The sequence below is a fragment of the Oncorhynchus nerka genome, linkage group LG13, assembly GCF_034236695.1.
Source record: "Oncorhynchus nerka isolate Pitt River linkage group LG13, Oner_Uvic_2.0, whole genome shotgun sequence".
Taxonomy (NCBI): domain Eukaryota; kingdom Metazoa; phylum Chordata; class Actinopteri; order Salmoniformes; family Salmonidae; genus Oncorhynchus; species Oncorhynchus nerka.
In genome coordinates, this window is record NC_088408.1 from 75226190 (window position 1) to 75297650 (window position 71461).

General features: G+C 44.5%; 3 protein-coding genes and 1 pseudogene across 5 annotated transcripts in view; 3 read left to right on the plus strand and 1 right to left on the minus strand.

Annotated features, from left to right (window-relative positions):
• LOC135574803 (protein clueless-like) overlaps positions 1-4671 on the plus strand; it is a 12484-nt pseudogene extending 7813 nt beyond the window's left edge.
• Positions 4672-14205: 9534 nt separating this feature from the next.
• LOC115140147 (THO complex subunit 5 homolog) lies at positions 14206-44755 on the plus strand. 3 transcript variants are annotated; one of them, XM_065026699.1, is made up of 20 exons: positions 14206-14323; positions 21854-22009; positions 22108-22251; positions 28036-28149; positions 28286-28383; positions 28523-28669; positions 28763-28877; positions 28952-29084; positions 29216-29293; positions 29449-29495; positions 32584-32683; positions 35576-35684; positions 35771-35872; positions 35995-36091; positions 36198-36309; positions 36942-37045; positions 37271-37358; positions 37495-37610; positions 37750-37940; positions 43696-44755. In XM_065026699.1, exons 2-20 carry the CDS (start codon positions 21884-21886, stop codon positions 43757-43759), a joined length of 2085 nt encoding a protein of 694 aa, XP_064882771.1. In that variant the 5' UTR covers positions 14206-14323; positions 21854-21883; the 3' UTR covers positions 43760-44755. The 3 variants fall into 3 exon arrangements, with proteins under 3 accessions (XP_064882771.1, XP_029534159.1, XP_064882772.1); XM_029678299.2 differs by having other exon boundaries at positions 21854-21976; XM_065026700.1 differs by lacking the exon at positions 14206-14323 and adding an exon at positions 14924-15316.
• Positions 44756-48173: 3418 nt separating this feature from the next.
• LOC115140148 (neurofilament heavy polypeptide-like) lies at positions 48174-52764 on the minus strand. Its single transcript, XM_029678300.2, has 4 exons — positions 51948-52764; positions 50038-50237; positions 49831-49955; positions 48174-49638 (listed from the first exon to the last, which is right to left on the minus strand). Exons 1-4 carry the CDS (start codon positions 52732-52734, stop codon positions 48237-48239), a joined length of 2514 nt encoding a protein of 837 aa, XP_029534160.1. The 5' UTR covers positions 52735-52764; the 3' UTR covers positions 48174-48236.
• Positions 52765-62304: 9540 nt separating this feature from the next.
• The window catches only part of LOC115140149 (transitional endoplasmic reticulum ATPase), an 11860-nt gene continuing 2703 nt past the window's right edge, over positions 62305-71461 (plus strand). Inside the window, exons 1-12 of the mRNA XM_029678301.2 lie at positions 62305-62465; positions 63768-63879; positions 64083-64255; positions 64360-64502; positions 65974-66104; positions 66352-66483; positions 66661-66763; positions 66883-67016; positions 67257-67392; positions 67495-67607; positions 69512-69676; positions 71403-71461. The exon at positions 71403-71461 is cut by the window's right edge and continues 64 nt beyond it. Coding sequence (XP_029534161.1) covers positions 62449-62465; positions 63768-63879; positions 64083-64255; positions 64360-64502; positions 65974-66104; positions 66352-66483; positions 66661-66763; positions 66883-67016; positions 67257-67392; positions 67495-67607; positions 69512-69676; positions 71403-71461 — 1418 coding nt within the window. The 5' untranslated portion in view covers positions 62305-62448. The remainder of the gene's footprint in view (positions 62466-63767; positions 63880-64082; positions 64256-64359; positions 64503-65973; positions 66105-66351; positions 66484-66660; positions 66764-66882; positions 67017-67256; positions 67393-67494; positions 67608-69511; positions 69677-71402) is intronic.

The window sequence follows — 71461 nt, forward strand, 5'->3', positions numbered from 1 at the left end:
ACTCTGGAGCACAGGTCTTTGTCACACACATGTAACAGTATAACTTTAGACCGTCCCCTCGCCCATACCCGGGCGCGAACCAGGGACCCTCTGCACACATCAACAACAGTCACCCACGAAGCATCGTTACCCATCGCTCCACAAAAGCCGTGGCCCTTGCAGAGCAAGGGGAACTACTACTTCAAGGTCTCAGAGCAAGTGACGTCACCGATTGAAACGCTATTTAGCTCGCACCACCGCTAACTAAGCTAGCCGTTTCACATCCGTTACACACACACGGAAAAAACGACTGACTGTCTGACCGATTTGATGTTTGTGATGTGAAGGCTCCAGACTGGAACGAGGAGCTGCAGGCAGCCAGAGATCTGCCTCAGGGGGGTATGGAGGAGAGACTACAGAGCGATAGGGCTCTTCTACAGGTACACACTTCACACGCACTTTAGGAAGTATTCACAGCTGAAAAGCTGTTATTGTTCCTCTCAAAAAATGTATGTTTTCCTTATATCCAATTGTTGTAGTAGCTACTATTTTGTCTCATCGCTACAACTCCGGTACGGGCTCAGAGAGATGAAGGTTGAAAGTCATGTGTCCTCCGATACACAACCCAACCAAGCCGCACTGCTTCCAACCCGGAAGCCAGCTGCACCAATGCGCCAGAGGAAACACCGTGCACCTGGCCACCTTGGCTAGCGCACACTGCGCCCAGCCCGCCACAGGAGTCACTGGTGCACGATGAGACAAGGACACCCCTACCGACCAAGCCCTTAAATTTTTATTGTATATATATATAGAGAGAGATGTTTTTTATATATATATTTGTAATAATGAGATTTACAACAATACTGAATGAACACTTTTTTTAACCTAATATAATACATATATAAATACAATTAATTTAGTCTCAAATAAATAATGAAACATGCTCAATTTGGTATAAATAATGCAAAAACAGTGTTGGAGAAGAAAGTAAAAGTGCAATATATGCCATGTAAAAAAGCTAACGTTTAAGATCCTTGCTTTGCTCAGAACATGAGAACATATGAAAGCTGGTGGTTCAATATTCACAGTTCTTCAATATTCCCAGTAAAGAAATATTAGGTTGCAGTTATTATAGGAATTATGACGAGTCAACCATTTCTCTCTATACCATTTGTATTTCATATACTTTTGAATATTGGATGTTCTAATAGGCACTTTAGTATTGCCAGCCTAATCTCAGGAGTTGATAGGCTTGAAGTTATAAACAACGCTGTGATAAAGCATTGTTAAGAGCTGCTGGCAAATGCAGTAAAGTTTGAATGAATGCTTACGAGCCTGCTGCTGCCTACCACCGCTCAGTCAGACTGATCTATCAAATCATAGACTTAATTTTAATATAATTATCACAGAATTATCATTGGTCATTAATATGGTCAAATCCGAAAACTATCATTTTGAAAAAACAGAACGTTTATTCTTTCAGTGAAATACGGAACCGTTCCGGGTGGCAACCCAAAGTCTAAATATTGCTGTTACATTGCACAACCTTCAATGTTATGCCATAATTATGTACATTTCTGGCAAATTAGTTTGCAGCGTGCCAGGCAGCCCAAACTGTTGCATATACCCTGATTCTGCTTGCAATGAACACAAGAGAAGTGACACAATTTCCCTAGTTATGTCACACCCTGACCATAGTTTGCTTTGTATGTTTCTATGTTTTGGTTGGTCAGGGTGTGATCTGAGTGGGCATTCTATGTTGGATGTCTTGTTTGTCTATTTCTATGTCTGGCCTGATATGGTTCTCAATCAGAGGCAGGTGTTAGTCATTGTCTCTGATTGGGAACCATATTTAGGTAGCCTGGGTTTCACTGTGTGTTTGTGGGTGATTGTTCCTGTCTCTGTGTTTTGCACCAGATAGGACTGGTTTAGGTTTTCACACGTTTGTTGTTTTGTTAGTTTATTCGTGTACAGTTTCTTTATTAAAGTACAATGAATAACAACCACGCTGCATTTTGGTCCGCCTCTACTTCACCTAAAGAAAACCGTTACAAGTTAATATTGCCTGCTAACATTAATTTCTTAACCAAATATCTAGGTTAAAAAAAATAGACTTCTGTGTATTGATTTAAGAAAGGCAAAAGATGTTTATGGTTAGGTACATTCGTGCAACGATTGTGCTTTTTTCACAAATGCGCCTTGTTAAATCATCACCCATTTGGCAAAGTAGGCTGTGATTCGATGATAAATTAACAGGCACAGCATTGATTATATGCAACGCAGGACAAACTAGTTAACTACACATAGTTGACGATATTACTAAGTTAACTAGTGATTATGTAAAGATAGTTTTTTTATAAGATAAATGTAATTCTAGCTAGCAAATTACCTTGCTGCACTAGCTTAACAGGTGGTCAGCCTGCCACGCAGTTTCCTCATGTAATGTAATCGGTCATAATCGGTGTCCAAAAATACCGATTACCAATTTGTTATGAAAACTTGAAATCGGCCCTAATTAATTGGCCATGCCGATTTAATCGGTCAACCTCTGGTACACACACCCACACACCTCCAATTATGGCCTCAAGTTTAAGGCGTAGGCTTGTAGGGCTTTGTAACTATTATCCTGTGCCTCTCTACCCCCACCCAGAACTACCAGGCCCGCAGTGTCCAGCTCAAGCCTGTGGTCATCAGTGAGAGGGTCCTGGGCTTTGACCACCCCAACAATACGTAAGTACCTCATTGTCATCCACTACTCACCACCACCCACAAGTTGGAGGAAATCAAAACACCAATAAATAAGTTAGCCTTTGTTTACCTTATTTATTTGTAATCTGAGTAATCCCTAGCTAAGTGAATGAGGTGTGTGTCCTGTAGGCTCTGTTGGCAGTGTATGTGTTTGCTGGAGGAGAGTCTACTCTAGCTCAGAGGTGTCTGTTCAGAGCACGTCTCCTGACGCTCACAGTTCATGGAGAAGATCACCCCTACACTGCTACACTAGATGTAAGTCTAATCCTGTAAGGCTATACCTACCCACTCCCAACTCCAAGACCTCTACTGCTTGAGGGGATTAACTCTCTCACACACACACACACACACAGAGAGCTGTCTAGGTTTGGTTTTGCCAAATGAACAGGCAGGGCAGTTCCTACAGAGCGCGCTCAAAATCAATACTTCCTTCTTTGGCCCCACCGATGTGCATACCGCTTTCAGGTATCTATCATTCAAATCATTCTCACAATTTACCTATCAACCAACTAACTATTCAATCACTTCGCCTCCCCTTTCTTCAGTCAGCATCTGTTGGCCCAATGGATGTGCGGAGTGGGAGACCATCATTCTGCCATGAACCATGAAATAGAGGCTCTGTCTGCTTTCACCAGCCTGGTCAGTACCTATCACACTATCTGTTTGTGTGTGACCCTGTTGTTTCTCTCAGTATGGTGAGGACCACCCCCAGAGACGAATTTCTGCACTCCATTACCCAGCAGGCAGTGCATGTGGAGCGCTCTATAAGGAAAGGCGGGGACCCGCTCACAGCTGAGGTAATAACAGACTATTCTCTTTTTGTGTATTAAATAAGGTCTGGAAGAGGTGACCATTAAGACCTCTTCTGTCTGTCTCCTCTTTCCACAGGGTCAGTCTCTTTCTCCCTCAGCTGAGACCACTCTGGAGCAGCTGGCCCTGGTCACAGGCATTAGGACACCAAGCCACAGGTAACACAGAAGAGAAGCACCACACCCCTACCATCCCACCGTGTGTGTGCCCACGTGTATTAGTAGACATGAATCTAAACATGGGCTCGTTCTGGTCTCTTAGTGACAGGCTCCTGGATTTCAAACAGAAGCTGATGGAACAGAGAGATGCAGTTAACACCAAACCAGACAACACACGCACAGAAACAGTGAACGAAGAAGAAGCAGAGGGGACATCTAAAGGAGAGGAGGCTGTGGCAGTCCAGGAGATCACCAGCGAGGTGCTCTCAGTAGAGGCAGGTCACAATGAGAACCCAGCCAACAGACAGTGGACTGCCATCAACTGGAGCCCGTTGAGGAGAACGTAGAGGTGGGCTCAGTAGTAGAGTGGAGCTTTTGGATAATCCAGTGAGGGAGATGAAGACCGAGCTGCCCCAGAGGCTGAGCAGCACACAGGGGACAGAGGATGGAGAAGAATTGATGGTTACTGAGGAAACTGAGCCAGTATAGAGGAGAGTCTGACACAAAATGGAGGTTTGGAATCTGACGGAAACAAATCAGACAGTGAGATGGAGATAGTCAATGATAAGCCAGGGTCAGATGTGAACAGATCACCAGTGATGACCAATCAGAACAACAAGAGGGCGTCATGAACGGGAATGCCTCTATCCATCGACCAAGCAAAACTAACCCTGACCACAACAGAGGGTGAGATGCTAGCTAACAGAACATCTGTCACAGGGATGATTTTTTTTTTTTTTTTAAGGGATTAACTGAACAAATAACCAAAGAGAAGCCATAGGACAGACAAGGCAGTGGCATATTAAAGGGGCTGTTGATTCAGCTGGATCAGAATCCTGAGAGCAGATGGCTGTGGAGGATGAAAGGGGAAAACGAGGAGAAAGAATATAGAAGTGTGTCGTTCTCTTTTATCTGGGTTGTTTACTGATATTGGGAGAGAACTTATTTGGTCTTTATCACCAACGTTTTGGCATCACTGTCCCATCAGGGTTTATGAAACATGTAACTTCATTGACTCTTAAATAAACCATTTAAAAAAAAATCTTACTGCTGTTATCTGATTTAGTCACAGATGGCATATAATTGAATGAATTCATACAACTGAATAAAAACATGAGCTGGCGCACACCAAGAAAAATTATTTTATGTGGAGGTGCTGACTAATGGCAAATAAACTATAAAAAGAGTCTCCATAAACTCCCAGTAATTTATATATGGAGTGTGCGACTCTATTTTTATAGTTTATAATTCTTACAACTGAACCAAAATATGAATTTAAAAAATGTACATTTCATACTTACAATGCATTCAGAAAGTATAGACCCCTTTACCTTTTCCACTTTTTATTACGTTACAGCCTTATTCTCAAATGGATTTTTTTTTTTAAATCACATCAATCCACACACAATACCCCATAATGACAAAGCAAAACAATTGTTTTTTAAATGTTTGCAAAATCACACTTACATAAGTATTCAGACCCTTTACTTCATACTTTGTTGAAGCAGTGATTTACAGCCTCAAGTCTTCTTGGGTATTCAAGTATTTTGCTCCATTCATCTTTCCCTCGATCCTGACTAGTCTCCCAGGCCCTGCCCCTGAAAAACATCCCCACAACATGATGCTGCCACCATGCTTCACCATAGGGATGGTGCCTGGTTTCCTCCAGACGTGACACTTGGCATTCAGGCCAGGTCACCCCCCTGACCAAGGCCCTTCTCTCCCGATTGCTTAGTTTGGCCGGCCGGCCAGCTCTAGGAAGAGTCTTGGTGGTTCCAAACTTCTTTCATTTAAGAATGATGGAGGCTGTGTTCTTGGTGATCTTCAATGCTGCAGACATTTCTTGGTACACTTCCCCAGATCTGTGCCTCGACACAATCCTGTCTTGGACCTCTACGGACAATTCCTTTGACCTCATTAATTGGTTTTTGCACTGTCAACTGTGGGACCTTTATATAGACAGGTGTGTGCTTCTCCAAATCATGTAAAATCAATTGAATTTACCAAAGGGGGACTCCAAGTTGTAGAAACATCTCAAGGTTGATCAAGGGAAACTGGAAGCAAAGTAACAATGTGGAAAAGGGAAGAGGTCTGAATACTTTCCAAATGGTGTGTGTATATGTATGTATGTATGTGTGTGTATATATATATTATTCCACAGATGAATAAATACAAGTTATACAGCACTTACACACAGCAGCCTGAGAGTCTATAGAAATCCAACTTAGCGAACAGGATGTCCAGTATCCCACAATCCTATTTTAGTGGACTGGAAACCATAGACTACTTCATCATTGTCTCTCCATCGTCCACTCTAATAATTCCTTCATCCTCCACCCCTCCCTCTCAGCACTGTGGTTCCCTCTGTATGATCGGGGCAGTGTTGATAATGGGGTTCTGGCACCTCAGCCAAGGTTGATTGTGGGAGTTTTTTTAGGCTGCTGGGATTGAAAGCGATGTGGCAGTGTAATTGAAGACGTCTGGCTGGGCATGGGAATTGCCACTCCTTATATATATGTATACACACACAGCCTGACTGAGGGAGGTTAAGGGTCAAACACCTCCAGAGACAGTGGATCATATGAATCTCACTTGATTTCTACTGTGTATCTTGAGTTCTCTATGAAACATCCTGAAGGAAAAGGCAATTGTTTAAAGGCAAGGTTTCACATGTGCGTGTGCACACACACACAGACCTGTCCTGTATACCAGCTGTTTCCTGTCATAGTCAGTAAAGGCAGTGTTTCTCTACTCTGGTTTTTACACATCAGGCTGTTTTACAGAACCTTCCCCCAATGCATCAGGTAGAAAAGAGTTGGCCTCGACACAGCTCACTTCCCCTCCAGATTACATCCCACATATGAATACAACAGTACTTCATTAGTCCATCTGCAGAGACCCACATTGTCTTCTGTATTACTTCCCCACACACAACAAACCTACCTCATTTTCAGTCAGCACAGTGAAGTCAAGCTGTCTCAGTACCGCCAACTCCCCTTAGGAGAACAAAGGGTCGTACACACTGCACAGCTCCATTGAGATCTAGACAGGAATACAGTTTACATGACATACAGTATAGTATGGAACAGTGTCATTGCACATCACACTGCTCCATGGGGATCTAGAGTGGGCCAGGATAAACTGTGAAGCTGTGTCTTTTGAGAGAGAGCGTGTGTGCCTGTAGTGATTCCAACAGCAGTAAAAGCATGACAAGCTGGTAATGAGCTGTTACACAGGAAAAGGAGGCTAGATCATAATACACAGACTCTGGCGGGCCGTTGGGGCTTCAAGGGGCCAGTTCCCCTCCCTCAGGCCCTGGGTCACAGCCTGCTGCTGGATCCGCTCCAGCCTCTGGGGAGTCTGTCTTTACCACAGAAAGGAACTCTTATCATAGTGTTTACACTTATCTAATCCTTTCAGCTATATGAGTAGAGGCTGAAAGTAAGGGGACTGGGCGAAGGGACTGGACGGGGCACAACATAATTCATTAGAGTTCTTCAACTGACCTCTACACTCCAACCAGAAGTCTGCACAACTCAGTCCAGCCCTACAGGGGGAGAAAGAGGGACGTGAGCAACGGTTTATCATTTTGTGTCAACTGCCTTGACTAGATAGGCCTACTGTCCAACTTGTACACTACATTATAACAGGGAATGACATGCTAGGCTAAGGGAACAGTCAGGATAGTCAAATCAAATCAAATTTATTTATATAGCCCTTCGTACATCAGCTGATATCTCAAAGTGCTGTACAGAAACCCAGCCTAAAACCCCAAACAGCAAACAATGCAGGTGTAAAAGCACGGTGGCTAGGAAAAACTCTCTAGAAAGGCCAAAACCTAGGAAGAAACCTAGAGAGGAACCAGGCTATGTGGGGTGGCCAGTCCTCTTCTGGCTGTGCAGGGTAGAGATCATAACAGAACATGGCCAAGATGTTCAAATGTTCATAAATGACCAGCATGGTCGAATAATAATAAGGCAGAACAGTTGAAACTGGAGCAGCAGCACAGTCAGGTGGACTGGGGACAGCAAGGAGTCATCGTGTCAGGTAGTCCTGGGGCACGGTCCTAGGGCTCAGGTCCTCCGAGAGAGAGAAAGAAAGAGAGAATTAGAGAGAGCATATGTGGGGTGGCCAGTCCTCTTCTGGCTGTGCCGGGTGGAGATTATAACAGAACATGGCCAAGATGTTCAAATGTTCATAAATGACCAGCATGGTCGAATAATAGTAAGGCAGAACAGTTGAAACTGGAGCAGCAGCATGGCGAGGTGGACTGGGGACAGCAAGGAGTCATCATGTCAGGTAGTCCTGGGACATGGTCCTAGGGCTCAGGTCAGTTGAAACTGGAGCAGCAGCATGGCCAGGTGGACTGGGGACAGCAAGGAGTCATCATGTCAGGTAGTCCTGGGGCATGGTCCTAGGGCTCAGGTCCTCCGAGAGAGAGAAAGAAAGAGAGAAGGAGAGAATTAGAGAACGCACACTTAGATTCACACAGGACACCGAATAGGACAGGAGAAGTACTCCAGATATAACAAACTGACCCTAGCCCCCCGACACATAAACTACTGCAGCATGAATACTGGAGGCTGAGACAGGAGGGGTCAGGAGACACTGTGGCCCCATCCGAGGACACCCCCGGACAGGGCCAAACAGGAAGGAGTCCTGGGTTTTAATAGTGTTCTTCTTACATTGTTGTTTGGTCCTATCCGTGTTGGTGGCACCTTTTATTTTATTAAATACATCAAACAGATGGTTTCCAGGTGTTTGATGCCATTCCATTTGCTCCGTTCCAGCCATTTTATGAGCCGTCCTCCCCTCAGCAGCCTCCACTGGTGTCGGCATGTCCCGGTATCTGCCGGGCCGTGTGAGGCTTCCCTCAGTGGGGTGCTCCCTTACGTCGCTGGACCACTTGTTACCTATGTTTCACATCCATAGCCGCGAGAAGTAGGGGTGTTGCAGCACCCCCTGAAGAATCAGAATTAAAATATATATCAAATGTAATCACAAAAGTAGTGCACTGGGCCTTTACTAGTATTAGTAGACCAATATAGACGTCTGTAGCCTGGGCAAAAAGCTATGAACAAAGACAAAAAACATCCACATCAAATGTAATATTTTTCTTGATCAAACAACATGTGCAGTGTTAATTTACCATCCTTACAAACCACTTAATGTAAATGTACATTACTGTGGTGTACATAGGCTGGTCATCTAGGTTTGTACCTGTAGACTTCCTATCACCATGTAGAAAAACAATGTACAATACAGTAATTGAGTACACTGAGACATCAAGTGGTTTGTGATGTGATGATGTGGCTCAGTTGGTAGAGCATGGCGCTTGCAATGCCAGGGTTGTGGGTTCAGATTCCATGGGGGATCAGTATGAAAATCTAGGCACTCACTACTGTAAGTTGCTTTGGATATTAGTGTCTACTTGAATGGAAAAGGAATGAATAGATTGTTTCAGTTTTCACATAGAAATAAGTTACATTTGTAAAGTTTTTCAAGAAACTGGAAAACATATAAAGCAAGTATTTCTATATTCCACAAGTATTATCAGATTAACTGTTTGGTGCAGATATTTATCAGGCTCAATTAGAAAATGCTGGTAAACACTCATACATTTAGTTACATTTTTTCACAAAAGTAGTGCACTGGGCATTTACCAGTCCTATATTAGCCGACTGATATAGAAGTCTTCAGAGCTGGAAAAAGAAATCGCAGCACCCCTACCATTAACTACTTCCGGTGGATATGTCCACATCTGGACCAATTCATTTAGGTAGCTAACGTTATCTATCTATCTAGCTACATACAATATAGATAGATTAGACACATTAGTGAATGATACCGATACTCTCACGTATGATCGAATGGGTCTATGTTTTTATTTTTAAGGCATAAAACAAAATGCTATTTCCATGTATAGCAGCACATGGGGGAACTGTTTTGAAAGTGGTGAAAGCGTAGCATCTTTTGCTTCCGGCCAAAATACCAGCAACAGTGTGTGAAAACGTTGTGAAGACTTACAGAAAACATTTGACCTCTGTCATTGCCAACAAAAAGTATATAACAAAGTATTGAGAAACTTTTGTTATAGACCAAATACTTATTTTCCACCATAATTTGCAAATAAATTCATTAAAAATCCTACAATGTGATTTTCTGGATTTTTTTTCTCATTTTGTCTGTCATAGTTGAAGTGTACCTATGATGAAAATTACAGGCCTCTCATCTTTTTAAGTGGGAGAACTTGCACAATTGGTGGCTGACTAAATACTTTTTTGCCCCACTGTACATTATCACACACACCCACATTAAAATGCAAGTGCACTGGTTTTGACCAGCTCTGGTCATAAGTAGTGCACTATATAAAGTGAAAAGGAAGCAGACAGATATTACTTAGTAGAACAGTAGTTCCATACTTCATGCTCTGCCTCCCCTCTTATAGCTCTGTGTCTGGGGGAGCTGTTAATAAATCCACACCAGCAGCAGATGAAGAAATTCAATTGGATGTTAGACTGGGAGGGCATGCTGTCTCCCTCAAGCCTCGTATCACTGCTGGACAAACACTACTTCCCCAAGTGGCTACAGTATGTACAATACAGGTCAAAAGTTTTAGAACACCTACTCATTCAAGGGTTTTTCTTTATTTTTTACTATTTTCTACATTGTAGAATAATAGTGAAGACATCAAAACTATGAAATAACACATATGGAATCATGTAGTAACCAAAAAAGTGTTAAACAAATCAAAATATATTTCAAATAGCCACCTTTTGCTTTGACAGCTTTGCACACTTTTGGAATTCTCTCAACCAGCTTCATGAGGTAGTCACCTGGAATGCATTTCAATTAACAGGTGTGCCTTCATTTGTGGAATTTCTTTCCTTCTTGATGCATTTGAGCCATTCAGTTGTGTTGTGATAAGATGGGGGGAGTATACAGAAGAGAGTCCTATTTGGTAAAAGACCAAGTCCATATTATGGCAATAACAGCTCAAATAAGCAAAGAGAAATGACAGTCCATCATTACTTTAAGACAATATGGAACATTTTAAGAACTTTGAAAGTTTCTTCAAGTGCAGTCGCAAAAACCATCAAGTGCTATGATGAACTGACTGTCATGAGGACCACCACAGGAAAGGAAGACCCAGATTTACCTCTGCTGCAGAGAATAAGTTCATTAGAGTTACCAACCTCAGAAATTGCCGCCCAAATAAATGCTTCAGAGTTTCAAGTAAAAGACACATCAACTGTTCAGAGGAGACAGTGTGAATCAGGCCTTCATGGTCGAATTGCTGCAAAGAAACTACTCAAGGACACCAATAAAAAGAGACTTGCTTTGACCAAGAAACACGAGCAATGGACATTAAACCAGTGTAAATGTGTTCTTTGGTCTGGAGTGAGATGCGGTGTGGGTGAACGGATGATCTCTGAATGTGTATTTCCCACCGTAAAGCATGGAGAAGGTGGGGGTGCTTTGATGGTGACACTGTGATTTATTTGGAATTCAAGGCAGACTTAACCAGCATGGCTACCACATCATTCTGCAGTGATACGCCATCCCATCTGGTTTGGGCTTAGTGGGACTTTCATTTGTTTTTCAACAGGACAATGACCCACCTCCAGGCTGTGTAAGGGCAATTTACCAAGAAGCAGAGTGATGGAGTGCTGCATCAAATGACCTGGCCTCCACAATCACCCAACCTCAACCAAATTGAGATGCTTTGGGATGAGTCTGACCGCAGAGTGAAGGAAAAGCAGCCAACAAGTGCTCAGCATATGTGGTAACTCCTTCAAGACTGTTTGAAAAGCATTACAGGTGAAGCTGGTTGAGAGAATGCCAAGAGTGTGCAAAGCTGTCATCAAGGAAAAGGGTGGCTATTTGAAGAATATCAAATATAAAATGTTGATTTGTTTAACACTGTTTTGGTTACATGATTCCATATGTGTTATTTCATAGTATTTTACAATGTAGAAAATAGTACAAATAAAGCAAACACTTTAATGAGTAGGTCTTTTAAAACTTTTGACCAGTAGTGTATGTGTGTGAGAAAGCACATTGACTTAGTCATTTATGATTACCGTTGCTGTTGCTTAGACCTAAAATAGTAGGGTAATTGCAGATAACTGTTTTTTGTAGGTGCTGTGTTCGTGGCTCAGTAACAGTCCTACCTATGAGGAGATTACTAGGTGGTACCTGGGCTGGAAGTCCATGTTCAGTGATGCTGTTCTGGCTCATCCACTCAAAGGACAAGTTTGTTCAACCAATGAATGAATTAAATTAATTGATAAAGCCCTTCTTACATCAGCTGATGTCACAAAGTGCTGTACAGAAACCCAGCCTAAAACAGCAAGCAATACAGGTGTAGAAGCACAGTGGCTAGGAAACACACCCTAGAAAGGCCAGAGCCTAGGAAGAAACCTAGAGAGGAACCAGGCTATGAGGGGTGGCCAGTCCTCTTCTGGCTGTGCTGGGTGGAGATTATAACAGAACATGGCCAAGATGTTCAAATATTCATAGATGACCAGCAGGGTCAAATAATAATAATCACAGTGGTTGTCGAGGGTGCAACAGGTCAGCACCTCAGGAGTAAATGTCAGTTGACTTTTCATAGCCGCCGATCATACAGAGTATCTCTACCTCTCCTGCTGTCTCTAGAGAGTTGAAAACAGCAGGTCTGGGACAGGTAGCATGTCCGGTGAACAGGTCAGGGTTCTATGGCCGCAGGCAGAACAGTTGAAACTGGAGCATCAGCACGGCCAGGTGGACTGGGGGCAGCAAGGAGTCATCAGGCCAGGTAGTCCTGAGGCATGGTCCTAAGGCTCAGGTCCTCCAAGAGGGAAAAAAAGAGAATTAGAGAGAGCATACTTAAATTCACACAGGACACCGGATAAGACAGGAGAAATACTCCAGATATAACAGACTGACCCTAGCCCCCCGACACAAACTACTGCAGCATAAATACTGGAGGCTGGAGGGGTCAGGAGACACTGTGGCCCCGTCCGACGATACCCCCGGAAAGGGTCAAACAGGCAGGATATAACCCCACCCACTTTGCCAAAGCACAGCCCCCACACCACGAGAGGGATATCTTCAACCACCAACTTACCATCCTGAGACAATGAAGCTCTGGACATCATGAACCGCACTCTCTCCTCTAGCCTAGGTTAGTATTACAAACACACACACACGCAGCACCAGACAACATGAACTGAGAACTGACCTTTGTATAGGTTAATATTTGGTATTTATTAGGATCCCCATTAGCTGCTGCAAAAGCATCTACTACTCTTCCTGGGGGTCTACAGTATGATACTCACCCTTCTCATTCTCCTTCTGTAGGTGGGGGGGTACATGCAGCCCGGTACCTGTGAGAACATAGCGTATCTCACACACACAGAGCATCGTAAGGACTTCCAGTACGAGGCTTTGCAAGAGCGTTGGGGATGCTGCGAGCGTGGCACAGTGTGGCATCGGTGCCAGCCTGTCCACCAACAACCTTATCCAGACCAAGGCTGAGGAGAACAACATTGTCTTCATGCCGCTGGTTGCCAAACAGCTGTACACCTTCGGACACATCATCATCTACATCGGGAGAGAAGACCTGGGACCCTACGTCCCTACAGAGTCTCATCGATATGGCCAAGTGATGGAGGGTGCCATTGGGGAGGAGAGGTCACTGGAATATGTCATTGGGAACCATGAATAAATTATTTTTGGACTTTCTATTTTAGACTCCTTTTTTAAATTGTAGACTCACCGCTGCAAGCCAAGAGTGGGAGTTTAAATAGTTAACTGATAATTCCAGATAAGCATTTTTGCTGACTGAAACCCTTGTGTATACCTACCACTGTGGTGCAAATTCTATTTTTTACTAAACAACATGTAAAGTGTTTGTCCCGTATTTGTCCCATGTTTCATGAGCTGAAATAAAATGTCTGAAATTTTCCATATGCACAAAAAGCTTATTTCGTGAAAAGCTTACATCCCTGTTAGTCAGCATTTCTAATTTTACAAGATAATCCATCCACCTGACAGGTGCGGTGGCCTCACAACTGCAGACCAAGTGTAACCACGCCAGCCCAGGACCTCCACGTCTGGCTTCTTCAATTGCAGGATCTGAGACCCAACAGCTGATGAAACTGAGTATTTATGTCTGTAATAAAGCCATTTTGTGGGTAAAAACTCATTCTGATTGGCTGGGCCTGGCTCCCCAGTGAGTGGGCCCATGCCCTCCCAGGCCCACCCATGGCTGTGCCCCTGTCCAGTCATGTGAAACCATAGATTAGGGCCAAATGAGTTCATTTCAATTGACTGATTTCCGTCTATGAACTGTAACTCAGTAAAATCGTTGAAATTGCATTTATATTTTTGTTCAGTATAGACGAGAACCTACCGAGACAGTCGAGATACTGTACTCTCTGAGGTTCGGCCTCCAGTACCCTAAGAAGCGGTATGCATCTCTCCTCGCTAAACTACCTGCTGTTGTCGCCACCAACGAAGAAGGTCGTTACCCATAGTGCTTTGCTTTGGAACTGGAAACAAAGTGTCTTTAGAACAACTTGTGCACGAGATTTATGGTTAAATGAATTCTGATTTAGTTTTTCGTATTTTATTTCGTTTTGGTGAGTATGTGTGTTGCCTGTAATATTTGTTATTGCTACTTTGATAGCTACCTAGTTTGTGCATTTGCTAACTTTAGCTGGCTCGCTTGACACAAAGCTCCAACCTGGCTTGCCTAATACATCTGACTTTTATACCAATACTTAATATACAGTCAAACATAGCATTGCAAAATCGTCGAAGTGTTCCTTAAAAGCAAGAATGTAGAATAAAATTACATTTGAACTCAATTGTGCGGTAGCCCAACCGGCCGCAAGATGGAGCTATTATGTATTTTATTCTACGTCGTTTGTCAATGTGCTCAGCCAGCAATACACTGGTGTCCCCCATCGACCGGCTCGTACATAAAACATCCTCCATTTAGGCTGGAAATGCGTCGTTTTTCTCCTTAACTTGATTGAATGACTTCTCGTTGGAAAAAAGGGAAATATGCGTACTTCCTTATAAAACACATTTTCACAATTGTCAGATATTCTTGATGTTGCACACCGCGTGAGGCTGTTTACTGCTGGCTAAATTCACACCGCAACATCAGGAAGTAAGTTTTTCAGCACGACAACGTCAATGCTGGACTTTAACTAGGCAAGTCAGTAAGGAAAACATATTCTTATTTACAATGACGACGGCCTACCAAAAGGCCTCCTGTGGGAGCTGGGATTAAAAATATAGGACAAAACAAGAGAGATCTAAGACAACATAGCATGGCAGCAACACCACATAACAACATACAAACGTTATTTGGCACGGACAACAGCAGCACAAAGGCAGGAAGGTAGAGCCAACACATCACACGAAGCAGCCACAACTGTCAGTGTCCATGATTGAGTCATTGAATGAAGAGATGGAGATTAAACTGTCCAGTTGGAGTGTTTTTTGCAGCTCGTTCCAGTCGTTAGCAGGAGCGAACTGAAAAGAGGAGTGACCCATGGATGCGTGTGCTTTGGGGACCTTTAACAGAATCTGACTGGTGTTGTATATGGAGGATGAGGGCTGCAGTAGGTATCTCAGATGGGGGGGGTTATTAATAAGCATCAGCCAGTGGGTCTTTCGACAGGTATACAGAGATGACCAGTTTACAGAGGAGTATAGAGTGCAGTTATGTGTCCTCTAAGCAGCATTGCTGGCAAAGCTGCTGGCCGAATGGTAAAGAACGTCTAGCCGCTTGAGAGCACCCTTACCTTCCAATAGTATATTACCCTGTGGGTTGCCTGGGAACCCAACATTGCATTGAATTCTACACCTGGCAGAAATGTGCAATTGAATCAGGGAAGTCTACTCTCAGGACCTCTACAAGACAGAGTGTTGAATAAAATATTTATTTATATTTATTTAAACTTACTTTACCGGTTGTCCATGTGGCTGGTCCTTTTGCAGGTAGGAATTAGACAATATATCAACAGGGAAATATAATCAAATCAACTATTCATAGTGCTGGTAGTACATTCAGATTGCTGTCACTTGAAGCATGTACACACGATGACAATACATGCGTGCATTTTATTTTAATTTGATTTATTTCACCTTTATTTAACCAGGTAAGCAAGTTGAGAACAAGTTCTCATTTACAATTGCGACCTGGCCAAGATAAAGCAAAGCAGTTCGACACATACAACGACACAGAGTTACACATGGAGTAAAACAAACATACAGTCAATAATACAGTAAAAAAAAAACAAGTCTATATACAATGTGAGCAAATTAGGTGAGAAGGGAGGTAAAGGCAAAAAAGGCCATGGTGGCAAAGTAAATACAATATAGCAAGTAAAACACTGGAATGGTAGTTTTGCAATGGAAGAATGTGCAAAGTAGAAATAAAAATAATGGGGTGCAAAGGAGCAAAATAAATAAATAAATGAAATACAGTTGGGAAAGAGGTAGTTGTTTGGGCTAAATTATAGGTGGGCTATGTACAGGTGCAGTAATCTGTAAGATGCTCTGACAGTTGGTGCTTAAAGCTAGTGAGGGAGATAAGTGTTTCCAGTTTCAGAGATTTTTGTAGTTCGTTCCAGTCATTGGCAGCAGAGAACTGGAAGGAGAGGCGGCCAAAGAAAGAATTGGTTTTGGGGGTGACTAGAGAGATATACCTGCTGGAGCGTGTGCTACAGGTGGGAGATGCTATGGTGACCAGCGAGCTGAGATAAGGGGGACTTTACCTAGCAGGGTCTTGTAGATGACATGGAGCCAGTGGGTTTGGCGACGAGTATGAAGCGAGGGCCAGCCAACGAGAGCGTACAGGTCGCAATGGTGGGTAGTATATGGGGCTTTGGTGACAAAACGGATAGCACTGTGATAGACTGCATCCAATTTGTTGAGTAGGGTATTGGAGGCTATTTTGTAAATGACATCGCCAAAGTCGAGGATTGGTAGGATGGTCAATTTTACAAGGGTATGTTTGGCAGCATGAGTGAAGGATGCTTTGTTGCGAAATAGGAAGCCAATTCTAGATTTAACTTTGGATTGGAGATGTTTGATATGGGTCTGGAAGGAGAGTTTACAGTCTAACCAGACACCTAAGTATTTGTAGTTGTCCACGTATTCTAAGTCAGAGCCGTCCAGAGTAGTGATGTTGGACAGGCGGGTAGGTGCAGGTAGCGATCGGTTGAAGAGCATGCATTTAGTTTTACTTGTATTTAAGAGCAATTGGAGGCCACGGAAGGAGAGTTGTATGGCATTGAAGCTTGCCTGGAGGGTTGTTAACACAGTGTCCAAAGAAGGGCCGGAAGTATACAGAATGGTGTCGTCTGCGAGAGGTGGATCAGAGACTCACCAGCAGCAAGAGCGACCTCATTGATGTATACAGAGAAGAGAGTCGGTCCAAGAATTGAACCCTGTGGCACCCCCATAGAGACTGCCAGAGGTCCGGACAGCAGACCCTCCGATTTGACACACTGAACTCTATCAGAGAAGTAGTTGGTGAACCAGGCGAGGCAATCATTTGAGAAACCAAGGCTGTCGAGTCTGCCGATGAGGATGTGGTGGTTGACAGAGTCGAAAGCCTTGGCCAGATCAATGAATACGGCTGCACAGTAATGTTTCTTATCGATGGCGGTTAAGATATCGTTTAGGACCTTGAGCGTGGCTGAGGTGCACCCATGACCAGCTCTGAAACCAGATTGCATAGCAGAGAAGGTATGGTGAGATTCGAAATGGTCGGTAATCTGTTTGTTGACTTGGCTTTCGAAGACCTTAGAAAGGCATGGTAGGATAGATATAGGTCTGTAGCAGTTTGGGTCAAGAGTGTCCCCCTTTGAAGAGGGGGATGACCGCAGCTGCTTTCCAATCTTTGGGAATCTCAGATGACACGAAAGAGAGGTTGAACAGGCTAGTAATAGGGGTGGCAACAATTTCGGCAGATAATTTTAGAAAGAAAGGGTCCAGATTGTCTAGCCCGGCTGATTTGTAGGGGTCCAGATTTTTCAGCTCTTTCAGAACTTCAGCTGAATGGATTTGGGAGAAGGAGAAATGGGGAAGGCTTGGGCGAGTTGCTGTTGGGGGTGCAGTGCTGTTGACCGGGGTAGGAGTTGCCAGGTGGAAAGCATGGCCAGCCGTAGAAAAATGCTTATTGAAATTCTCAATTATGGTGGATTTATCAGTGGTGACAGTGTTTCCTATCTTCAGTGCAGTGGGCAGCTGGGAGGAGGTGTTCTTATTCTCCATGGACTTTACAGTGTCCCAGAACTTTTTAGAGTTAGTGTTGCAGGAAGCAAATTTCTGCTTGAAAAAGCTAGCCTTGGCTTTTCTAACTGCCTGTGTATAACGGTTTCTAGCTTCCCTGAACAGCTGCATATCACGGGGGCTGTTCGATGCTAATGCAGAACGCCATAGGATGTTTTTGTGTTGGTTAAGGGCAGTCAGGTCTGGGGAGAACCAAGGGCTATATCTGTTCCTGGTTCTAATTTTCTTGAATGGGGCATGTTTATTTAAGATTGTTAGGAAGGCATTTTTAAAAAATATCCAGGCATCCTCTACTGACGGGATGAGATCAATATCCTTCCAGGACACCCCGGCCAGGTCGATTAGAAAGGCCTGCTCGCTGAAGTGTTTCAGGGAGCGTTTTACAGTGATGAGTGGAGGTCGTTTGACCGCTGACCCATTACGGATGCAGGCAATGAGGCAGTGATCGCTGAGATCTTGGTTGAAGACAGCAGAGGTGTATTTAGAGGGGAAGTTGGTTAGGATGATATCTATGAGGGTGCCCGTGTTTAAGGCTTTGGGTGCATATGTAACAGTATAGCTTCCGTCCCTCTCCTCGCCCCAACCTGGGACCCTCTGCACACATCAACTACAGTCACTCACAAAGCATCGTTACCCATCGCGCCACAAAAGCCACGGCCCTTGCAGAGCAAGGAGAACAACTACTTCTAGGTCTCAGAGCGAGTGACGTCACCAACTGAAACACTATTAGTGCGCACCACCGCTAACTAGCTAGCCATTTCACATCGGCCACACCATACTTGCCGAGTTCTGCACATGCTTCAGGTGATAGAAATATGAAAGCACTGCCAGCACTTAAGGTGACTTAATTATACTTTTCTGTGGATATATAGTATCGCATTCTTACCTTCGAAAGGACCAACAGCGATAACAACTGGTAGAATATGTTTCGGCTAGGCTCACTGTGTGGACACCTAGAGGTAACTAGGGGTCTAGGCGCTAACTGTGCAGTTGTACCTTCATCCACTCAATTTTTGGGGGACAAAATATCAACAGGAAAGTATTGTTTACCCTACTTTTTAGAGCGCCCGTACTACCGTTGAAATTTAAATCACCTGGCAAAAGCATGTAAGCCCCTAAACACTTTGGTTACAGGTAGGCGTTTTCTTCTGTCTTGTGTTCAGCAGCTGCCTTTGGTCAGAAGAAAACAAATCTTGATTGCCACACATAGACCCATGTTTTGAAGACGGGTTAAGAACACTATCCTGTGGATATTTTGTCTCAAATTTAGACCAACTGAAGGACCCAACACCACAGACAATTAGCAGAGTTCAAATGAAGTTTATTCAACATTCGGACTTGTAGAGGGACAGTTTGGAATTGTTGAACATAAATGTGCATGGCGTTTCCTACATAATTTGAAAGCATCACCAAGTTTCGTACCTACATCGTGGCTAGTAGTGCTGGGCGATTAACCACCATTTTGGCGGGTCGGGGGGGTATTAAACAACTAATTGACCAATATCAGTTCAATTACTTGAATTCCATTCAGTTTTACTTTTTTTTGTGAGCCCAGTGCTGTTTTCTAGAACGAAATCAAATCATCCACGAGAGAAATCAAGGCAAGAACTGTGTGGGACGCTGGGCTGAAGGGAATTGTAGTTTTCATTAAGGAACTATTCAACCTAGTCAGAGATCTTTTTATAATGACGAGATGCTCATGTCTCCGCCCTAACAATCGTCGTTGGGAAGGGGTCATTCCCAATTTGGGAAGGCAGGCGACAAGTTTAGCTCCAAAAAGACCCATAGAAATGCATTGCGATTATTTTGGACAGATTTTGGAAAGTGAAACCTCTCGCTTTGCCTCTTTTCCTTTCTGACCAAGTTCAGAGAAGAAATGTAGTTATTAACTAAAATGACCATAATCCATTGCACCTGTTCTTTCCGGCTCGCACAGACTAATACCCCAACTACACCGGTCGTGTTGCATGTCGTCGTAATTGCTAGTCGTCGTAATACTATGAACGTTTAGATGTCAATCACCATATAAGTCCAAAGATGAAAAAGCCTGGAAAGAGGAGAGATGACTAGAAATTATTCGGTTGACCATTTTATGTGTGGATTAATTGTTGGAGTAGAGGATCTTGTGCATTTCCAGATAAAATAACTCAATGTTTATATCCCAGGACAAATTAACTAGCAACAGCAAGTTGGCAACTTTGTTTAATGCTTTTTGACCTGTCCACAAATTAATGTAATTGGTTCAGAGTTTGTTTTGATATTTTAACCTGCGTGTCGTGATCGCGTTTGTTGTGGAGGGACAAAATACATTTATGCACGCACGCAGCCGGTTTGGGTTCCGTGTAATAGGCTGACCACACTGCTCGTGCGCGTCAACGAGCGTCTGCGTTGCCAAGGGCTAAAATAGAAATCAGTTCTATTTCTGACGCAGATCACGCTGCAAGTCCTGCCTCTCCCATCTCCTCATTGGTTTGTAGAAGCAGGTACCCACGTGCCATCTCATTGGTTATACCCACGTGGGTGACTGAAGACGAATGAGGTCAGTGGCGGTAATGCACCTAATTTATGAAAGTTGCCAATATAAAGTCAAGAGAAGGAAAAAGCCTGGAAGGAGGAGAGATGACTAGAAACGATTCGGTTTACCGTTTTATGTGTGGATTAATTGTTGGAGTAGAGGACCTTTAGGCATATCAGGGTAAATAACAATTCAATGTTTATATCCCAGGACAAATTAGCTAGCAACAGCAAGCTAGCTAAATAGGACAAATTCGCTAGCAAGTGCAAGCTAGCTAGCTAAATTGCCATAAATGTTTAATGCTTTTCAACCTGTCCCCAAATTAATGTAATTGGTTCAGAGTTTGTTTTGATATTTTATCCCGCGTGTCGTGATCGCGTTTGGTGTGGGGGGACAAAATAAATTCATGCATGATGGCGCACCTGTGCAGCCGGTTTGGGTTCCTTGTAATACACGTTTACGCCTGCTACATTAGATTTGATACACACTGATACACACTGACCGCATGAGAGAGGAATGTACACAACACAACGATGAGAAGGATATACACAGTTCGTGAAAGTACTACTTTATTTAGTCAGACAGCTCTGCAGCATACTTAGGCAGTCAAGCCTAGCTAAATTGGATGACTAAAGACAGTACAGAAATAACGTTAGATGGTTGTCTGGCTGCAACTGCCTGAGCTGAGATGAAGACTTTAAGGAATTAAAAATAATGAAGTCATAAGTAATATACACAACTGAAATATTGTATTATTTCATAGTAATTTCCTTTTTTTGTATTGATGTTTATCCATTGTGGACAATGGAATATTTGTTTGCTATTTTTGGCTCAAATCTAACGTAAAACGAACCAATCTCAAATAGCAGTAATCGCTCAGCACATCTACCTAGCTAGATCCTCTCAGTTACTGACGTTGACTTTGTTTTTAGAACAATCATATGGTCACTTATGATTAACATTTGTTGAACTTTGGTAAATAGCTATTTATGTGAAATGCATTAGTAACAAATAAAAGAAAATGTTATTTGTCACATACATATGGTTAACAGATGTTAATGCGAGTGTAGTGAAATGCTTGTGCTTCTAGTTCCGACAGTGCAGTAATATCTAACAAGTAATCTAACAATTCCCCACAGCAACCTAATACTTACAAATCTAAAGGGGTGAATGAGAATATGTACATAAGTATATGGATAAGCGATGGCCAAGCTGCATAGGGAAGGTGCAATAGATGGTATAAAATACAGTTTATACATATGAGTAATATAAGATATGTAAATATTATTTAGTGGCATTGTATTTTTTACTGGTCTGTTTCCATACCAAAAACCTGCTATAGTGTCCTAGACTAGTCTGACGTTGACCAGCCATGTCTGACGCCCTGAAGAAGCGCAAGTCGAAGGTTCTCCGCAGCGAGATGGGCACACCGGAGGTGAAACGTGGCCGTGGAGAGGGGGACCAGGTGAGCACTGGAGAGGAGAGGGGTGGACAGCAGGTACAGTGGAGGAAGGGAGGGGGGTGGGGGTCAAGATGGGAACCGCAGAGAGGATGGAGCATTACTGAAATTGACTACTTTGGTGTGTGTGTATTCAGGATGTACGTGTGTATAGTGAGGAGGTGGAGCTGGATGGCAGGGACCCAGAGGAGGACTACCAGCAATATAAACTAACCTGTGAAGCTCTGGCCCAACTGATGAACGATATCCAGGAGCTGAAAGCCAACGGCGCCAAGGATGGGGTAAGAAACATACACACACCAGGGTTTTTGTTAGCTGGTAATTGCCGGCTTTAGGCCGATAAAATGTAATAAAAGCAACAACAACAAAAAATGTATCCGGCCATATTGTCTGGAGCTGCATATCATACCCCCGGATCTTGCGCTTAAGCACCATTCTCTCACTCCTTGGCATTGCCAACTGCCTTACGTGCGTGCACCTGCTGCTGAGGTAAGAGAGAGAGGAGCCTTGGCCTACGCTACTGTTGATTGTGAAGAGGGAGGACTTTTCATTGATGTAAAGCGAAAGTTAGGCATACTCTCTATGTTGAATAGCGTAGAAGGGGCATGTCCTCATTAGCGGGGCCAAATGCAGGCTACTGTGCAGCTGTATTCAGGTAGGAACTTTTATTTATAAAAACATTTGTATTTATAATAATTTGTTTTAGCATTATTATTGTATGTCGTTGTTGTCGTAGGCCTATTGATTAATATAAACCAGTTCTTTAAATATGCAAAATGTGTTTAGTTTAAGATGGGTGTTAAGTAGGCTTGTTGTAAATTAGATACAATGGCTTGTGAAAGTATTCACCCCCCCCCCCCCCCTTGTTATTTTTCCTATTTTTGTAAATTTTTTGAAGGGGGTTTGTATTACTTGATTTACACAACGTGCCTAACACTTTGAAGATGCAAAATTGTTTTTATTGTGAAACAAACAAGAAATAAGACTAAAAAAAACTTGAGTGTGCATAACTATTCACCCTCGCAAGTCAATACTTTGTAGAGCTACCTTTTGCAGCAATTACAGCTGCAAGTCTCTTGGGGTATGTCTCTGTAAGCTTGGCACATCTATCCACTGGGATTTTTGCCCATTCTTCAAGGCAAAACTGCTCCAGCTGCTTCAAGTTGGATGGGTTCCGCTGGTGTACAGCAATATTTGTCATGCCACAGATTCTCAATTGGATTGAGGTCTGGGCTTTGACTGGGCTATTCCAAGACCTTTAAATGTTTCCCCTTAAACAACTCAAGTGTTGCTTTAACAGTATGCTTAGGGTCATTGTCCTGCTGGAAGGTGAACCTCCGTCCCAGTCTCAAATCTCTGGAAGACTGAAACAGATTTCCCTTAAGAATGTCCCTGTATTTAGCGCCATCCATCATTCCTTCAAGTCTGACCAGTTTCCCAGTCCCTGACGTTTTAAAAAAACAACAACAACAACAACATCCCCACAGCATGATGCTGCAATCACCATGCTTCACTGATGGTGTTCTCAGGTTGATGAGAGGTGTTGGATTTGCGCCAGACATAGCGTTTTCTTTGATGACCAAAAAGCTCAATATTAGTCTCATCTGACCAGAGTACCTTCTTCCATATGTTTGTGGAGTCTCCCACATGCCTTTTGGCGAATGCTAAATGTGTGTTGCTTGTTTTTTTTCTTTAAGCAATGGCTTTTTTTCTGGCCACTCTTCCGTAAAGCCCGGCTCTGTGGAGTGTACAGCTTAAAGTGGTCCTATTGACAGATACTCCAATCTCCGCTGTGGAGCTTTGCAGCTCCTTCAGGGTTATTTTTGGTCTCTTTGTTGCCTCTCTGATTAATGCCCTCCTTGCCTGGTCTGTGAGTTTTGGTGGGTGGCCCTCTCTTGGCAGGTTTGTTGTGGTGCCATATTCTTTTCATTTTTTAATAACGGATTTAATGGTGCTCCATGGGATGTTCAAAGTTTCAGATATTATTTTATAACCCAACCCTGATCTGTACTTCACAACTTTGTCCCTGACCTGTTTGGAGAGCTCCTTGGTCTTCATATTGCCCCTTGTTTAGTGGTGTTGCAGACTCTGGGGCCTTTCAGAAAAGGTTTATAAACTCAGCAAAAAAAGAAACATCCCTTTTTCAGGACCCTGACTTTCAAAGATAATTTGTAAAAATCCAAATAAATTCACAGATCTTCATTGTAAAGAGTTTAAACACTGTTTCCCATGCTTGTTCAATGAACCATAAACAATTAATGAACATGCACCTGTGGAACGGTCGTTAAGACACTAATAGCTTACAGACGGTAGGCAATTAAGGTCACAGTTGTGAAAACTTAGGACACTAAAGAGGCCTTTCCACTGACTCTGAAAAACACCCAAAAGAAAGATGTCCAGGGTCCCTGCTCATCTGCGTGAATGTGCCTTAGGCATGCTGCAAGGAGGCATGAGGACTACAGATGTGGCCAGGGCAATAAATTGCAATGTCTGTACTGTGAGACGCCTAAGACAGCGCTACAGGGAGAAAGGACGGAGAGCTGATCGTCCTCGTAGTGGTAAACCATGTGTAACAACACCTGCAGAGGATCGGTACATCCGAACATCACACCTGTGGGACTTTACCTGTTGTAAAGGCAGGTCCTCACCAGACATCACCGACAACAACGTCGCCTATGGGCACAAACCCACCGTCGCTGGACCAAACAGGACTGGCAAAAAGTGCTCTTCATTGAGGAGTCGCAGTTTTGTCTCACCAGGGGTGATGGTCGGATTTGCATTTATCGTTGAGGAATGAGCGTTACACCGAGGCCTGTAATCTGGAGCGGGATAGATTTTGGGGTGGAGGGTCTGTCATGGTCTGGGGCAGTTTGTCACAGCATCATCTGACTGAGATTGTCATTGCAGGCAATCTCAATGCTGTGCGTTACAGGGAAGACATCCTCCTCACTCATGTGCTACCCTTCCTGCAGGCTCATCCTGACATGACCCTTCAGCATGACAATTCCACCTGCCATACTGCTCGTTCTGTGTGATTTCCTGCAAGACAGGAATGTCAGTGTTCTGCCATGGCCAATGAAGAGCCCGGATCGCAATCCTTTTGAGCACATCTGGGACCTGTTCGATCGGAGGGTGAGGACTAGAGCCATTCCCCCAGAAATGTCCTGGAACTTGCAGGTGCCTTGGTGGAAGAGCAGGGTAACGTCTCACAGCAAGAACTTGCAAATCTGGTGCAGTCCAAGAGAGGAGATACACTGCAGTACTTAATGAGGCTGGTGGCCACACCAGATACTGACTTAAACTTTTGGTTTTGATCCCCCCCCTTTGTTCAGGGACATATTTTTCCATTTCTGTTAGTCACATGTCTTGAAACTTGTTCAGTTTATGTCTGTTGTTGAATACATATGCACACACCACTTTCCCGTTTTTGTTTATTTTTTAGAATTTTTTTAAACAAGTATTTATTTTTTATTTTTTCACTTCACCAATTTGGACTATTTTGTATGTCCATTACAAGAAATCCAAATAAAAATCTATTTAAATTACAGGTTGGAATGCAACTAAATAGGAAAAACGCCTAGAGGGATGAATACTTTTGCAAGGCACTGTATCATTAGTTTGTTGCTGTCATTTGTTGGATACTGTAGGCGCTAGTCTTTCTTGATAATTGCTGCAATATAGCCTGTTCAAAACTTTTGTGAAGGTTTAAACTAGTTCGCAAGTGTTTTCTTTTCCTTCTGTTGATCCATTTTCTTTGGCCAAATTAACTCTGTTTACCACAATATAATATCCTGCTTGTATTTTCCCTATAAACAATGTCTTCATTTTTATATTACCCTAATAATGTTTAGAAACTTTTTTGAAGGTTTGGTGTGGCTATTAGCCTATTATACTGTAGGCCGATGATATGAAGGCAGTGTGCATTGGCGCTCCGACTGACTCCAATAAACCTAAAATTATCCAGACCGTTCACTTTTATCGCAGACATTTTGCAGATCTTGTTCATTACGATAAGTAGCCTATACTAGAGAGATGTGAAGATGGAAATTGAGTTTGCTAATATGGGTGTTTGTTAATGTGAAAATGAATGGCTACAACCATCAAACTAGTAGTACTAGTACTAGTTTAAAACAGATTTTCCCAAACTCTGGCCTGGAGCCATATGGATTTTTGTCCATATTGCCCAGCTCTACTCCGACAGTTAAACTTGAGGTGAGGAAGAATGTTTTAAGCCTACCAGAGTAACTCTTGTAATTTAAAATATAATGCTTTAAGAATGAACCTCGGCTATATCTGTTAAGCAGATCGAAGCACCGCCTCAAAGCGCTATATGGTGAATGCTGCAGAATGTCATATGTGACTCTTTCGTCCACGCGCACAGACACGGCTGGCTGTTTAAACCTGTCTGAAAACAGCCTATATTATATCTTTGCCAGCATGCAATTGAACGAGTCACAGGAAGCATGCGCTCCTTTTGTTGCCTTCCTTGTAGAAAGAATAAAACAGGGTTGGGCGGATTATTTGAAACATTTACTAGCCTAATCCGTAATCCTGGTAATAATTCATTTTCTTCAATTGGCCATATAATCTAATGATCAATAGTAAAACTAGGCCTATGATATTTCATTAATGTAGACTCAGACAGAATATGTTGGATAGGAATTGCCTTTAGCAAGGCATTGCTGGTTCTGGCCGATCCTCTCGAACTTGTCAAGCAGCACTCCGAATTTCTCCATCAATTGGAGGAGTTTAAGGCTACTAGTGATTGGCACCAATATGTGAAGTCTGACTTTAGCCTATTGCCAGTTGCATTTTTTCAATATGAAAATACTGAATGTGACTGACCTGCACATGTAGGAAAGTGTCCAGACGACTGTGTGCTTATTGACCAGTAGGATAGGTGTGACTGTTCTGAAAGATGAATTCCCTAAATTGATGTTGGTCATCTGCTAAGAGAGAAAGCAAGGATGTTTGGAAAGGGATTCATTTTTTTCTTTCATTCAATTGAGTAGTTTTTATTCTGGTTGTGAGGACTAAACTGATATATCACACTTGTCTGCCAAATGTGTAGGTGTCCACATAATATTTAAATTGAGTAAGTGTGATCATAATAGTTATTTTAGCGATCCACAGTAGACGTCCTTGCTAATGAAAAGCCACCCCCAATCCCACTGACATGAGCTGCTGAACAGCGTACTTGCACTAATTTATGGATGAGAAAGTGAACTTGCCTTCTCCAAAACGTTTTAAATGTAGGCCATTCATATGCAATATGTGCGCTGTACTTTGTTTTAAGCATAATTGTATTCTAATCAGTTCTTGTTTTTTGGCTCTAACTGCGAACAGCACCTGTCAAACTCTGTAATGACTCTGAAAACACAGGGATGTTGGATTTTTGCAAACAGTACGTTATTCTGTCAGGAATGATCTCCCGCCATGTAAAAATGGACATGGCAGGGCCTCCATAGTGGTCGCAGCGGTCTAAGGCATCGCAGTGCTAGAGGCGTCCCCACAGACCCGGGTTCGATCCCAGACTGTTGCAGCCAGCCGCGACCGGGTGACCCATGAAACGGCGCACAATTGGCCCAGCATCGTCCGGGTTCGAGGAGGGTTTGGCCAGTCAAACTTATTTCACTATTTATTCCAACATTTATACTGGATATGTGTGCCAATAAAATTCAACATTCACATTTTGCTACTATTTCTGTCAAGTCTACGCATACAATTTGATGCATGCATTAGATAAATACAACTTATGCAATGCAACACAATGCTGCAAACGCAGCGTTCCATTGGAAATGAATGTACTTCTGGTGTACCAAAACACAATGATGCTGTCTGTCACATTGAGGCATTACTTGACAAAAAGTAGCGCTGCGTGGGTGGACGGTCTAATGGGTTACGCACCCAATGCACATGGATGACAGGTACATTTCTTAAATGTCCGAATAATGTAAATCTTCCCAGTTGCTTGTTTTCCTGACGGGAAACCTTGACACAGACGCTCCTCGGTGTTAAAAGATAGTTGTTGCTCTAACCCCCATGTTGTCTGCCCTTCCCTCCAGTGTGCTGAGGTAGAACAGAAGAGGATGCAGAGCTGTATCCACTTTATGAGTCTGAAGAAACTCAACCGCCTGGCTCACATGAGACTGAAGAGGGGGAGAGACCAGACGCATGAGGTACACACACATATATATATATATATATATATATATATATATATATATAGATATATATATATATATATATTTCACAGTTCCCTCTACACACGGCAAAAGCAGTTATTGACTCTCCTCACCGCTCTCCCTCCTCCAGGGCAAGCAGAGAGTAGATGTGTTGCACCTGCAGCTCCAGAACCTGCTCTATGAGGTCATGCACCTGCAGAAGGAGATTAGCAAGTGTCTGGAGTTCAAGTCAGTAAAAGGGGGAGATGGGGTTCTAATTCGCATTTGTCCAGGAACGAGAAGCTTAAGAGTTTTGAGGCACAATGTCTAACGTTAATAGTATATTTTCAAAGTTGATGTTGTCCTCTGCGTGTGTGTGTGTGTCCAGGTCAAAGCATGAGGAGATAGATCTTGTGAGTGTAGATGAGTTCTACCAGGAGGCCCCCCCTGAGGTATCCCGCACTCCCCTCACCAAGGACGACACCCACCAACTCACGCTGGCCAGGCTGGACTGGGAACTGGAGCAAAGGAAGAGGTGCCACACACACTGAGAAACCTTTCTTGCTCTGTAGATTAGCTGAGCAGTACATGAGCTCCCACTGTTGTGTGTGTGTGTGTGTGCGTGTAGGCTGGCTGAGCAGTACAAGGAGTCTCTCTCCAGTAAGGAGAAGATCCAGAAAGGCATTGAGGTGAAGAAGGAACACCTGAGTTCTCTACAGCCTGGACTCAACGCTATCATGCAGGTAACATACACTCTTTGTAACTCACACTCCTGTGACCTTCCAGGCCTGAAGCCTAAACCTGTCCCCTTCCCCAGGCATCCCTCCCAGTCCAGGAGTATCTCTCCATGCCGTTTGAACAGACCCAGAGACAGACAGAGATCGCCCGCCACCTTCCCACCTCTCTCTATGTCCTACTGGTACAGGCCAGTGCTTACGGACAGGCCTGCGGTGAGCGTTTGTGTGTGTTCACTTAAATTTGTGAACGCGACTGTGTGCCAGACATTTTTTTAAATTGTCACATTATCCATTTTGATGAGGACATGCGGTTTTTATGCGTTTTGTGTTTGTGTGTGTTTCAGATAAGAGTCTGAGTGTGTCCATCAGTGGAGATGTGGACGAGGCCAAAGCTCTGTCTAAACCTCCAGAGGACTCCCAGGGTAAGCCTGCAGCACACCTGCCTGGCTGCATGTTAATGACTATATTATGTGTGCGTGTGAGTGTTCGACAGGGCAGTGATTTAAATAGAGAAACGTCTATGTGTATTTTGACTATGTGTATCTAAGTCTGTGTCATTTGATTGTCTCCTCTCTAGATGATGATTCTGGGGATTCTGATGCAGAGGAGGAACAGGAGAAAACGGTGAGTGTGAGAGTATCCCACACCATGCTGCCACTAGAGGCCCCTGTAACACACACACACACACACACACACGTGTCAGGGTCAACGAGTTCACCTCTCCTATACCCAACCCTCCTACGTACACACATTTTAAATTGCCTATTGTTATTATTTATTTATTGATTCATATTTCTGCTGAAAGCAACTGTCTGTGGTTGCCTGGACACATTACTGCTGCTCTGCCAAACCTCAGCTGAAACTCCTTTTCACCCCTTTCACCTCCCTCCCTCCCTCCCTCCCTCTTCCCTCCCTCCCTCTTCCCTCCCTCCCTCCCTCCCTCTTCCCTCCCTCCCTTCCCGCCAGCTAGTCCTTCTCTTTCTCTGTGAAATGTGTATGATCTGATTGTCTCTATTGAATACTCCTCCTATCATCTTAATAACAGATGATCACTTATAGATTGCTTCCCAAGTGGCACCCTATTCCCTATATCAAGGGTTCCCAAACTTTTTCACTCAGGCCCCCCTCCAGCATTGATGAACATCCTGCAACGTCTATTTCTATGGAAACAAACACTGTTCATGACATAAACTGTTTACATTTTTTTTTAAATAATAATAATCTTGCAATTCTTAATATTTTGCCATGTCTAATGTGTATTCTTGTGACATTTGAGTGACTCCAACATTACCACACAAAAACCTACCGTAGCTAAAAAACATTATCTGACATGGGCTAGTTGATCTGGACATTTCTGACTAGTTATAAATGGTTCTTTAAGGTATGCAACTGATGATGAACTTCCCAATTTCAAAATTTCAACTTGTGCATTCTACTATTACAACTTTCATAAGTAAGTTGAAAGCCAGACTGAGTTCCCCCAAAAGTGTGTGTGTATATATACACACGTACGTACGTACGTATATATGTGTGCCTTCGGAAAGTATTCAGACCCCTTCACTTTTTCCACTTTTTCTTACGTTACAGTCTTATTCTAAAATAGATTAAATAAAAATCCTCAGTAATCTACACACACTACCCAATAATGACAAAGCGAAACTTTTTTTAAATTGGTGCAAATTTATTAAACAATTTTATTTTTTTAAATACCTTATTTTCAGACCCATGTGACTCGAATTTGAGCTCTGGTCCATCCTGTTTCTATTGATCATCCTTGAGATGTTTCTACAACTTGATTGGAGTCCACCTGTGGTAAATTAAATTGATTGGACATGATTTGGAAAGGCACACACCTGTCTATAAAAAGTCCCACAGTAGACAGTGCATGTCAGAGCAAAAACCAAGCCATGAGGTTGATGGAATTGCCAGGAGACCGCCGAGACAAGATTGTGTCGAGGCACATATCTGGAGAAGGGTACCAAAAAATGTTGCAGCATTGAATGGCCTCCTTCGTTCTTAAATGAAGAATGATGGAGACACCAAGACTCTTCCAAGAGCTGGCCGCCTGGCTACACTGAGCAATCGGGGGAGAAGGGCCTTGGTCAGGGAGGTGACCAAGAACCCGATGGTCACTGACAGAGCTGCAGAGTTCCTCTGTGGAGATGGGAGAACCTTCCAGAAGGACAACCCTCTCTGCAGCCCTCCAACAATCAGGCCTTTATGGTAGAATGGCCAGATGGAAGCCACTCATTAAATGGCACATGACAGCCCACTTGGAGTTTGCCAAAATGCACCTAAAGACTCTCAGACCATGAGAAACCAGATTCTCTGGCCTGATGAAACCAAGATTCAACTCTTTGGCTTGAATGCCAAGCATCACATCTGGAAGAAACCTGGCACGATCCCTATGGTGAAGCATGGTGGTGGCAGAATAATGCTGGGGTGATGTTTTCAGGGGAAAGTACTAGGAGACCAGTCAGGATCGAGGGAAAGATGAACGGCGCATCGTACAGAGAGATCCTTGATGAAAACCTGCTCCAGAGAACCCAGGACCTCAGATTGGGGTGAAGGTTCACCTTCTAACAGGACAACAACCTTATGCACACAGCCAAGACAACTCAACTCGTCGAATGTCCTTGAGTGGGCCAGCCAGAACCCAGACTTAAACCTTAAATCGAACATCTCTGGAGAAACCTGAAAATAGCTGTGCAGCAACTTTCCTCATCCAACCTGACACAGCTTTGGAGGATCTGCTGAGAAGGATGGGAAAAACTCCCCAAATACAGGTCTGCCAAGCTTGTAGAGTCATACCCAAGAAGACGCAAAGCTGTAATCACTGCCAAAGGTGCTTCAACAAAGTACTGAGTGAAGGGTCTGAATACTTATGTAAATGTAATATTTCGGTTTAAAAAATTGTATAAATTAGCAATCCTTTTTTTTTTTTTTTACTGTTTTTGCTTTACATTATGGGGTATTGTGTGTGTTTTAGAATAAGGCTGCAACCTAACAAAATGTGGGAAAAGTAAAGGGTCTGAATACTTTCCAATGCGCTGTACCAGCGCTCTGGTCTAAAGTAGTGCACTATATAAGGCATAAGGTCAAATATATATATATATTTACACACTGAGTATAGAAAATAGGTGAATTCAGGTGAAAGCTATGATCCCTTATTGATGTCACTTGTTAAATCCATTTCAATCAGTGTAGATGAAGGGTAGGAGACCGATTTTTAAAGAAGGGTTTTTAACCCTTGAGACAATTGAGACCTGGATTGTGTATGTGTGTCATTCAGAGGGTGAATGGGCAAGACAAAATATTTAAGTGCCTTTGAACGGGGTATGGTAGTAGGTGCCAGGTGCACCGGTTTGTGTCAAGAAGTACAACGCTGCTGGGTTTTTCCACGCAGTTTCCCGTGTGTATCAAGAATGGTCCACCACCCAAAGGACATCCAGCCAACTTGACACAACTGTGGGAAGCTTTGGAGTCAACATGGGCCAGCATCCCTGTGGAACGCTTTCGACACCTCATAGAGTCCATGCTCCAACAAATTGAGGCTGTTCTGAGGGCAAAGAGGGAGGGGTGCAACTCCATTTTTGGAAGGTGTTCCTAATGTTTGGTTAAGTTAGTGTAGACATCAGTACATCTGATTTAATGAGCAGTAGAACATGACAGTGTGATTACATAGTAATGGTAATTCTCTGTGTGTGTGTAGAAGAGGAGGAGACCTACTACAGGTGGACAGCTGGATGATAAGAGACGTGAAATGCTGAAGAGACACCCTCTCTCCCTCTGCCTAGACCTCAGATGCAAAGGTACACACGCACACACTTTCTATTCCAGTAGTTTCTGTGTGTCAGCCTCTCACAGATGGTGCTGTTTTTTTTTTATCTCTGTGAAAGACTGCAGTACTCCGTCACTGCTCCTCAGTGACACACACACTGTTCCTGTGTGACAGGCAGCAGGATGCTGTCACTGCTTCTTAGTCTCTCTGGGACAGTAAAGGGGAGAAATTGCATCATTCAGAGCTACCGTTGAAGTCGGAAGTTTACATACACCTTAGCCAAATGCATTTAAACTCAGTTTTTCACAATTCCTAACATTTTAATCCTAGTAAAAATTCCCTGTCTTAGGTCAGTTAGGATCACCACTTTATTTAAAAAATGTGAAATGTCAGAATAATAGTAGAGTGATTTATTTCAGCTTTATTTCAGGTTTTATTTATTTCATCGCATTCCCAGTGGGTCAGAAGTTTACATACTAATTGAGTGTATTTGGTAGCATTGCCTTTTAAATTGTTTAACTTGAGTCAAAAGTTTCAGGTGTCCTTCCACAAGCTTCCCACAATAAGTTGGGTGAATTTTGGCCCATTCCTCCTGACAGAGCTGGTGTAACTGAGTCAGATTTGTAGGCCTCCTTGCTCGACACACGCTTTTTCAGTTCTGCCCATGTAAGGATGTGAAATGGCTAGCGGTGTTCGCTTCCGACTTCAACTGTATATGACTGTTAGAAATGGATATTAATGTTGGTGATAAGGATTTTGTGGTGCAGTGTATATGGTGATGGTTAAGTGTATAGATTGAACAAGAATTATTAATTTAGTGTAATCAACAATAACATCACTACTAAGGTTACGCAATGTCGCCTCGTCTCTCCTGGCTCTGCAGTCAGACAGAACCAAATGGCACCCTGAGAGACGGACACCCAGACACACACACTCTCACAAATATACACAAACACATACGCAGCTTTTACTGCTGCAAACCGCTAAAAGCTGCTTCATGGTTTAGAGCAGTGGTTCCCAACCTTTTTCAGTTACTGTACCACCAACTGAAGCCTATGGTCTCATGAGTCTTCTAAAATACCCCCTGTGGATAGGCCCAGTACCCCCCATGGGTCCTAGTACTCCTGGTTGGGAACCACTGGTTTAGAGGACAACAGAGAGCGTGAGAGGAGGCTGATGTAAATGTGCTTAAAATAAGGTGTGAGTGCTGCAGCGCTACAGTGCTGCCAGCTCCACACACACACACACACACACATACCGTCCTCTCCTCCCTGCCTGCAGCGCAACATCGCTGCCAGCTCCACACACACACACACATACTGTCCTCTCCTCCCTGCTTGCCAGTGGATAGAGTTACGCCTGCAATGCAGAACATCCCTCTCACCTCATCTCTCCTCCTCTTTACCGTCTCTCCCTCCCTCCCCTCCTCCTCTTCTCCATTCCCCAGTTCCTCTCTTCCTCCCCTCCTTCCCCTGTCAGCAAGATAATGCCTCACTTCATCCTATATAGTACTTATGAACTCTGTTTTTGGCTGCTATGAAGCCAGCGCTCTTCTATTTTCAAACCCTAGCGCCAGGATTGGTTATTTACCTGTCATATATGAGCTCACTTGCGCTGAAGTGGGAGGGGTGGCAATATCTGAGGTGTGTCCTTGAAAACGTACGCCGAAGTGGCAATTTCATTATGCACTGGTAGGGCTATTTAAGACCAACCGAAAGCTGGTCTTAGCGCTAACACTGTTGGTTATGGCATGGATTTTAACATGGGTTATGGCATGGATTTTAACATGGGTTATGGCATGGATTTTAACATTGGAAGTGCAGCCTATCTAGCCGTGAAGTACAGTGCCCATATACACATGGAACAAGAGATGAGCTTTTTGTGTCCATAAACCTTGTATTTAGAAACACAAACTCGTGTTTTTTCCCCCTCTCTCAATGAAGGCTGTTTTTTCCCCTGTCCAATTCATTCGTCAAGTAGTCAAGACTGTTGATGAAGAGTTTGACTCATGAGTCCGCTTTGAAATGAGTCTTAATCACAAATATTTGACCCACCAACCTATAGCGCTACCGCTAGCACCTAGATTTACCTTATACGTTAGGTTTGTTAAAATAGAGCCCCGAGTAACCGTGTCATAGCTAAGAATCTAGTCATCCTGTGTTAATTCACATTGACATCACCCGTGAACCGGTTCGTGCCTAAAACATTCTCCTTTCAGGCTGCAAAGTCTTAAATTTCCTCAACTTTAGTTAATGCAGAGAAGATGGAAAAAACAGGGAAACTATGCATACTTTCCTTTATAAAAACATCATTTTCCACCATCATGCTAGAGTGGCATATGAATGTTGCATATGGCATTCAGCCAATCAGGTAACAGCAGTCTGTTGTTCACCACTGAATGAAAGCGGGCGCAACATCAGAAAGTAGCATTTCTAGGCGTTAGCTACTCTAGCATGGTGATAGAAAATGGTGTTTCATAAAGTACGCATATTTTCCCTGTTTTTTTTCTTCTGCCTTCTCCCCATTAAATACAGTTGAGGAATTTGACGCCTTTGCAGCCTGAATGGACAATGTTTTAGGTACAAACCAGTCCACGGGGGATACAAGTGTATTGCTGGCTGCATACAATGCTTTTGAACGCTAAGATTGCCATCTCTATATTTCCATCTGCCGGCCTTTGGGCTGTCTTGTGGCAGATACAGTTTTCCATCCACGATACATGCACACACACACACACACACACACACACACACACACACACACACACACACAATGTCTCATCTCCCTGTTTGCAGTTTTCCATCCACGATACATGCACACACACACACAATGTTTCATCTCCCTGTTTGCTAAATAGCCTATTATGTATATATTATGAATAGATCGCATCATACTAAGTGAACCCCTGTCCCTCTGTGTCTAGACGGCAGTGTGCTGCATCTGTTCTTCTACTACCTGATGAACCTGAACATCATGACTGTCAAGGCCAAAGTCTCCACCGCCACAGATCTCACTGGAGCCATCAGCGCCGGGTGCGTGCGTGTGTGTGCTTGCGTGTGTGTGTGGAGTTTGGGGAGTGCGTGTCTGTCTGTCTTGTAATGATTCTATTTTCTGCCAGGGAGCTGTTAAACTCTGGCACGCTGCTCAACTGCCTGTATGCCAACGACCAGGGGTGCGAAACGCCCAACCCCTCTAATCGCTACCAGTTTGATAAAGTGGGGTAAGGATGCTGTCCTAAAGCCCAACACCTATATACACAGTGTGTACAGTTGCTTCAGTATCAGTACAGATATTGTTTAATTGTAGGATCAGTATTAATTGATATATTTTGTGTTATTGTAGGATCAGTTCATTTGGAGACTACGTGGCAGAACTGGGTCATCCCTACCTGTGGGTGCAGAGTCTGGGAGGACTGAAGTTCCCCAGTGACGCCCCAGAGGTGTGTGTGTGGCCCTCCCATTGCATTTAATGAAGTGTCTGCTGCTATGGTGTGCTTCTTTCTCTCCGTGTGTGTGTGTGTTTTAAGCCTACTGTGTGTGTTTCAGGGTTTGCATGCAGGCAGTTCTCTGAGTGCCAGTCACATGGAAAGCACCATGAAGCTGCTGAGAGGACGAGTCCTGTCACGCCTGGCCCTGCACAAACAGTTCTCCTCACTAGGTATACACACGCCTGGCCCTGCACAAACAGTTCTCCTCACTAGGTATACACACGCCTGGCCCTGCACAAACAGTTCTCCTCACTAGGTATACACACGCCTGGCCCTGCACAAACAGTTCTCCTCACTAGGTATACACACGCCTGGCCCTGCACAAACAGTTCTCCTCACTAGGTATACACACGCCTGGCCCTGCACAAACAGTTCTCCTCACTAGGTATACACACGCCTGGCCCTGCACAAACAGTTCTCCTCACTAGGTATACACACGCCTGGCCCTGCACAAACAGTTCTCCTCACTAGGTATACACACGCCTGGCCCTGCACAAACAGTTCTCCTCACTAGGTATACACACGCCTGGCCCTGCACAAACAGTTCTCCTCACTAGGTATACACACGCCTGGCCCTGCACAAACAGTTCTCCTCACTAGGTATACACACGCCTGGCCCTGCACAAACAGTTCTCCTCACTAGGTATACACATGCCTGGCCCTGCACAAACAGTTCTCCTCACTAGGTATACACATGCCTGGCCCTGCACAAACAGTCCTCCTCACATTTCTCATCACTGGGTACACGCACACAGACAATAAAATACATGTTTAGGGTATTGTATGCGTGTGTGTTTTTCAGAGCACAGTATTGTTCCAGTGTCCAGTGAGTGCAAGCACCTGTTCCCTGCTAAGGTTCTCTCTCGCCTGGCTCGCTGGACTACCATCACACACCAGGAGTACACGGTACGAACACACAAAACACTTCCTCACATTTTGTTTGCTGTCAACACAACCGAGGAGTACACAGGAAGTACACAACTTTGACTACAACTCAACCTCACACTCAATATAACAATTTCTGACTCTCATTGTAGCTGCTGTGTAGATGGTGTGGCTATAAAAGGCATTGTGGTTTAATTAAATAAACCATATAGTTTACTATTCTTTGTGTTCTCTCTCGCTCTATAGAATCTGGTGTTCACGCAGCATGTGTCAGAAGCAGGTCTGGCTCGGGAAACTGACCTCTTCTTCATGGCCGTGTTGGAGAGAGGAACAGGTAATTACCAGGGGTTAAAGTGATGATTCACTACGTAATATATTAAGACATTCCTGAAGAATTGGAGGCCTGTCTGCTTTGTTTGGACAAATTCTTTAGAAAAGTCAGGGAAATAAGTTATATTTTTCCCTTCCAGCTCGTCTTCAGGCTGCGGTGGTGTTGAACCCCCGTTACCCAGTCATTTCTCCTCTCTTTGCTGTCTCAATCAGCTGGAAGGGGGAGCGCAGTGGACGTACTGACGACAACCTTCGAGTGAGTATACACACCCATCACACACTGTGAATACGAGACGCTATCACAGGGGAGGGCAAATCTATATGCTGTTATGCCCTTTGATGTTAGTGGTTAGACACTCACCGGCTGTGATTGACACATCTAACCCCTCCCCCAGGCCATGGAGAGTGAGGTGAACGTTTTCAAATCAGAGCTCCAGGGGCCCTGCCCAGGCCACCAGCTGCTGACCAATCAGGTAGCTCGTCTGGGTGTCTGTCTGGATGTGTACCTGGAAACTGATGGACAGGACGACAGCGTGGAGGGACCACGGGAGTTCCCCAGAGAGAAGATGTGTCTACGCACTGTCAGGTACACGTATACACACAGAGTTGGCGCCAATCGACATGGCCGTCCTGTTTCTGGCTCCTAAGCAACTTTGCAGTAAATATTTTTGTTGTTGTTCTCACATTATTAGCCCAGAGTGTTTTTTGCATTATTACATACAGCCAGAAATAACATTTGGATATCAGAGCGGCAGTAACTCGCCAGCGTTTCGACCAGAAATACGACTTTCCTGAATTGGATCCTTTGTTGGTACCCCCCAAAGCAATTTAACTTATCCCAGTGGCTGCTCCAAGACGCCGCCAGTGGAGAAGAGGTATTTGGAGTGGAGGCGGGCACACCATCCACCACTTCTGAGTATATTACTCGCTAATGTTCAGTCAGCTGGACAATAAAGTAGACAAGCTCAGGGTGAGGATCTCCTTCCAGAGAGACTTCAAGGACTGTAAGATACTCTGTTTCACGGAATCATGGCTCTCTCCGGATATACTGTCCCCTTCCATATAGCCAGCTGGGGTCTCAGTACATCGCGCAGATAGGAATAAAGAACTCTCAGGGAAGAAGAAAAGTGGGGGGTGTATGCTTCATGATTACCTACTCATGGCGAGATTGTGGTAACATACAGGAACTCAAGTTCTTTTTTTTTACCCGACGTAGAATACCTCAATCAAATGTTAATCGCATTACCTCCTAAAATAATTGTCTTAGGAGGTAATCGTCACAGGCATGTATATTTCCCCTCAAGCCGGTACCACGACGGCTCTCAAGGAACTACGCTGGACTTTGTGCAAACTGGAAACCGCATATCCTGAGGCCACATTTATTGTAGCTGGGAACTTTAATAAAGCAAATCTGAGGAAAACGCTACCTAAGTTTTATTGACATACTCGCGCTTCAAAAACTCTGAAACATTGTTTCTCTTCCTTCCAGGATGGCTACAAGGCCCTCCCCGCCCTCACTTCGGCAAATCAGATCACGACTCCATTCTGCTTCTCCCTTCCTATAGGCAGAAACTCAAACAAGAAGTACCTGTTCCACGGTCTATTCAACGCTGGTCTGACCAATCGGAATCCATGCTTCAAGATTGTTTTGATCACCAGGACTGGGATATGCTCTAGGTTGCCTCTGAGAATAACATTGACCTATACGCTGACACATGGTGACTAAGTTCATCATGAAGTATATAGGGGATGTTGTTCCAACTGTGACAATTAAAAACTATTCAAACCAAAAACCGCGGATAGATGGCAGCAATCGCGCAAACCTGAAAGTGTGAACCACAGCAAGGTGACTGGGAATATGGCTAAATAGAAACAGTCCAGTTATGCCCTCCGCAACGCAGTCAAACAGGCAAAACGTCAGTACAGAGACTAAGTGGAGTCGCAATTAAATGGCTCACACACGAGATGTATGTGGCAGGGGCTCCAGACAATCTGCGATTATAAAGGGGAAACCAGCCACGTCGCGGACACTGACGTCTTGCTCCCGAACAAGCTAAACAACACCTTTGCCCGCTTTGAGGATAACACAGTGCTGCCGACACGGGCCACTCTCAAGGACCGGGAGCTCTCGTTCTTCGTGGGCGACGTGAGTAAGCGTGTTAACCCTTGCTTGGCTACCGGCCCAGGCAGCATCCCTAGCCGTGTCCTCAGTGCATGTGCAGACCAGCTGGCTCGAGTGTTTACGGACATATTCAATCTCTCCCTATCCCAGTCTACTGTCCCCACTTGCTTCAAGATGTCCACCATTGTTCCTGTACTCAAGAAAGTTAACTGAGCTAAATGACCATTGCCCTGTAGCACTCACTTCTGTCATCATGAAGTGCCTTGAGAGGTTAGATAAGGATCATATCACCTCCATCTTATCTGACACCCTAAACCCATATCAATTTGCATACCGCCCCAACAGATCCACAGATGATGCCGTCTCTATTGCACTCGACACTGCCCTTTCCCACCTGGACAAAAGGAACACCTATGTGAGAATGCTATTCATAGACGACAGCTCAACGTTCAACACCATAGTGCCCTCAAAGCTCATCTATAAGCTAAGCACCCTGGGACTTAACACCTCCCTCTGCAACTGGATCCTCGACTTCCTGACGGGCCGCCGCCAGGTGGTAAGGGTAGGTAACAACACATCTGCCACGCTGATCCTCAACACAGGGGCACCTCAGGGGTGCGTGATCAGCCCCCTTCTGTACTCCCTGTTCACTCATGACTGCACGGCTAGGCATGACTCCAACACCATCATTATATTTGCCGATGACACAACAGTGGTAGACCTGATCACCGACAACAACGAGACAGCCTACAGGGAAGAGGTCAGAGACCTGGCCGTGTGGTGCCAGGACAACAACCTCTCCCTCAATGTGATCAAGACAAAGGAGATGATTGTGGACTACAGGAAAAAGAGGACAGAGCAAGCCCCCATTCTCATCGACTGGGCTGCAATGGAGCAGGTCGAGAGTTTCATGTTCCTTGGTGTCCACATCACCAACAAACTAACATGGTCCAAGCACACCATGACAGTCGTGAAGCGGGCACAACAAAACCTATTCCCCCTCAGGAGACTGAAAAGATTTGGCATGGGTCCTTAGATCCTCAAAAGGTTCTACAGCTGCACCATCGAGAGCATCCTGACTGGTTGCATCACTGCCTGGTATGGCAACTGCTCGGCCTCTGAACGCAAGACACTGCAGAGGGTAGTGTGAACGGCCCAGTACATCACTGGGGCCAAGCTTCCTGCCATCCAGGACCTCTATACCAGGCGGTGTCAGAGGAAGGCCCTAAAAATTGTCAAAGACTCCAGCCACCATAGTCAAACTGTTCTCTCTGCTACCACATGGCAAACAGTACCGGAGCTCCAAATCTAGGTCCAAGAGGCTTCTAAACAGCTTCTACTCCCAAGCCATAAGACGCCTGAACATCTAGTCAAATGTCTACCCAGACTACTCGCATTGCCTCCTCTCCACACCACTGCTGCTCTCTGTTGTCATCTATGCATAGTCACTTTAATTAATTAACTCTACCTACATGTATATACTACCTCAACTAACCGGTACACCCGCACATTGACTCTGTACCGGCTCCTCCCTGTATATATATATTTTTTACTGCTCCTCTTTAATTACTTGAGTTTGAGTTTATTTTATTTTTACAGGGACAGTGCACATTAATCAACGTTTCAGTAAAAGTGCCGGTTTTAGCCAGCCAGCTAATTTTCAACCGCAGTCTCTGGGCAGGTTATTAAAAACAATTACAATATAGACAATCATTGAGCAGTGAGCACACGCAGAGCAACATAGGACAAGCAAGACGTAGCATACAGACAGAGCAACGTAGGACAAGCAAGACGTAACATACAGACAGAGCAACGTAGAACAAAGAGCAGCAAGACAAAATTGTGTTTCCACACCTCACAAGCTACAGACAACATGGAAAGTGGCAATACACAGCTAGGGATTATGATCACACATCTGATTGACCTTTAGCCATGTATTCATACATTTTGTGAAAGTGTGATAGGTGGTGCAGTTATGTGTGTCTGATGGCAGTGTATTCCAGACATGGGAAGCTCTCACAGAGAAAATCGATTTACTAAAGGTGCTTTTCCTTAAGGGAACTATACAGTCACCTCTCATGGCAGACCTTGTGGATCTGCTGCCATATGTTTGGGTTTTCTGTTTAACAAAAATACTGAGTGGAAGGGGAGCCATTTAGGATCTTGAATACGTCAGCAGGGTCGCCCGATTTAAAGATGGCCGTTATTATGGCCTACCTCCATACCCTTGGAAACACCACGAGACCAGTAGATGTGTTGGTGACCTTAGTAATGGGGCCAATTACTTGTTATTTTTATCTTCTATCTGTATTTTTTGAAACTGTACTCTCGGTTAGGGTCTCGTAAGTAAGCATTTCACTGTAAGGTCTACACCTGTTGTATTCTGCGCATGTGACTAATACAATTTTATTTGATCAATAGACACACAATACCCCATAATGACAAAGCAAAAAAAATGTTTCATATTTTTTTTTTTTTCCACATGTATTAAAAATAAAAAACAGATTACATATGTAAATAAGGTTTCAGACCCTATGCTATATGACTCGAATTTAAGCTTGGGTGCATCCTGTTTCCGTTGATCATCCTTGATGTTTCTACAACTTGATTGGAGTCCACCTGTTAAATTAATTGGATATGATTTGGAAAGGCACACACCTGTCTATATAAGGTCCCACAGTTGACAGTGTATGTCAGAGCAAAAACCAAGCCATGAGGTCGAAGGAATTGTCCGTAGAGCTCCGAGACAGGATTGTGTCGGCACAGATCTGAGGAAGGGTACAAAAAATGTCTGCAGCATTGAAGGTCCCCAAGAACACAGTGGCCTCCATCATTCTTAAAATGGAAGAAGTTTGGAACCACCAAGACTCTTCCTAGAGCTGGCCGCCCGGCATAACTGAGCAATCGGGGAAAAGGGCCTTGGTCAGGGAGGTGAACAAGAACCTGATGGTCACTCTGACAGTGCTCCGGAGTTCCTTCCTTTGTGGAAATTGGAGAACCTTCCAGAAGGACAAGCATCTCTGCAGCACTCCACCAATCAGGTCTTTATGGTAGAGTGGCCAGACGGAAGCAACTCCTCAGTAAAAGGAACATGACAGCCCGCTTGGAGTTTGCCAAAAGGCACCTAGAGGACAAAATGATCTGGTCTGGTGAAACCAAGATTGAACTATTTGGCTTGAATGCCATGCGTCACCTCTGGAGTAAACCTGGCACCATCCCTATGGTGAAGCGTGGTGGCAGGGACTGGGACACTACTCGGGATCAAAGGAAAGTACAGAGGGATCCTTGATGAAAACCTGCTCCAAGAGCGCTCAGGACAGACTGGGGCTCACCTTCCAACAGGACAACGACCCTAAGCACACAGCCAAGACAACGCAGGAGTGGCTTCGGGACAAGTCTCTGGATGTCCTTGAGTGGCCCAGCCAGAGCCCGGACTTGAACCCAGTCGAACATATCAGGAGAGGAGAAACTAGAAAATAGCAGTGCAGCAACATTCCCCATCCAACCGGACAGAGGATCTACAGAGATGAATTTGAGAAACTCCCCAAATACAGGTGTGCCAAGCTTGTAGCGTCATAACCAAGAAGACTCGTTCTGTAATGCTGCCTGGTGCTTCAACAAATTACTGAGTAAAGGGATTGAATACTTATGTAAATGTGACATTTGTGGGATTGCTGCATCAGATGACCTGGCCTCCACAATCACCCGACCTCAACCAAATTGAGATGTTTTGGGATGTGTTGGACCGCAGATTGAAGGAAAAGCAGCCAACAAGTGCTCAACATATGTGGTAACTCCTCCAAGACTGTTGGAAAAGCATTCCAGATGAAGCTGGTTGAGAGAATGCCAAGAGTGTGCAAAGCTGTCATCAAAGAAAAGGGTGGCTACTTTGAAGAATCTCAATTATAAAATATATTTTGTTTTGCTTACGACATGATTCCATATGTGTTATTTCATAGTTTTGATGTCTTCGCTATTATTCTACAATGTAGAAAAAAAATAAAGAAAAACCCTTGAATGAGTGTGTCTAAACTTTTGACTGGTAGTGTGTGTGCGTGAGTGTATTAGATATTACTGCACTGTTGGAGCTAGGAACACAAGCATTTCGCTACACCCACAATAACATCTGCTAAATATGTGTATGCGACCAATACAATTTGATTTGACTCTCTCTCTCTCAAAATATCTGACAATGTGTTTCTCTCTGGTTGTGTTTCAGGGGTCCGAACCGTCTGAAGCCATTCAAGTACAACCACCCCCAGGGCTTCTTTAGTCACCGCTGACCTCTCCTTTACCCCTTTCCCTTCACCCCTGACCCCCTCACCCCAGATCTCTTACCCTACCTCGAGGCTTCTTCAGTCACCGCTGACCTCTCCTTCACCCCTGACCCCTCACCCCAGATCTTTTACCCTACCTCGAGGCTTCTTCAGTCCCCGCTGACCTCTCCTTCACACCTGACCCCCTCACCCCAGATCTCTTACCCTACCTCGAGGCTTCTTCAGTCACCTCTGACCTCTCCTTTACCCCTTTCCCTTCACCCCTGACCCCTCACCCCAGATCTCTTACCCTACCTCGAGGCTTCTTCAGTCACCGCTGACCTCTCCTTCACCCCTGACCCCCTCACCCCAGATCTTTTACCCTACCTCGAGGCTTCTTCAGTCACTGCTGACCTCCCCCTCACCCCAGATCTCTTACCCTACCTCGAGGCTTCTTCAGTCACCGCTGACCTCTCCTTCACACCTGACCCCCTCACCCCAGATCTCTTACCCTACCTCGAGGCTTCTTCAGTCACCGCTGACCTCTCCTTCACACCTGACCCCCTCACCCCAGATCTCTTACCCTACCTCGAGGCTTCTTCAGTCCCCGCTGACCTCTCCTTCACACCTGACCCCCTCACCCCAGATCTCTTACCCTACCTCGAGGCTTCTTCAGTCACCTCTGACCTCTCCTTTACCCCTTTCCCTTCACCCCTGACCCCTCACCCCAGATCTCTTACCCTACCTCGAGGCTTCTTCAGTCACCGCTGACCTCTCCTTCACCCCTGACCCCCTCACCCCAGATCTCCTACCCTACTTCGAGGCTTCTTCAGTCACCGCTGACCTCTCCTTCACCCCTCACCCCAGATCTCCTACCCTACCTCGAGGCTTCTTCAGTCACCAGTGACTCCTGAATTGACCCTCTGTCATGCCTCTGCCCTCATATCCCCATATCTTGTTTGTTTAACACACTGTTTGACACATTCTGTGTGTCGGTTGGTTAATAAAAAGCTAGTGATCTTGTTTGGATCTGCAAGTTCTTTGTCTTTTTTAATGTTATTCTTCACTGCTGACTGATTTATGCTCACTTTTATTCTACTATGAATGAGCTCTCTTTTAGCTAGTACATATTTATTTCCTCATCTCTCCCTGCCATCCCATTTTCTTTCTCCCCGCTCTCTCTCTCTCTCTGCATCAGATCACATTGTTATGTCCTTTATTATCATGGCTCAGCACTTCTCTAAGATGACTCATTCCTATGGGTCCTGGAAAAACAGTGTATACACTATCACACACACTTAGAAATGTGTTCCCTATTCTGTATTTATAGTGTAATAAGAGCTGATTAATTGTTTCCTATGTATTTACAGTAAGAGATGATTAAATGTATTCCCTATCCTGTACTTGCAGTGTGGCAAGAGCTGTTGAATAATACAGGACCACTTGATTATTGCTCTGGATGTAATCTGACATTAGTGCAGCATCACAGAGCCCCAGTACTGCTCTCTCCTCCAGGACAAGCTTGCCACTGTTAGGATGTAGCCGAGGTGTTTTGTGGGTTCCATACCATGGTGATCATTAGGGGAAGTGGTGTTCTGAGGATGTTTTTGCTGCAGGTTGTGTCTCCTGTTGATACCCAGTCATCCATCAGACATAAAGAGATCATATTACAACACCAAGGAGAATGATCATCAGGAAATAATTCAAGGAGAAACTTAACGTGCGTGATGATATCCTGTCAGAATTCAGGGAGATTCACCACATGGCCAAAAGTATCTGGACACCTGTTTGTCAGAGGCATTAATATGGAGTTGGTCCCCCCCTTTTCTGCTATAACAGCCTCCACTCTTCTGGGAAGGCTTTCCACTAAATGTTGGAACATTACTGCGGGGACTTGCTTTCATTCAGCCACGAGCGTTAGTGAGGTCGGGTACTGATGTTGGGCGATTAGGTCTGGCTCGCAGTCGGCATTCCAATTCATCCCAAAGGTGTTCGATGGGATTGAGGTCAGAGCTCTGTGCAGGCCTGTCAAGTTCTTCCACACAGATCTCTACTAACCATTTCTGTATTGGCCTTGCTCTGTGCACGGGGGTATTGTGTTGAAAAAAGGAAAGGGCCTTCCCCAAACTGTTGCTACGAAGTTGGAAGCACAAAATCCTCTAGAATGTCATTGTATGCTGTAGCGTTAAGATTTCCCTTCACTGGAATTTAGGGGCCTAGCCTGAACCATGAAAAACATCCCCAGACCATTATTTCTTCTCCACCAAACTTAACAGTTGGCACTATGCATTGGCGCAGGTAGTGTTCTCCTGGCATCCTCCCAACCCAGATTTGTCCGTTGGACTGCCAGATGGTGAAGCATGATTCATCACTCCAGAGAATGCGCTTCCTCTGCTCCAGTGTTCAATGGCGGTGAGCTTTACACCACTCCAGCCAACTCTCTGCATTGCGTGTGGTGATCTTAGGCTTGTGTATGGCTGCTTGGCCATGGAAACCCAACGAACAGTTCTTGTGCTGACGTTGCTTCCAGAGGCAGTTTGGAACTTGGTAGTGAGTGTTACAGACAATTTTACGCGTTTCAGCACTGAGCTGTCCTGTTCTGTGAGCTTGTGTGGCCTACCACTTCACGGCTGAGCCGTTGTTGCTGCTAGACGTTTCCACTTCACAATAACAGCACTTGACCGGGGCAGAAATTTGACAAACTAACTTGTTGGAAAGGTGGCATCCTATGACAGTGCCACGTTGAAAGTCACTGAGCTCTTCAATAAGGCCATTCTACTGTCAATGATTGTCTATGGAGATTGCATGGTTGTGTTCTCAATTTTATACACCTGTCAGCGACTACACAGCATATCACAACCACTGTCCCCCAGTGCAGTTGACTAGTGTTGTTTCCATGATGATTATGGACCACTGTGTTACATCAAGGAAATGACAGAGAAACTGATATCAAAGTCAACAATAGACCTTTTTCTGTTCAGAAATAAAGGGGGTGTTTTTTTAAGCACTTCTCATACTGCGCTCTATCTTTTGCAGCAATTGCATAGATCTTCAGATTAGTGTGTGTAGATTCTTCCCTGGCTGGGTAGGTTACTGCAGTATCTCTACTTTATGGTTACTGTTGTAGCAGGCTGGCATTGTAGCGCAGGTACAGTGTGTGTGTGAGAGAGAGAGGTAAAAGAAGGGAGAGGTGAGACAAGGAGAGACCTAACCAAAGGACAAGAGATAGATGTGAAGGGGCAGATGTATTCTCTAGGTCTAGGATGTTGTGTGGAAGAGGGTAACAGTTCTGTTCAGGTAGCTCTATTCTCCAGACCGCCTCCGGATGTATGTATGAGCCCAAGTTAGACGATGTCAGAGCAGGGAGTGGAGGGGAGGAGAGAGCGATGTTGTGAGGGTGCTGCAACACCAGTCACTGCACCCCTCAGCCGCAATGCAGCACAACACACACACACAGTGTTTTAGGAGACTCACACCCCTCTCACACCTCAACTTCCTCCCTCTCACACATACCTCATCTTCCTCACCTCCACTGTGCTTCTCTTCATACCACCTTAGCACTCAGACAGTGTACTGTTCAGAACTGTTCCTTTCTTCGTAGTGTGTATGCTGAAATGTACATGAGAAGAACATAGCTATAGCATTTACATCATTTAGTTCAGTATCTTAGTACTGTACCAGGAAATTATCTATTTTAGCGAGCTAATTTGTCTCTCTAAGTGAGCACATCAGATCAAGACCATCACAGCAGCCATCCGTATCATTCACACCAGAGTAATACAGTATCTCTTTGCATTTGTATTAGAGTAATATAATAATGATAACACACAGAAATATTTTGGTTTTAACCTTTATTAGTTCATCAGTTTGTATTGCATACTCTCAGCAGTTTATACATAGCACAGTCATCCCTGACTTCAGAGTTCTCCTCACTGGCCTAGGTATCATTACTGACCACAGCACAGTGAGTCAGCACAACCATCAGACAGGGAGCTGTTTAAGATGCACAATGAGCAGGTTTGTAGTCTTTCTCTGCTTTTTATAGTTGTTAGTATAATATACACATTTATATCTTCATAAATATACACATACAGTACAATATATTGATCTGTCACAATCTTTTATAGACATTTGTTGACATTGCTACCCTTGAAGGCTTTAGAAGGTGCATGGCCCTGTGCTGTGCTCCCAGCCAAGGCAATGCTGCTGTTTTAATGCACTGGTTATTATTCACGGGCAGTCATATAGATACAATTCAGATAGAGTTTAGAGCATTCTGCATTCACTACAGTCATAGATTAGAAGAAGCATCATATCAGGGTTGAGTACCCGGGGGATAGTAACTAGAGAAAAGCTATTGCTTTGTTTGTTTACTGTTTGTCTCCTGCTCTGTTCTGCTTCCCTTTACAAAGGCTGCTTAGGGCTTCAGTAGCTTCCCTCCCCCCCCGATAGTTCTTTGGCGTCTCTCTCTCTTCTCCTGGCTCATATGCAGCGTGTTAGTGACTCACTTCTTGGCTTTCTCGTCTTTGACCTCAGTGCTAGAAGATTTCTCGTCTTTGACTTCAGTGCTAGAAGATTTCTCGTCTTTGACTTCAGTGCCAGAAGATTTCTCGTCTTTGACTTCAGTGCCAGGAGATTTCTCATCTTTGACTTCAGTGCCAGAAGATTTCTTGGCCTTCTCTGCCTTCTCTACCTCCTTCGTATCCTTTGCCTCTTTACTGTCAGATGCTTTAGAGGCCTCCTTCTTGTCCTCCTTCTTATCCTCCTTCTTCACCTCCTCTTTGGGCTCTGCTTTCTTCTCCTTTGTGCTCTCTGTTTTCTGTGGTGATTCTTTGGGGGCAGGCTTCACCTCTACCTGGGGTGTGTCATCTGTTTTGGCTGGTTTCTCCTCTTCTCTCTTAGCAGGGCCGTGGCTCTCCTTGGCGGGGGCGGGCTTTTCCTCTGCAGGCTTGGCCGGGGTGGCAGCAGGGGGGGCAGGTGTGGGGGTCTCAGTCTTGGGATTCTCATCTGGCTTGCTCTCCTTGGGATCTGGTTTGTCTGTCTTCTCCTCAACCTTCTCCTCTTTAGGCTGGCTCTCACATTTCTCATTCTCCTTGGGTTCTGGCTCTTGTTTCTTTTCCTCCTTTACAGGCTGGGGTTGTTCCTTCTCTTTCTTCTCCTGCTTGGCCAGTTTGTCTTCTGCAGGGGGCTTGGCCTTCTCCTGGATGGGGGACTTGGGTTCAGGAGACTTTGGGAGAGGGGATTTGGGAGTGGGAGACTTAGACTCTGGGGATTTGCTGGGGAGAGATGTAGATGTTGGTGATTTCACAGCTGTGGGAGATTTGGGGGCGGGAGATTTGGCAGGTGATTTGGGGAGGGGAGATTTGGCTTGGGGTGATTTGGATTCAGGTGATTTGGGGGCGGGAGATTTGGCAGGTGATTTCGGGAGGGGAGATTTTGATTCAGGTGATTTGGGGAGGGGAGATTTGGATTCAGGTGATTTGGGGGCAGGTGATTTGGGCTGGAGGGTTTTTTGGGGAGATTTGGATGGAGAAGAAGCAGCCTTTTCAGGTGACTTAGACTTCTCTTCCTCTTTCTCCTCACCTGCCTCCTCATCCTCTCCCCCCTTATCCTCAACTCCCTTTCCTTCTCCCTCTTCTGCCTCAGCTTTGGTCTCATCCTCTTCCTCCTCCTTTTCTCCCTCTTCCTCTTCCTCCTTCTCTTCTTCCTTTTCTGTCTCCTCTCCCTTTTCCTCTTCCTCATCTTCTGCTTCCTCTGTCACCTCAGTGACCTGTGTCTCATCTGTCTGTTCCTCCAGTATGACTGTGTCTGAGAGCTCCTCCCCCTTCAGCTTCAGGTGGGCAGAGGAGTAGGAGTACAGGCTTGGCCCAGGTATGAACCGAGTCTCCTCCCCTTCCAGCAACTTCCTGTTTAGGGGAAGAACACAGGAAGTACAGTCTGAATTGTGTGTGTCAATACAGTCTCCTGTTCAAAAACATATCAGTAATTATTCTGTGATAATCATGTTTTTTTCCACAAGAGCAGGGTTTATTTAGAGATCTGAGTCTGCATGAGTGCACCAACAAAAGAATATACCCCACCCTTAACCTCTGACCCACCTGTAGGCTGCTATCTCTATGTCCAGAGCCATCTTGACGTTCAGCAGCTCCTGATATTCTCTCAGCTGGCTGGCCATCTCCCACTTAGTACTCTTCAGTTCACCGTCCAGCTGACGAATAGTCTCCTACACACACAAATTTTGGTGAGAAATGCGTGCCAAAGTGCAGGCAAAGAGAAGAGCCAGACTGGCAGAAGAGTTTACGTACCTGTAGTGAGTGGATATCTCCATGGTGTCTGTCCTCAGTCTCCATGCATTGTCTCTCCAGTGAGTCCTTGGTTCCTCTGAGGGTCTCCAGTTCGATGGTGCGGCTCTGCAGCTGCCGTCTGTACTCTGCTATCTCATCCTGGGCACCACGGATCGCATCTGTGTTAGAGTGAGCTGCATCTGCCAACCGCTCCATACGCACTACAGGGGAAAGGTGTGAGGTTGGGGAACAGGGTCAGAGACAGGGTTTTAGAGGTCATAGAGACAGGGGCTATAACAACCCTATACTCTCAGATAGTGTCTTTTCCTTGTATCCTCTCATTGTCTCTTTTCCTCCGTGACCACCACAGAGGTCGGTCATTGAGAACACAAATACTCTCCTCCAGGAGTAACCTTGACAGTGTCTGTCTGTCTGTCTGAGGTCTGACTCAGCTACAGGACACTGAACAACATGCTGCCAGAGTCAGCCGGACAGCTCTATCACAGTCGGCTTCAGAGCTACAAAGATGGGGAATGGTCACTGGTAGGAGGACTGTTGACTCAGGGAGGTGGTGGACCAGTACAAATCAAGCCATGCACAACATTTATCCATCCATTCAGAGAGTTTAACTAAGGTCTCTAATCCTAATTCTAGCACCAACACTGGTACATAACATAGTTAGGACACAATAGCATTGCTTGTGGATCTATGGGGACAGGTCATGACCCTGATGGCTGAGCTAGAGGTGGAGGCCTGCATTAGCCCTGATCTTATTGTTATTGCCCTCTGATCTCTTCTATTCGGTAGAGGCAGTAGCCCTCAGGAAATGATATAATGTTATGAAGGTTAGAAAACATACACAACACTCACTGGAAACCACACACACAGGGCCACAACATCCTCAAACACATAATCACCAAACACAGGCAAACCCCCACAGTCACATTAATAGAAATATAATCCATTGATTCTATTTCTATGGTCACATTAACATGCTATATACACACTGTACTCAGACGCCCCCTATACATGTCATCTCACCCTGCGGCGTCTGACTCTGCAGAGGAGCGCTCCCCTTGTGGTAGGAACATGGCATGACACTCAAGAGACTGCAAGTTATAAGAAAAGGTAGGACGGTGAGATAAGATACGTGACTTTGAGTTGCAAAATATATCTAATTATGGAGTTAATGCGTGCATTCACCAGGGCCACGTCGGGAATGATTGAGAGACATATTTAATATCTTATGATGTAGGGATTGGGGGGGGGCTTTCTTGGCAAGATACATTTCCAAGGACACTAGAATGCGGCATCAGTGTTTCTAGGGACCTAATAGTGCTGACTCATAGTTGCCTGCGGCAGGAATGCATGATCAGACAGAGCACCAATAAGGCTTTCAAAACAGGACTGTAGCAGACACACATTTACACCAGACAGAACACTTTCTCCTCTCCATAAAATAAACTAATAGGCTATTTCACCACATTATTCACATATTTTATTTTTCCAAATGCAATCAGAGCCTATAATTCCATAACTATGAATGGTTCAATTCGATACTACTCTTGGGTAACACACGCTGTCATTACAGTCATTGGTGCGCACTAGATGATGTTTATGCAGTGATTTAACTGAATATATACCCTCGAGTCTAATACAGTTAGCTTCAAATGGTGACCTTACAACGAATCAATGTCCCAAATAGGTTTGATAATAGCCTATAGGCCATGCACCACTATGTACCAAGAGCCTATTTGATAATAAAACAAACGAGATCCAGCCAACTCCTCCAAAGTTCAGCACCATGGACAGCAAACTGCACCGTAACATCCGAGCCCTAAAACTCTATAAACCAGGCTTTCTCATACTGACTGACACATCGCTGAGTAAAACCAGGTAAAGGTAGATTGACATAAAGTTGCACCTCTCACCTTTGAACCATTCCTCCGCGTGCGTTGCGCTCTTGGTCGCGTGTCCATCCAGCTGAGCGCGGATCTCCCGCAGGGCGTTCGTGACGTCCGCCTTGATTGTGTCTCGAGCCTCGAAGCTCACCTGTGCACCCTGGATCTGTGCTAGCAGCTCCGCCACCTCCTCCTCGTGGTTCTTCTTCAGGAACGCTGCTTCTTCCTGCAGCGCGCTCAGCTTCTTGTCCAGCTCTAGCCGTGCGAGCCCAGACTCATCCACATACTTGTTCATTAGGCGTGCCTTGGCTTCCAGCTCCTCCCTGCTGCGTGCCTCGTCCTCTAGCCTGGTCTGCACATGCTGGATATCCTCTTCCAGGTGGTCTTGCTCCAAGAGTGCGCATGCCTTCTCCCCGGTCAGCTGCTGAACCAGACCCCTCAGGTTCCCCAGCTCGCGCTCATAGTGCTCTCCCACGGTAGCGCGCCCGGTCTGGCTCTGTCGCAGCGCAGCCGCTTCCTGCTCCAGATTCGAGTTCATCAGCTCGAGGTTCCGCACCTTGTCGATGTAGCCGGCGAAACGGTCATTGAGTGTCTGCAGAATCTCCTTCTCGTTCCTCCGAGTCATGTCGCCGTTAAAGATCTCCAAGCTGTCGGCGGAGGGTGTCTGGCTGTAGGCCTGGCGGCGGCGCTGAGAGGTCGTCCAGGGCTGGGAGTGGAAGCCGGAGGAGGAGAGGGAAGCGGCAGGCCGGGCAGAGAGGCCCTGTGGTGCCCTGCGGTAGGAGCCGTGGCCGTAGAGGTGGTCCAGTGGGTAGCTCATCTCTAAACCGGATGCAGACTGCGGCAGGATGGAGAGAGGTGAGCTTTTATACCGCGGGAGGAGAAACTCACAACTCAGCATGGACACTCTCTCTCTTTAAGGATACATCATCTTCGCTATCGTCATGCACCACTCCTTCCCCACACAGACTAACTACAGAAGAACAGCATGATGCAGTGCATGATACTTGAATTTTTACCCAATGTCCAATTGACATTAGTCAGTCACTTACATGATTTACACATGATGTCTAATAACTTCTGACTGCAAGAATCTTGTCGGGACATTGGGTTTATGCAGATGGTTCCTACTATATATCTAGTTTAAGCATCCATCTGGGTAAGGATCCATCTGTGTAAGAATCCATCTGTGTAAGGATCCATCTGTGTAAGAATCTATCTGTGTAAGCCCAATGTCCCGACAAGATCCTAGCTGTGGTCTGAAGCTAGGTGTCTGAGTGTGCACAATGCATCAATATGATTGTGCAATCTTCGTTACAGTAGACCAACATAATTATATCCACAACACCATGTTCACTTCAAGAAATATAGCTGATGTAACATTTCCATTTTAGGTTTCAATTATTTGATTGTGTTTGGACTAGGCTGGAAGTTTCATGTGGAGCTCTTCATTTTCTCTGTCAGTGCTCTGTGAATACATTACAGTGTGTGGTTCTGTCAGTTGGCCAGGTGTGTGTCCCAGGTGGGTTGTATCAGGATAAGGTAAGACCCAGATGCAGACCGTATCAAAGTAACAATGTTTATTACAGTGAACAGAGGCAAAGGTACAAGACGGCAGGCAGGCTCAGGGTCAGGGTCAGGCGGAGTGGTCAGGGTCAGGGTCAGGGTCAGGCGGAGTGGTCAGGTGGGCGGGTTCAGGGTCGAGACAGGCAAGGGTCAAAAACCAGGAGGGAGAGAAAAAGACAGGTTGGAAAAAGACAGGAGCTGACAGGACAAACACTGGTAAGCTTGACAAACAAGACAAACTGGCAACAGACAAACAGAACACACAGGTATAAGTACACTGGGGATAATGGGGAAGATGGGCGACACCTGGAGGGGGTGGAGACAAGCACAAAGACCGGTGAAACAGATCAGGGTGTGACAGGTTGAAGTCGATCTGCAGACTCACACTGCAGCGGTAACCAGACCGCTTATCATTTTAGCCACTTTAGCATGTCAGTCATTGCATACCTTAGAAAGTTATTCATGACTTGTCAGAAATGTCAAGATCAACTAGTCCATGTCAGCTAGATTTTAGCCCATAGATTTTGTTGTACGAGATGTTCCCAAATGCTGGAAGGGGGTCTCTCTCGCTCTCTCTCTTTCACTCTCTCTCTCTCTCTCTCACACACACACACACACACACACACACACACACACACACACACACACACACACACACACACACACACACACACACACACACACACACACACACACACCTGGCCCACTGACAGCTTTACACATTGTAAGAGTGTTTGAGGTTGAATGTCATAATCTGTTTTCATCATGATCCTCAGAAATAAAAGTGAATGGCCCAGCTCCAAAAAAATAAAAGTGAATGGCCCAGCTCCAATGCAATAGTTGAGACCAGGAATACCTCTGTCAATAGCCCTGTTAAAGGAAGTGGAGATGACTGAGCATTAAGTACGCACACACAAGCACACTTGCTATTTTAGTTCAGTCCTTGTAAGTGTGTGTCAGCTGATTTGGAGGAATGTGTCTGAGGAGGATGATTCTGTCCCTACAGCACCTATTGATCAAACTCCTTTAGGATCTACACACACACACACACACACACACACACACACACACACACACACACACACACACACACACAGGAACATGACAGAAGCTATAGCATTTACATCGTTTAGTTCTGTACTGTACCAGTAAATTATCTATTTTAGCGAACTAATTTTTCTCTGAAAGTGAGCACATCAGATAACGTCAAGACCATCACAGCAGCCATCAGTATCATTCACACCAGAGTAATACAGTATCTCTTTGCATTTGTATTAGAGTAATATAATAATGACAACACACAGAAATATTTTGGTTTTAACCTTTATTAGTTCATCAGTTTGTATTGCATACTCTCAGCAGTTTATACATAGCACAGTCATCCCTGACTTCAGAGTTCTCCTCACTGGCCTAGGTATCATTACTGACCACAGCACAGTGAGTCAGCACAACCATCAGACAGGGAGCTGTTTAAGATGCACAATGAGCAGGTTTGTAGTCTTTCTCTGCTTTTTATAGTTGTTATTATAATATACACATTTATATCTTCATAAATATACACATACAGTACAATATATTGATCTGTCACAATCTTTTATAGACATTTGTTGACCTATCTGACCTTGAAAGCCTTTGAAGAATAGTTTCATGTGCAGCTCTTCATTCTCTCTGTCTTCCAGTGTTTTGAATACATGACAGTAACACACACACACACACACACACACACACACACACGTTGTCATGGCCTTCTCCTCCTCAGAGGCATAAACTCTCTAATTACATATCAGTCAGACAGACAGAGCATCACATTCAGACCAGAAATAAACACTCAACACGCTCCTAGTCCCAGTTACTCACTACATCCATTATATATGAGGCCACTGCAAGTGGAGATCACTGAGCCAGAATGGAGGGGTGGAGCCAGTCCTGTATTCTCAGTTCTTGAAATGTCACTCAGTTTGATGTTTGAGGAAGGGAGGGGAAGGTATTGATGTAAGAGGGAGAGAAAGAGAAGAGGGGTGGAGGAGGGAGATGAAAAGAGGGGAAGGGAAAGATGAGAGGGAGAGGAAGAAAGAGCAAGACCTAATGGACATGGAGGGAGGAGAGAGATGATGGAGAAAGAAAATGAGAGAGAAAAGTAGGAGGACAAAGAGAGTGACCTTGGGAAGACAGAGCTCTACTGGCAGGCCTCACGAAGATGAGTCAGTTTCTATACAATTAAGCTTTTCGATTGTATTACATTGTACATGTATGTATGTATGTATGTATGTATGTATGTATGTATGTATGTATGTATGTATGTATGTATGTATGTATGTATGTATGTATGTATGTATGTATGTATGTATGTATGTAATGTCTGTCTGTCTGTCTGTCTGTCTGTCTGTCTGTCTCTGTCTGTCTGTCTGTCTCAAATCAAATGTTATTTGTAAACAGGTGTAGTAAACAGGTGTAGACTAAACAGGTGTAGACTAACCGTGAAAGTTTTAACCTTACTTACCAACAATTAAATAAAGAACATAGAAAACATAGAAAAATAATAACAGAAGGAATAAATACACAATGAGTATTAATAACTTGGCTATATAGAGTATATCACAAAAGTGAGTACACCCCTCACATTTTTGTTAATATTTGAGTATATCTTTTCATGTGACAACACTGAAGAAATGACACTTTGCTACAATGTAAAGTAGTGAGTGTACAGCTTGTATAACAGTGTAAATTTGCTGTCCCCTCAAAATAACTCAACACACAGCCATTCATGTCTAAACCGCTGGCAACAAAAGTGAGTACACCCCTAAGTGAAAATGTCCAAATTGGGCCCAATTAGACATTTTCACTTAGGGGTGTACTCACTTTACATATACAAGCTATACACTTACTACTTTACATTGTAGCAAAGTGTCATTTCTTCAGTGTTGTCACATGAAAGATATACTCAAAATGTAACAAAAATGTGAGGGGTGTACTCACTTTTGTGATATACTGGACATGGGGTACCAGTACTGAGTCGATGTGCAGGAGTTGAAGGTATTTGAGGTAGATAAGGATACAGTGACTAAGCAATGGGATAGGTAACAAACAGCAACAGCAGAGGATGTGATGAGTCAAAAGAGATTAGAGCAAAAAGGTTCAATACAGATATTACAGGTAAATATTGGTTAACTATTTAACTAACTATTTAGCAGTCGTATAGTTTGGGGGTAAAAGCTTTTCAGGGACCTGTCGGTTCCAGACTTGGTGCATCAGTACTTCTTGCCATACCAGTAGCAGAGAAAACAGTCTATGATTTGGGTGGCTGGGGTCTTTGACCATTTTTAGGGCCTTCCTCTGACACCACCTGGTATAGAGTTCCTGGAGGGCAGTGATGTACTGGGCCATACGCATTACCCTCTGTAGTGCCTTGCAGTCGGATGCCAAGTGGTGATGTAGCCAGGCAAGAGGCTCTCAATGGTGCAGCTGTAGGACTCCTTGAGGATCTGAGGGCCCATGCCAAATCTTGTCAGTCTCTTAATGGGGTAGAGGCGTTGTCATGCCCTATTCACGACTGTGTTGATGTGTGTGGACCATGATAGTTCCTTAGCGATGTGGACACAGAGGAACTTGAAGCTCTTCCACTTCTTCCAGAGCGGTTCCACAACAACCCCGTCTCTTTGGATGGGAGCGTGCTCAGCCCTCCATTTCCTGTAGTTCACGATCAGCTCCTTTGTCTTGCTGACGTTGAGGGAGAGGTTGTTATGCTGGCACCACACTGCCAGGTCTCTGACCTCCTCCCTGTAGGCTATCATCGTCATCGCTGATCAAGCCTACCACTGTTGTGTTGTCTGCAAATGATGATGCTGGACGCGATCGCAGGTGAACAGGGAATAGAGGAGGGAACTAAGCACGCATCCCCGAGGGGCCCCAGTGTTGAGGGTCAGCGTGGTGGATGTGTTGTTGCCTACCCTCACCACCTGGGTGCGTCCCGTTATGAGGTCCAGGATCCAGTTGCAGAGGGAAGTGTTTAATCCCCTGTGTGTGTGTGTGTGTGTGTGTGTGTGTGTGTGTGTGAGAGAGAGAGAGAGAGACAGACAGAGAGAGAGAGAAAGATGGCAATAACTGTACACATGACACACACAATGACATAAACTGGAATTCTAAACTCATCCTCATCCTAATTTGAGGAATTATGTTGGTACTCTCCTAAATTTCCCTTCACTGTGTTCATCTGGCGCCATCTCATGGACACTCAGTCAGGACTGTTTCCAAACTCCATACTTCTGTACAAATTAGAAGGGTGTAATTGCAGACTGCAATTAGGGACATTTTACTACTTATCTTTAATATATCAAGTTACACCCATTGATCCTCGCCATTGGTCCATGGCTGCTTCATTCGTGCTGGGGACGCCCGAATTGTGGTCTGGAATCACACCATCTTGGTACCCAGGCCTACACAATGATTTAGGGGGTCCCAAGGACCTAGTCTGGAAAACGCTAGCCTGGGGAGAGATAGGAAACCCCAGACACCTTAACCGTGATATGACTAGGTTTGATGCTGTAGTAGTGATGTAATGCAAATAATATGAGGAAAACACTGTCTTTTCAATAGTCTCTCTCCTTCCCCCATCTCTCTCACCTCACCCCCCAACCTTTGTGCAGCTCTAGGGGCTGTAGGTTGTGATTGTCATCCTCACGACCCCCAGTGTTCTGGGGTACAGTTCTAAAGTCCCTGGGCTTCATGTTTACCCTGCTGCTCTGCACTAGACTGTGTGTGTGTTTGACACCCCTCGCATGTAACTGGACAGGGTTATAGTATTAGGTCATGGTAAAGTAATCAGGAATGAGGTCATGAAACAATAGCTCTTTGACAGTTACACACTGACATCTCATCACAAATGTTCATGTTGTTTTTCTGGTTCCTTTTGTCTGCAGGAAGAGGTGCTTTCTCTCTCTGAGGGACTGGGGGCAGGAGAGAGGGATGTACGGAAGAGGGCAGGAGAGGGGGATGTGGAGATGAGTGCAGTCAGGCCAGCGGTGGTAGTGCACCCCAGGGAGCTGAAGGGCCTCCTTCACATCTGCACTGTCATCGCTCAAGGTCTGACCATTTAGAGCTCTCCATGCTGGTTAGTTTAACCTGTCCAGGGTAGAGAGGTTAACCCTTACCTGTCCAGGTACTGAGCTGCTGTCTGAGGGGCGGTGTTCAGAGGCCCTGACTGTTCTTCAGAGAGACCCCTCCCCCTTGGCCCCAAGAGACCTGCTGGCCCAGATACACACCCTCATACGGAAACACACAAGCAGAGATCCAGGCTCTACACCTGATACACTCAGTGAGTAACACACACACACACACACACACACACACACACACACACACACACACACACACACACACACACACACACACACACACACACACACAGAATAAAGGCATCTGTCTGATGCTGCAGTTGACTGAGGTGTGACGGATCTTGTCTCTGTACCAGGCTCTGTACATGCCACCTGCCACTCAGCCTGCTGTGGCCCCACCTCCTCTCGTCTGCCCCGCCTCTCTGCTCCCTGGCCAATCCTTGTCCAGCCTGCTTTCAGTCCCCTCCCACCTCAGCATACTACACAGTCTGGCTCAAAAGTGTGTACTCCACGGAAGGCAAGTTCCCAGACAGCCGACGTTGAATATTTTCTTCTCTATAAAGCCAATATGTAATTTATAGGCACATACAACATATTGCATTGGGACCAATGAAGTGGGTGGAGTAGAAAGTGCTGCTAGGTATTTAGACCACATTCCCCCATGAAATAACACCATATATAGATTCTACAGGCCCCGCTGAGTAATCCCAACCCCACTTTTACCTCGACACAGAGAATCGTTTTTTTCTCTACAGCCCAATATTGTGAACAGTCTGAACATTGTAGCCTAGTGGTTAAGAGCTCTAGACCCAAACTGTTATAGACCTATATCCATCCTGCCCTGCCTTTCTAAAATCTTTGAAAGCCAATTTAACAAACTGATCACAAACCCTTTTGAATCCTACTGTACCACATCGTACCTTCTCCACTATGCAATCTGATTTCCGACCTGGTCATGGGTGCACCTCAGCCATGCTCAAGGTCCTAAACGATATCATAACCGCCATCGATAAAAGACAGTACTGTGCAGCTGCCTTCATCGACCTGGCCAAGGCTTTCGACTCTGTCAATCACCTCATTCTTATCGGCAGACTCAATAGCCTCGGTTTCTCAAATGACTGCCTCGCCTGGTTCACCAACTACTTCTCAGATAGAGTTCAGTGTGTCAAATCGGAGGGCATGTTGTCCGGACCTCTGGCAGTCTCTATGGGGGTGCCACAGGGTTCAATTCTCGGGACGACTCTTTTCTCTGTATATATCAATGATGTCGCTCTTGCTGCTGGTGATTCTCTGATCCTCCTCTACGCAGAAGACACCTTTCTGTAAACATCTGGCCCTTCTTTGGACATCTGGCCTCCAACTGCTTTTAACTGCTAATCAAATTAAATGCATGCTCTTCAACCGATTGCTGCCCGTGTAGCTGATGTGAAATGGCTAGCTAGTTAGCGCTAGTGGCGTTTCAATCGGTGACGTCACTTGCTCTGAGACCTTGAAGTAGTGGTTCCCCTTGCTCTGCAAGAGCCGCGGCTTTTGTGGAGCGATGGGTAACGATGCTTCGAGGGTGACTGTTGTCTGTGTGCAGAGCGTCCCTAGTTTGCGCCCAGGTCGGGGCGAGGGGACGGACGTAAAGTCTATACTGTTACACCCGCACCCGCCCAACTAGCATCACTACTCTGGACGGTTCTGTCCTAGAATATGTGGACAACTACAAATACCTAGGTGTCTGGTTAGACTGTAAACTCTCATTCCAGACTCACATTAAGCATCTCCAATCCAAAATTAAATCTAGAATCAGCCTCCTATTTCGCAACAAAGCCTTCTTCACTCATGCTGCCAAACATACCTCGTAAAATTGACTTTCCTACCGATCCTTGACTTTGGCGATGTCATTTACAAAATAGCCTCCAACACTCTACTCAGCAAATTGGATGTAGTCTATCACAGTGCCATCCGTTTTGTCACCAAAGCCTCATATACTACCCACCACTGTGACCTGTATGCTCTCGTTGGCTTGCCCTCTCTACATGTTCGTCGCCAAACCCACTGGCTCCAGGTCATCTATAAGTCTTTGCTCGGTAAAGCTCCACCTTATCTCAGCTCACTGGTCACCATAGCAACACCCACCAGTAGCACGCTCTCCAGCAGGTATATTTCACTGGTCATCCCTAAAGCCAACACCTCATTTGGCCGCCTTTTCTTCCTGTACTCTGCTGCCAATGACTGGAACGAATTGCAAAAATCACTGAAGCTGGAGACTTTTATCTACCTCCCTAACTTTAAGCATCAGCTGTCAGAGCAGCTTACCGATCACTGTACCTGTACACAGCCCATCTGTAAATAGCACACCCAACTACCTCATCCCCATATTGTTTTTTTGTTTTTTTGCTATTTTGCACCCCAGTATCTCTACTTGCACATCATCATATGGACATCTATCATGTGCACATCACTCCAGTTTTAATGCTAAATTGTAATTATTTCACCTCTATGGCCTATTTAATGCCTTACCTCCCTAATCTTACTACATTTGCACACACTGTACATAGACCTTTTCTATTGTGTTATTGACTGTATGTTTGTTTATCCCATGTGTAACTCTGTGTTGTTGTTTTTGTCGCACTGCTTTGCTTTATCTTGGCCAGGTCGCAATTGTAAATGAGAACTTGTTCTCAACTGGCCAACTGGTTGAATAAAGATGAGAGAAAAAAACATGGTGCTGGAGACCAGAGGTGTCCGTTGAGAGAAAGGCAGGTTGAGTTTGCCAAGATCAGAGTAGTACATACGGTGTCGTACGCTGAGGAAGTGAAGAGAGTAGTAAAGGAAGATGGGTCCAGGGCCTGGGAGCCTAAGAGGATCCCTGTGAGTAGGCCGAAGCCAATAGAGAGTGATAGGAATAACTGTACTTCAGTAAGGTTGGCTTCTTAGCGTTCATAGCCATTGTTATAAACTGTTCTGCAGAGGAGTTACAAGGTGTGTTGAGCAATAGTGTCCCGCACTACCAGGCTGCTGGCTTGGTGTAGGAGTAGTGGAATAGTGGGGATGTTTTTTAATAGGTGTAGGTTTAGTTGGTAGGGCAATTTTTCTACGATGTGTAATGAACTCATACACAGAACCAGATAAGAGGAATACATGAATAGGGAGGCCTTGAATGCGGTGCGAGAGAGGCAGGTTGAGGTTACCAGGGTTAGAGTAGAGGAGAGGTTGTCATATGCTGAGGTAGTGAAGAAAGTTGAGGAAGATGTATCAAGGGGGAGGGATCCTGAGAGGATTCATGTGAGTAGTAGATCTGTATCAGTACAGAGGAATAGGCCAAGGAGTGATATATGCTTCAGTAAGATTGGCTTTTTAGCATTCATAGTAATGGTTATCAACTGTACTGAAGTTATGGTTGCAGCTGCAGAAAAGTATTTGGGTGTACGAGATTTGAGGTCAGAAGAGAGTGTTGATTGGTGGTGTCCCGTCCTTTCAGGCTGTTGGCATGAGGTAGGACTAGATAGGTTTAAATAGTGGAGTAGGGTGGTGTTTTTTTAATGGGTGTAGGGATAGGTTAAATGTTAATTTATTTTCCTTTTTTCAAGTAAAGCATAAGGGTGTTATAACCCAGTCTAGTTGGTGGTGGTAATGCAACATTTATTGGATGCCAACCGCATCGACGAAGAAGAGGCCTTGAATGGCCTCACACTCCACTACTGTAGGTGGTGGTGTATGCACCACATGGATGCGATCCGCCAATACAAATGTAAAGAAGAAGAGCTCAAGGGAACGTTGTGAAGTTACTTTGCGGACAAAGCTTAACAAATAGCTACAGTAGCTACTTTTTATTTATACACATTAGCTATTTCAGGAGGAGTAACACCATGGCCTCGGGAGGAGAGTAAGTATAAATAGACACAAAGGTGTATTTTTTACAAGCGAATTAGCTAGCTTAGCTCCTAGACTCTTCTGGTATTTTACCTCAGCTAGCTAGTTAGCATATTGGATGTCATGCCATACTAACATTACGGTTTATGGAAGACTCTTACTACGAGTGAATTTAGCTAGCTAGTTGGGTAACCAAGTATTAGCTAACGTTAGCACGTACCGTTGTACACTGTAATTGGGACCAGTCAATGGAATGTCCAAAACTACCGTACATGACTGACAGACGTTTGTATCTAGCTAGCTAACGTTAGGCAACTTAACCTGACAAAAAGTAGCTAGCTGGGCCTACCGGCACAGTTTGCTAACCAATGTTAACATGTGTTTCTAACTAGCTAGCCTGTGACTCTCTGGCTTGACAAACTCACCCAAGGACCCATGATGATGAATTAGAGGCAGGACACATTTTTTAAATACATTACCATGTAAATGTGTTAATGTTAGTTAGCCAACCCGCTAGCTACCTGACGTTAACTAACGTAAGTGGTTGGGTAGCTAGCTAACTGTCAAAGCTGGATGAAAATGCCGGCCATGTCACTTACTTACTGGCTTAGCTAAACTAACGTTAACATGTTAGCCTAACGTTACCCGTTTAGTTAGCTAGCTAATAAACGTATCATTCAAAGTGTAATGACGGTTTAGGTCATTTAGGAATATATATATATATATAAAGGTGTGTCCTTTTGCTGTGTCACCTGCAGCTTGGCTACTAGTAGCTAGTTAGCAAACATTAGCTGGCGATGAATGAACAGTATTTCGGATTTAGCTAACGTCAGCGTAGCTATTTAGCTGATCATGAAACAAAGTGTACAATATGAAAGTTGGCCAAGTCAAGTGATTGCGCGATGTTAAATAGCTAGCTTTGCAAAGACGGCATTTATAGCCAGCTATACTGATCTATCTAGTTAGCTAGCTAATGACGTTGTTAATCAATATTCCCAATAGGACAAGGATTTTTTAAATTTTATTTAACCGTTATTTAACTAGGCAAGTCAATTAAGAACAAATTCTTAACAATGACGGCCTACACCGGCCAAACCAGGACGTCGCTGGGCCAATTGTGCACTGCCCTGTGGGACTCCCAGTCACGGACGGTTGTGATACAGCCTGGATTCGAACCAGGGTGTCTATAGTGACACCCTGGTGCAGAGTCTTAGACCGCTGCGCCACTTGGGAGCTCAAGTATTAATGTGTATGTAGTAACTGTGAAATATCAGACAGTCAGTTTTAACTTATTGCTTTTGTTTGTTTCACCCAGATCCAAAAATGATGATCTTTCCACTGCGATTCTGAAGCAGAAGACCAGACCTAACAGATTGATTGTTGATGAATCCATCAATGAAGACAACAGTGTGGTCTCTCTCTCTCAGGTAGGCAAAGGTGATTGGGTGGATTTGTAACCTCATCCTCTGTTCACAGTCCCAGAATGTAATTATTCTGGCTCTAAGCAAGCATGTGTTATTTTGATTCTCAGCTGCTGCTGTGGCAAAGATCTGTAAACGATCTGATCCTGCTGTACTAAAAGTATTTAGAACATCTAGTGAAACTCATGGTGTTCATACTCTGTTTTTAGGCAAAGATGGATGAGCTGCAGCTGTTTCGTGGAGACACAGTGCTGATGAAGGGGAAGAAGCGCAGGGAGTCAGTATGTATTGTTTTGTCTGACGACACCTGCTCTGATGAGAAGATCCGCATGAACCGTGTGGTCCGCAACAACCTCCGCGTCCGTCTGGGGGATGTCATCAGGTACACATACAGATGCACACACACGGGAACAAACAAGTTTGTTTTTGTACATATGCCCAAAGCAAATTTAGATGAGTGATGTTTCTCTATTCTTCCTGTTGCAGTATCCAGCCGTGTCCTGATGTGAAGTATGGGAAGAGGATCCACGTTCTGCCTATTGATGATACAGTGGAGGGAATCACTGGCAATCTATTTGAGGTCTACCTCAAACCCTACTTCCTAGAGGCCTACAGGCCCATCCGCAAGGGTCAGTACACACACTAGGGATGAGCATTTGAAATGATTTCACTATTCACATAAAATATATTTTTCCGGATATTCGTATAGTCAAAATTATATATAATAATCTCTACTCTTTTGACCAATCGGATTTAGAGGTCGACCGATTTTAATTAGGGCCGATTTCAAGTTTTTAGCAATGCTTGCTTCACAGTGCTGTTTATGACTTCAAACCTATCAACTCCTGAGATTAGGCTGGCAATACTAAAGTGCCTATTAGAACACCCAATAGTCAAAGGTATATTAAATACAAATGGCATAGAGAGAAATAGTCGACGCATCATAATTCCTATAATAACTACAACCTAAACTTCTTTACTGGGAATATTGAACCACCAGCTTGCATATGTTCTGAGCAAGGAACTTAAATGTTAGCTTTTTTTACATGGCACATATTGCACTTTTACTTTCTTCTCCAACACTGTGTTTTTGCATTATTTAAACCAAATTGTGCATGTTTCATTATTTATTTGAGACTAAATAGATTTGATTTATGTATTAAGTTAAAATAAGTGTTCATTGTTCATTTCAGTATTGTTGTAATTGTTATTTATTACAAATTCTACAAAATATTACAAATTGTAATATATATTACAAAATATATGTCGGCCGATTTATTCGGTATTAGCTTTTTTCGGTCCTCCAGTAATCGATATCGGCATTAAAATCATAATCGGTCGACCTCTAATCAGAATGATGCCGCAGCAGATAGTGTACAGTTGTTTTCAGGGTGCTATTCCAGTAGTTTTTAGCTAACAGTAGCCTAGGCTAACAGTGAACGTGAAGTCTAATGTTCGCCATAATAGAACAGATTATATATATAATAAAAAAAAGTTTTCTGGTTAGTGTTTTGCATGAATCTGTGTCAGGTCTTGTGGACCCTCTGTTAGTGTGCTCCTGTAGGCTAACTGCTATTTGAAGTGGGGAAAATGGCATGCATACCGCTGTCAGGGCTGACCAGAGGGCTAAATGAGCTATGATCGTCAAATGTAAAACGCAACCCATAACCTATGAGAGAGAATTTGCTTGAAAATAAAACATTCACTTTGTGTCCCTAGAACTAGGCTGCATTTACAGTTCTGTTAACAATGAACTGTCAAAGCCATGGGACATCTGAAGCAGCAGTAGCTCAATGCGCCGTACATAAACACTACCTTCTAAAGTTTGTTGTTTTATTAAATTAAGCATTTCACATGTCATTGTATATCCTTGTGTGTAACATGGACCATTTAATTTAAACAGCTTTTTCACTGTTAAAATATGCCTAAAAAATTATCCCAAAATGTTTTCAAATACGAATGTCTGTTCAGATGTCTAGATAGTCGATTAACTGTGCCCATCCCTAACACACACCTGTTACCAATCGTTTTGTTTCAAAACAGCACCGGTGAACAATTGTTTGTTCTATATTTTATTCTGTAATATGTCATTGTGTGTAGGTGATATCTTCCTGGTTCGGGGGGGTATGCGTGCGGTGGAGTTCAAGGTGGTGGAGACTGACCCCAACCCCTATTGCATCGTTGCCCCCGATACCGTCATCCACTGCGAGGGAGAGCCTATCAGGAGAGAGGTGGGTCACAACCTCAACCAATTGCTTGTGGGCAGAGCACTCTTAATTTAGCCTATGTAAATCTAGGCATTGTACTTTTAGCCAATTAGCGTTGCTTTTCTCCAAGTCCACAGCAAGAGGGTCGGGTAGGAATATGTAATGAATCGGGACCTATGTATCCTGAAGTCCCTGCAAATACCTAGCCCTAGTAAGCAAACGAACTCTCAAGCCTCAGATGTATTTCTGTGTGTGTTTTCTGTGTGTGTAGGATGAGGAGGAGTCCCTGAATGAAGTGGGCTATGATGATATCGGAGGAGTGAGGAAGCAGCTGGCTCAGATCAAGGAGATGGTGGAGCTGCCACTCAGACACCCTGCACTATTCAAGGCTATAGGAGTCAAGGTAACACACACCGTTCACTATCTTCAAGGCCTTGTGTTAGTCTACTTACTTTCTTGAACAGTAAAGAGTTTATAAACATGTTTTCCAGACTTGAAAGTCAACCATTTCAATTGGCTTAAGCATTTTTCACTATTGGAAATGTTCTAATGACTGACATGCACCTGTACTCCCCTCCAGCCCCCCCGTGGTATCCTGCTGTACGGACCCCCCGGTACAGGAAAGACCCTGATTGCCAGAGCTGTCGCTAATGAGACTGGAGCCTTCTTCTTCCTCATCAACGGTGAGATTCTAAACCTTACCCTTTCCCTGGCAGAGGTTCAGTGTTCATGATAAGTCATTGTACTCTTTCTGTTTTGATGTTGCTCTGTATGGCCCTTCTGTCTGTGTTCCTGTCCGTAGGTCCTGAGATCATGAGTAAGCTGGCTGGAGAGAGTGAGAGCAACTTGAGGAAGGCCTTCGAGGAGGCTGAGAAGAACTCTCCTGCCATCATCTTCATTGATGAGCTGGACGCTATCGCTCCAAAGAGAGAGAAGGTGTGGGGGAGAGAGAATGGGTATTAATGGTGTCCATCGGTTGATGTGAAGACCAAGAGAATAAAAATGGAATACAAAGGAAATGGAAAAATACTTCTAAAGGGTCCCCCAACTATAACATTGTATCACTTCAATAAAAACAAAGTGCAGCAGCTATGAACTGATCTGACATTTTCTGTAGACCTATGATTAGATGGAGAGGTATATCCTGCCGTTGTTGACATGCGTGTGTGTTTGTAGACCCATGGAGAAGTGGAGAGGCGTATCGTGTCTCAGCTGCTGACCCTGATGGACGGGCTGAAGCAGAGGGCTCATGTCATTGTCATGGCAGCCACCAACAGACCCAACAGCATAGACGCTGCACTTAGGAGATTTGGTACGTATACATATTTTTACCGGTTGGTTACAGGGTGTTTTTATGTTTTTATTGTGCAGTTATATTGGTTGCTTTAATGCTCCAACGTGCTTGTGCCTACAGGGCGTTTTGACAGGGAGGTGGACATTGGAATCCCTGATGCTACAGGCAGACTGGAAATCCTGCAGATCCACACCAAGAACATGAAACTGAATGACGATGTTGACCTTGAACAGGTGTGTGCTGACTCCTGGCCTGCGTCCCAAATGGAATCGTATTCCCTACCGCCCTGGTCAAAAGTGCTGCACTGAGGCCTCCCGCAGCGTTCTAAGGTACTGCATCGTAGAGCTTGTTGCATCACGACAGACCCGGGTTGGATCCCAGGTTGTGTTACAACCGGCCATGACCGGAGTCCCATAGGGTGACGCACAGTTGGCCCAGTGTCGTTAAGGGGAAGGTTGGGCCGGTGGGGGCTTTACTTGGCTCATCACGCTGTAGCGACTCCTCGTGGTGGGCCGGGCGCTTGCGAGCTGTTTGGCGAGTCGTCAGTTGAACAGTGTTTACTCCGATACATTGGTGCAGCTGGCTTCTGGGTTAAGCGGGCAGGTGTTAAGAAGCGTGGTTTGGTGGGTCATGTTTTGGAGGACATATGACTCAACCTTCGTCTCTCCTCAGCCCGTTAGGGAGTGTGCAGCAATGAGACCCAAATTGGATCGCAGTTGGATATCACGAAAAAGGGGGTAAAATACCAAAATAATAAGAAAGTTCTGCGCTGGGACAAGGAAAAATATAGATTTAAGTTGCCCGAATGGACAAGTAAAATTTTTTTTTTTAATCACACATCAGAATAATTGTTTGATATTGTGATCAGAATTAAATAAGGGAGGCCAACATTGGAACAATATTAATAGATTACTCCCATCCACCAGCCCAATCCACAACACCCTAGTAAAACCCAAGTCTAATTGACGGTAATAGTGCTCACTGTTGTCCCTTGTGGCCGATTTTGAAGGAGGACATCGGGAAATAATTGTCCAATTTCAATGTCAATCTTGACCGATCTTCCTGAATAGGCAACGTAGCCTAAATTTGTCAGATTATCTATGGTAAAAAAATAGTAATGCTTTTTATTTTAAAAAGTGGTTCTTTGCTTCATACAGTGATGTAAAAATGGCGTTGGACCATTTTATTTGGGGATGTTACGAATCCCTTTTGGCCCGACAGTCTAGGGGGGATGGTAATGAGACCCGTAACGTAACTCATGCAAATTATTATTGTGACAAAGTAAAAGTGTGCACGAAATAACCACGACAACAGAAATCTACCGTCAAACTCTAGGTTTATTTATAAACACACGGTAATTGGGGGAGCAGGAAAAGGGGCTGAGCTGGACCCAAGGAAAGAAACAATAAGTATTCAAAAACACCCCTAAGCTAGACTAGCCTACTTTAACAACAGCTAACTAACTCACCAAAAATACAGTGGGTGGTCCGCCCAGTTCTAACTAGTGTATTTAACAAAGTTCACCTACGGGTAGTGTATGCCCATGGGCGACTTGTCTTGGTTCCCCCTTTTCCCACCAGCAACAAACAAACACCATAACCAAAAACAATACTCACAGGTGATGACAAAGTGCTATGGAGGTGCTTAAACAAAAGAGAGGTTACGACACAAAGCAAGAGTGAAACACAGAGACCTACAGACATGGCATTTACAGAGAGATTGCTAGAGATTGAGCTCCAGAACAAACAAATGATGGGGTTTTTAAACCATGGGGAAGGAACTGTGATAGGATAGGAAGTAGGAGGAGGTGTGTCTTCTGATTGATGATTGATTGTTGACTGATTGGGGAGTGATGGTTTTCACCTGTGAGGGGAGAAGGAGAGAAAAGAAACACACACACACACAGGATAACTGTATCCGTAACAGGGGACAAGTGACAAATCTGTCCTACTTGTCCAATGGACAAGTGACAAAAAAAGTTGTCAATTCCTGATTGAAGGAATAGGGTGCCATTTGGAACACATCCTGGGTGTGTGTCTTGTTAGGTGGCTGACATACATTTCCCACACCCATTGAACTGGTAGCATTGTGTTCCGAGGCTGGCCTGCGTGTTAACTCCCCCTGTATCTCCGTGTAGGTGGCTAATGAGACCCACGGCCACGTGGGTGCTGACCTGGCTGCCCTGTGTTCTGAGGCTGCTCTCCAAGCCATCAGGAAGAAGATGGACCTAATCGACTTGGAGGATGAGACCATCGATGCGGAGGTCATGAACTCCCTGGCTGTTACCATGGACGACTTCAGGGTAGGAAACACACTACCAAGTGTTGACTGTCTCTACCTAGGGTAGACTACACAGTCTACCACAACCCAGTACATAATAACTATACTACTCCTGGTTATGTATACAGTTGAAGTCGGAAGTTTACATACACCTTAGCCAAATAAATTTCAACTCAGTTTTTCACAATTCCTGACATTTAATTCTAGTAAAAATTCCCTGTTTTAGGTCAGTTAGGATCACCACTTCATTTTATGAATGTGAAATGTCAGAATAATAGTAGAGAGAATTATTTATTTCAGCTTTTATTTCTTTCATCACATTCCCAGTGGGTCAGAAGTTTACATACACTCAATTAGTATTTGGTAGCATTGCCTTTAAATTGTTTAACTTGGGTCAAACGTTTCGGGTAGCCTTCCACAAGCTTCCCACAATAAGTTGGGTGAATTTTGGCCCATTCCTCCTGACAGAACTGGTGTAACTGAGTCAGGTTTGTAGGCCTCCTTGCTCGCACACACTTTTTCAGTTCTGCCCACAAACTTTCTGTAGGATTGAGGTCAGGGCTTTGTGATGGCCACTCCAATACCTTGACTTTGTTGTCCTTTGTTGTGCCATTTTGCCACAACTTTGGAAGTATGCTTGGGGTCATTGTCCATTTGGAAGACCCGTTTGCGACCAAGCTTTAACATCCTGACTGATGTCTTGAGATGTTGCTTCAATATATCCACATAATTTTCTTCCCTCATGAAGCCATCTGTTTTGTGAAGTGCACCAGTCCTTCCTGCAGCAAAGCACCCCCACAACATGATGCTGCCACCCCTGTGCTTCATGGTTGGGATGGTGTTCTTCGGCTTGCAAGCCTCTCCCTTTTTCCTCCAAACATAACAATGGTCATTATGGCCAAACAGTTCTATTTTTGTTTCATCAGACCAGTACGATCTTTGTCCCCATGTGCAGTTGCAAACCGTAGTCTGGCTTTTTTATGGCGGTTTTGGAGCAGTGGCTTCTTCCTTGCTGAGCGGCCTTTCAGGTTATGTCGACATAGGACTCGTTTTACTGTGGATATAGATACTTTTGTACCTGTTTCCTCCAGCATCTTCACAAGGTCCTTTGCTGTTGTTCTGGGATTGATTTGCACTTTCCGCACCAAAGTACATTCACCTCTAGGAGACAGTACGCGTCTCCTTCCTGAGCGGTATGACGGCTGCGTGGTCTCATGGTGTTTGTACTATTGTTTATACAGATGAACGTGGTACCTTCAGGCATTTGGAAATGGCCCCCAAGTAGGTCTTGGCTGATTTCTTTTTATTTTCCCTTGATGCCAAGCAAAGAGGCAGTGAGTTTGAAAGTAGGCCTTGAAATACATCCACAGGTACACTTCCAATTGACTCATGATGTCAATTAGCCTATCAGAAGCTTCTAAAGCCAAGATGGAATTTTCCAAGCTTTTTAAAGGCACAGTCAACTTAGTGTATGTAATCTTCTGACCCACTGGAATTGTGATACAGTGAATTATATGTGAAATAATCTGTCTGTAAACAATTGTTGGAAAAATGACTTGTCATGCACAAAGTAGATGTCCTAACCGACTTAGTTTGTTTACTAAGTCGGGGGGGGTCCTAACCAAAACTAGTTTGTTAACAAGACATTTGTGGAGTGGTTGAAAAATGAGTTTAATGACTCCAACCTAAGTGTATGTAAACTTCTGACTTCAACTGTATATGATATTAAACGTGTGTTTGCATTTCAGTGGGCTCTGAGCCAGAGTAACCCATCAGCTCTGAGGGAGACGGTGGTAGAGGTTCCTAA

Excerpts from the sequence above, each read along its gene's own strand:
- LOC115140148 (XM_029678300.2), bottom strand. The coding sequence starts at position 52,734 with ATGAGCTACCCACTGGACCACCTCTACGGCCACGGCTCCTACCGCAGG. Across the intron at positions 50,238-51,947 it reads CGCGGAGGAATGGTTCAAAG|TGCGTATGGAGCGGTTGGCA; the intron begins GTGAGAGGTGCA and ends TTTCCCCTGTAG. Across the intron at positions 49,956-50,037 it reads GAGATATCCACTCACTACAG|GAGACTATTCGTCAGCTGGA; the intron begins GTACGTAAACTC and ends TTGTGTGTGTAG.
- LOC115140147 (XM_065026699.1), top strand. The coding sequence starts at position 21,884 with ATGTCTGACGCCCTGAAGAAGCGCAAGTCGAAGGTTCTCCGCAGCGAG. Across the intron at positions 28,670-28,762 it reads GAACTGGAGCAAAGGAAGAG|GCTGGCTGAGCAGTACAAGG; the intron begins GTGCCACACACA and ends GTGTGCGTGTAG. Across the intron at positions 37,046-37,270 it reads TCACACACCAGGAGTACACG|AATCTGGTGTTCACGCAGCA; the intron begins GTACGAACACAC and ends CTCGCTCTATAG.